The following is a 71,776-nucleotide window of genomic DNA, read 5'->3' as shown; positions in this document are numbered from 1 at the left end:
CAAACTTTCAGCCAAAGGGCTGTTTAGCAAAAGAGCAGGACTGTTGATGTTTTACATAATCCTTTTTTTCCAATTACAAAATATTTATAATAAAAAATGTATTGCAGATCTAGACATCAAATCTGGTCTTGACTTAGAGCATCATCATGAACCTCCCCCTAAATACTTATGGTAACTGCATTGTTTATGGGTGAGAAAATTGCAGGTAAAGTGATTGTCTCTTATTACTTGAATGTGGGGAGCAGGAGGTGGGGTGCAGTGTGCAAGTATCTGTGAGAGAGAGAAAGACTAAAAAATCTTGATGATAAATAGGTTTCTAGACATGTGGAAAATGTTTTGGCATGGAATTTTGTAGAATTCAGAGCTGCTCTTGAAGTCCCTTAGCACATATAGGTCCATCAGAAGAATCACAGATTTGCTCCCTTTCCAATGAGGAATTCCCAGCCCCAGCAATTTACTATATTGTAGAAATAAGAATCTTATCTATATGGAAATAAAATAAAGAACACTGATATTTTGAACAATTCCCATCTGTGACAACAGAAAAAATTGCACTTCACAGAGCTTGCAGGCAGACAGGTAACACACAACACTGCTGGACTCACTTAATTTTGTACATTTACTTATGGTTATACTGGAAGTGCTTAGACATGAAGCTTTCAAATTCACTGCGGATCACCTGTGGATTTTCTGAGACTACATTTGCATTAGCAAATAGGATTAACTAAGAGGAGCAGAGCCAAGGACTAGGAAGATTTTTGCTGAGGACTTGACATCCACAGTAAATGCATTTCTTGGTTTATTGCTTGAGGCTTTGCTGTTTGGTTTTTTACCTTTTTTTTAATTCTTGCCACCCACAGGCTGATTCCCAGTGGTGCCTGGAATGGATTAGGGAACCACATATTCCACACAAGTTTCTTTCAAAGGGACAGTAATTCAAGCATCCTTAAGATGGCACCACAATGCAAACCAAACTAATTTTACAGGGAGCTCCTGATCTCAACTGAAATCCTAATGCAGACACACACTCAGGGCTTCACAGCAATCTAAATCAATGGATCAGTAATCTCAATTGATATTTGGGAAGGAAAACACAGTTAGTAGTCCTCAAGCATTTCTATTCTCTGGGATCACACCAGATGAGGCATTGTAGCTACTAAGGTTATTAATTCATGTGTTTTATCAACTCTCCAGTGACATAAAGCCAATGTTAAAAACTTCTCATCTTGAAGGGAGTGGGGGAAAAAAAGGGAGGGACAAGAGGACTGAGAAAATAAATAAATAAATAAACAAGAAATTAAGAGATAAGATCAACACTACTATTCATTTCTCCTAAGTGAGTGAGATAAATTAAAGAATAGAGATCTCTATCTGGGCAAAATATGCATCCAGTACCCTTCTTCCCCTCCACTGAAGTAGGAAATAAGTAGTTTATGACCAGCTGGGACAATCTCTACTGAATGGCTTTGAGGCAATAAATCACAGAAGCTGGTTTGTCCACATTTCTTTCTTTTCTTCAGACTGTTTGGCGAAATCTCCCACGGAGAAAGTTACGCCATGCGGGGGATTCAGCAAAATGCATGAAAAATGTACTCATGTCACCTACAAATTCCTCAGTTCTGGCTGAAGTCCATTTGTGGCTTTAATACAAGACAATGCCTTACTGCTCTCCTTACCTGAATCCTACAAGGGCAGCTGTTTAAACATTTATCATGAAATGTTTCAAAGAAGAGAGCTCAGTGTAGCACAATGATGCCATTTGAGCCTTCACGTTTGTTTCCGGGACCCATGGAACACGTGCAGGTTTGGGTGGGGTCATCCCACAGCCCCACTGTTGGATTATTTGGCTCACATTCATGCTAAATGCCTCACTAATGATTTTTTTCCTGTATGTTCTGATTCTTCATAAATTTGGTTTAGCAAATCCAAAGCCGTGGCAAAGACCCAGCATGTTGGGAAAAGGCTTCCTTACAGCTGCATCAAGGAGGAATGGAGCCAGAAGAAAGCTGGCTTGTTTTCTTACACTGCTTCCAACTGTTCTTCATGTCTATTCTCTGCAATTCAATTCTCAGATTGATTTGTTCCTGTCTAGGGATGGTGTGGATGCAATAGGTCTGTGGGAGAAGGAAGAGGACAGAAAAACTCCCTGAAATAGAAATGTATAGAGCTGCTCAAGGCAGAGAAACTCCTTCTGGCTCTGACCCTTCCTAAACAGCAAATAGTTGCATTTGGGAGATTCATATGTCCTTGCCAAGCTCTTACATGCTTTTACATGGATCCACTAGTGGATACAGCACACTTGAAGAGCTGGATCTTTGGACTGAGGTGGAATGGCCACCCCTGTGCTCACAGGAGACCACTGACATGGGATATACCTCACAGGGGCATTCTCCTGTGGACAGCTTCCTAAAGGGACAGAAGTCAGCCCATTCCAAAGCAGGATACTAAAAGTGACTGTTTGAACAACCTTCCAACCTCAACTAGTTGTGAATCAATGATCTAAAAGCATAAAACTCTGATTGCCACTTTCAGAGGTCCTGTGGGACCGTGGATCTCCTCTGTGTTCTGAAAACATGTTTTCAGGAAAAGTTTCGTTTCTCCTGAGAAAGGAGTTTATTAAATGCCAGTGTGGACTTCATGGCCCCTGTTTGAAGGGTCCCAGGTTGCCTGTATTCCTGTGGTGCAGCAGGAGACAGCAGCACAGCCAGCCAGCCTGCACCCAGCATCAACCTGAGCCTCTGTTTGCCTTGCAACAGCCCCATTTCTTCAGCCTAGGTGGCTGAAATGAGGCAGCTAATGCTATACTTAATGACCTATTTAATGGCCCATTTTCCAGAAGTGATGAGAACTTACAATTATCCCTGTGCTCAGTGTGAGCTGTGGCTGCTTTGCAAACAAAAAGTCCAGACTAGGCATTCAGCTACCCCACTTTAAAGGGGCAAAAGTAAAAAAAAACCCTCAAGTCTTAGATCCTTGTCCTTCCTGCAGCAACATCAAACATCAATACATCAGAATAAAAGACCTCCTCCCACTGACTTTCATGGGACTCTCAGTGTGACCTGGGAGACCTGGTCTTTCCCAAAAGCACAGCAGCACCAGGCAGTGGCTCAGCAGTTCCTGCATGCTCTGTCCCCTCTCTGCACCACATGTGCTGCTCACCACTGGTTCACAATCTCTGCTGAGAGCACCATTGGAGCTGGCTGCCCATGGGAGCAAACCTGGGATCCTGTTGACTGGAAAATCCTTTGGATTGTCATAGACCTCCCTGACCATCCCACCCTCTCTGCTCATTTCAGGGTAATAGAAGATCTCAGCTAAATGGCCCAGTGTAGGACACATCCACAACTCAACAAGCAATTATCATTTCCCAGAAGACAGGCCTGAGCACAGGCTTTGCTGATTTTGGCTCAGAATTGGGAACACTGACTCACCTGAGGTGCTGTTCATGAGCTTGCCATCACATCTATGGACTGAAAAGCCTTTCCTGCACAGCAGAAAACAGGCTGGCACTCTGGAAAGTGCCACTCATATGGAATCCCTTGTCAGCTCAGGGCTGGCTTTTCCACGTGAGGCTCAATCCACCTCTGCATCACCAGGTCCCATCAGCCAAACTGTCCCTGCCACATAGGCTGGCCCACAGCAACCACCACTCTCCACATGAGAGGGATTTAGCAGTTGGCAGAGCATAGTGTGAAGGAGGCTGTGACTGCAGACACGGATTTCAATTTCAGTACTCAAAAACTTCCAGGTAAATTGGTTGAAAAATGGGGATTCAGGTCACTGAGAAGAGTGGAAGGTGTTTTTTAAGTGTTTCACTCAAATTTAGAACACTTTGGATTGAAAAATATGTTCCAGGCAGCAAGTCTTGAAGCCCAACATTTATTTCTGAAATACCAAAACATATCTGATTTTAATTCAGAAGGTTTAATATTCACCAAGATACTGAGAACCATGAAGTTCAGCAGCACAAGTCTCATGTTTAAACAGTCAGGGCTTCTTGCTGCATAAACACTCTCCAAAGGCCTTTTAGAGCACACCAACATGAAAACAGCTTACTTTTGGGAAAATGTCAACAGATTTTACTCCTACACATGAGATACTTCAGGCTTCATTGGCATCTCTTGTTATCCTGGCTTAGGTGGGTTTTCACATGTCGAGGCTGCAGTCATGTTTTTTCAAAAGGAAACTGTTTTGTTGCCCTGGAGTTGTCATCTCTATATTTTGCTCTCCCAGTCAATTTTTCCCCAGTTAGCTTCACACTGACTTCAAGAGTGGTTTCTGATCTGGTATGCAAGATGAATGACTTAATCAATGTCCAAAACACTGCCTACATTAGGAACTTTCACCCCAGAAGAGAAAAATAATAGGTGAGAACATGGCACAGCTACTTTAATTCACAATGGGCTTGCTGAGGATGAAAAGGTGGCTGCAGCTTTCTGCTTCTGATATCAGCCTGGGAGGACATGGTGTGAAGCAATCAGGCATGTTCAAGACACACCAAAGGAGGTGTTTTTTTTCACACAAAACCAAGCAAAATTCATACTTCAGTGCAAGATCACTGTAAATACCTAAGGGCTACTGGGATGCAAAAAGTAATCAGAAGTTAAAGACTACAAAGGTCTGAGCTCTGCATCCTGAATTATCTGAGACACAGTTGGCTGGGAGGACATTCTAAGGAAAACAGCTCAGTGAAGTTTACCCTTGGCATCTCCTAGTAGCAAAATGCAAGACTGGATGGAAGCTGCACAGCGAGGACCTTGAAAGATGCTTTTATACGAGCAAAACATTATCACAGGTGCCAACACTGTGTCCAAAACCAGAAACACATGAGAACTGCAGGCTCTGGGTATATCCAAACCAGGTAAGTCAGCAGTCAGGCTGGGACTGTCCAGCTCTGTCCCTGCAGACAGAACCACACCAGAGCCTCATGAGACAAAGGCAAGAGCCAGGGAACCTCCCTTGAGGGCTGCAGCTTTGCTTTATGGAGACCTGCTTTGCCCTCTAGTGACTGTTCAGGATAACCAGGAAATCAAGTACCATCTATTCCCATCAATAAAATTCATGTCCAGCTACATCAGCTGGCTGGGAGACAAGCAGTGGGGCTGTTCTGGATTTGTTTGGCCCAATTGAGAATATTTCTATCCCGAGGCAGCCTGTCCATGCAGGATAGAGCAAGGGAAGGAGATGCTATTCAGAAAAGTTGAGAACAGACACCCTAAATTGGGAAATGAATGTTCAAGGGATTGGTAAAGGAAAATCCCCCGGGGCTGATGCTATTTCTAGTCTGCACATGCCTTGGAACAGAAAAGAGACTATTTGGGGGGAAAAGAAATGGAAGAATAATGGAAGCAAAAATAGTCGCTCCAAATTCCTTTCCAAAGCCATGTTGCCTACGAGCTCTTTGCAAACAACTGACAATTCATCAGAACATGAGCTCATATTTTGTGATCTATGGGGCCATAGACTTTGTGAGATATGGTCTGTGTGACTATTAAAAGAGCTCTTTTTTGGAAAAATAACAACACTGATCTTTGTTTAAAGAGTAGCAAGGGAAAAGAGGGATTAGAATAGACATCTAGATTTTTGCAATTGCTGTGCTATATGAAAAGCAAACTCCTGGAAAACACTGTGGAGAAAACTTTTACTTTACATTTAAGAATAAATTCTTATCTTTTCAATTTTTAAGATGCTTGTCTGTCTTTGCTAAATTAGAGAGACTTGCGACAGCAGAAGATAATCCAGTAATGCAAATGGAGTTAAATTCCTTAGTATCACAGAAATTAAAAGAAATCAAACTTCCATTTGGAGATTCTCATTCAGCCAGTTTTTGTGACCGCAAATAAGATTATTATTATCATGTGATTGAAATGCACTTTTCCTGTGTATTTATATATAAAGTATTTTACAGAAACTCAAATTCAGACTAGATGCTTTGATATTAGTTTTTTCACAAATACAAGAAAGACATTTTGTGTTCTAATGCTCATTCAATAAAATAAGCCTGGGGAACCTAAATGAATTTTAACAGAAAACTTAAGCCCAGAAATAACCTTGAACTTTTAAGCAAAGGTTGATTCACAGGAATATTTCAAGCAGGCTGGAACCATTCTCTGACACCACTGACTAGAGAGAGGAAATAAACCAAACACTCAAAGCAAAACAAGAACAAAACAAAAGACAAAGTCCATCCCAGCTAATTTGTGAATGAAAGAGGAGAGGTTGCATTCGAGGACTTGCTCAGTCACTGATTTCTAGACAAATTTCATTAGACTATTACAATACCTACAGTTGTGCCTAAGAACTCAATCCTAAATAGGATTTTTTGCAAAGCTGTGTCATCAGCTGGGATACTGTTGGCAGAGGAAAAATGTTAGGCTTGGGCTGTTAAATCACTTGGAGATATTGCAGGACTTAGAAGGAACTGGGAAAGACTCACACAAAGTCTGTAATCATATTTGAAACCACTGTCAATCTGTCAGCTCCACATCCATACTGGATACCCAGAGCTTCCCATTAGCATCTGTAGTTTTTTAACAATGCTCCTTTACTTGTTTTTCTACACCCAAATCACTTTCACAAATGGTTTTCTGATAGGTTTTCTAGGCTACAGCTGCCCAAACTCTGCTGATCCATGTCTATGCTGGGGTCTGACATGGATTTGGTGGCTTGGTTCACGCCAGTAGATGATTAAGAGTGGTCTTACCTGACTTTAACTTTATTCCTCCAAGAATAACCATTACTTGCAATGCCCACATCCCAAAGCTGGGCTGTTGTGTGAATCCAGTGATGCTGTCTGAGAGCTCTTTCCCCAGCAGCCACCAGATGGCCTGCAGAGAGGTGCTGTACCCTGGAGCAGCTCTTACAGGTCAGTTAGAAACCAGTTTTAAAACCAGGACACCCAAAAGGTGTCTGTGACACAAGGGCTGCTCTCATGTGAGCAGATTATTTACCTGCATTCACCAGCATCTACAGCAGGGTCTGTCCAGGCTTGGCTTTACCATCCCAGAGGACTAAACACTAATGCAGACAGTCCTTCCCAAGGAGGGGCTCTTTCAGATCAGCTGGAAAATGCTGAGTCTGAAATAGTGATTTTGAGGCTTTTAAAAACTATTTCCTGGGTTTTGACCTTTTAGAGACAGAGGTGTGACTACTCCATAACCAAGTGTTCAAGATCTTGCTTCTGATAATAACCAAGTGCTTCAGAGGAAGGAAAACCACAGCAGCAGATGTTTGATAGTCACTGGCACAAATTTGTTATTGCATGTGAGTTTGCTACTGATCTTAGTAGCTCATAACTGATTTAGACCTGAAAAACTAGAATGGAATAATTTGATTTTCATGGATCAGAGTTCTTAACTCTTCTTGACATCTCCAAGAGGCAGAAAAAAGCATCAGGAAAGGAATGTGTAGGTCTTTTCAGAACAGTGACAGCTGTCCTGCAGACCAGCTCAGGAGTGTCAGGAAGCAATAGAATGGGTTAATCAGAAGTATTTCTTCTCTGAGTTCCCATATTTGTACCTAAGTGACCCAGTTTCATGCCCATTTCATGTGGAGATGTGTCCTTTTTGGCCAAGCCATGGGCACTGCCAGGCAGCTCCAGCTCTGCAGAGCCATAGGAAAGGCTTGGACACAGCTGAGGCAGCACTGAGGTTCCTTGGGGGAACTCCAAGGATGGCATTCCCCTCAGCCTGGGGAACCAGGTAACAACACAGACAAGTTTAGTCACACTGCTGAAATCTACTCAGGGCAGATCTAACTACACTAAAATTAGCAAATGCATAAGAGGGCACAAACTCTCCTCAGAGTTGTCCACCTGTATCAAGTGCTGCTGATAAAGTCTTGCAGTCCCTTAAGGTTTTCCCAAAAGTAGACAGGTGTTATCAGCATATACATTATCCCACCTGATTTTCTGACTCTGAAGGTTTCTTCATGTCCCTCTCCTTTTTTTTTTTTTTTAATTGAGAGTCCTGAGAAGGCAGCACTTTGGCCTGGTGATCCAAAAGGAGGGAGTTGGAGGTGCAAGGGAAAGAGGAATAGGCTGTGACAAAATATGCTACTGACTTACTGCTTTTTTTGGGGGAAAAGTGCAAATATCTGAAAAAAAGCATATTAAAACTGAAGGACTCAAAATTAATCCTGTTCTATTTTTCACAAACAAGTAAATTCCACCAGGGCAAATTGTATAACCAGACTAGGTTACTGTGAAGGAGCATAGTGAAAGAAGGATTTCAAGAAATATCCAGACTTTAAAAAACTCCATGTATTCAAACTGGCAAGGGCTGCTTAAATTCCCCCTGGAGTGCTTATAGAAAGAATTAGCTTAATTAAACCTCTGAACCATTAGTGATTGCATTTGAGGAAGCAAAGACAGCATCAGAGGTCTCAAAGGAATGGAAAAGGGCAAGCAAAATACTTATCTGAAGAAGAGAGCAAAGAGAGGCTCTGGGATTAGCCTTTCCAAGATACAGGACATGAGAGTGGTTACAGAGCATCCCATTTAGTACTGAAAGGATAATGAAACCATAAAGACCTGGCAGCAGGGGTTTGATGAAAACAAGCATGTCAAATCAACCTGAATTCCGTGAGAAGGTTAGTGACCTGATGGAGAAGAGGGAACCAATGTGTGTGATCCTAATTGGAGATCCTGGCTTTCAATTATTTTTCCCTTCATATGTTAACTGAGGAATTGGGCTGTAATCACTTCTAACTCACAGCACTGAGCAGCTGGGCAGGGAAGTGCTGATATTCCTGTCATTCCTCTGGTACATTTGTGTCCCACCAGTTTCATTATACTGAGACTATCTCCTGCTTTATAACCTGCACAAGATCACGTCTCACGTCCCCACTATAACTGATGGCACTGGGAGTTTTAGTACAGACCTTTAAAGATCAGCACCCATGAGGCTACTGCAGATCATAAATGTAGTCCAAAAAAATTATATGAAGGTGGAGATAGTACAGAACAAAAGGCTGGATCTCCCTTGCACTGAATTTTGTGTAGTTTTGTGGGGTTTTATAATTAAGGGATTTAAAAATCCCCTATACCTTTATTAGGGTTTTAACCAAAGCCACCTTGGCTAAATTCTTGTTCTAGCAGTAGAGTGCATTTGTGAACTAGATTCTGTGCCCAGTGTCAGCCATGGGGTAAGGCTCCTTTCCCTTCTATAGGCTATTGAGATGTTTTCTACAGCAAGCAGAGAGAGAAAATAATTCTAATCTTGAACTAAATTCCATCTAAAGAGACCTGCTTTGCCTACCTCCATCTTTTTGAGAAAAAGCTGCCAGTCCTTGAAATGTACAGCATTTTCGTATCCACTCTACCAGAGTCCCCTTCAAACTGGGAAGCGTGAGAAAGCAGCTTGGCAGAGCCTACTTGACAAGACTTGACATCTAAATTGAACATCCAGGCCTCAAGTTCCTGATTTGATTGAAAAGCCACTGGAATTGCTTCTTGGAGACTCAAGGACTGCAGAACTGGCTGTGTGCTCCTCCAGATAAGGGCTCCTTTGTGCCGCGTTGTGTAACGGCTGCCACAGGGTTGATGTGGGCCAGGCCATAAATAACTTCTGCATAAATATTTTTAGCAAATACTTTCTGCTCTCTTGAAATACACTGGACAGCTTGAAGTGTGTGTATCTGTGTGTGAAGGAGAAGGGGGGAGGTAGCAGAGCTCCCATCGGGAGCACAGAGCAAATATCACAGCACTCCCGATGCACAGGATAACGCGGCCGGAGCTGACGCCTCCACCCAGCAGTGTCCAGAGCAGGCAAGATGTCCCCAGAGCCGCCTTATCAGAGTGGCAAGGCCTGCTGGGCTGTGGCAGAAATATCAATGAGAGCCCAGTGTACACAGGAGGTGGATGGCAGCACAAGTGCTCTGAGCAGGACTATCCCCAGGCAAGCCTTGAGCTGCCAGCCTGTCTGAAGGGACCCCTCCAAGGCATCTCCTGACCTTTCTGATGTGCTTCTAATGCAGAGGGAACTGCTGGTTGCATTCCCTGTGGGCATAACCTGCCTTGTGTTCTGCACCTGAAGGGCCCTGTCTGACTCCAACTGTAAACAACACCACTAATCTCTATAGATGAGTGCACACATATCAAGGGTTAACAGGGAAGCACAGCTGCTAGAAGACTCCAGCTACAAGAGAAAAACAAAATGAACCCTTCATACATCAGTCCTTCTACTGGGAGCCCAAAGATCCCTGAAAATGCAGAACAGGACAAGGTCACCTTCTCACATTTTCTCCCCACCCCAGAGGCTCTTCAGGAAAGTGTAAAACAGCCCCTACTGGCTATGGCTGATGGCACAGTGGGGAAGGTGCTCATTGGTACAGATCCCATGTATTTAGAATTACTGATTTTCTGACTTCTTCTGTGCAGAGCAAGCCATGAACACAGTGCCAGGCAAGATTCTGTGTATGTCTCTTCAACATCAAACAGGTCAGGAGAGAAGGAGTAGTACAAAAGCCGGGAGGAGGGGATCAAAAATACTCTGGATTGATGCAGACTGGGATTGCCCACCATAGCCTGTGCATTGCAACTGCTAGTGAAGGGGAGCTTCATAAATAGGGTTAACTTCACAAAAACGTGGAGAGGGAGCAAGAACACTCAAGGCTGTGAAGCTCTCTAGCTAAAATATACACTTGGCATGCAATAGGACAGGAGGATATGTGAGTGAGCAATCTTGTCTAGTGCGCTCTGCTCCTGGGAGTCTGCATCGCCCAAACTCAAAGGAGCTTCTCCTGAAATTGGCAGGGAAGCACCAGCACATTTTCCTTCAGTTTTTCCACAGAGACAACACAGAAGTCACATTTCAACTGAACAAACTGAGCTTAATGGCTGCAAAAATTTCTTTCTCTGTTAGGAAGTCTGCACATAACCAGGGGCAATTACCTAGACTAAGGTATCTGGAAGCACTCAGATATCCACCTTTCAGAACCTTTTATCGAGGGAGGTAATAAGCCATACTTTACCATAGGAGAAGTGATCTCTGGTGACTTTCTGGTAATATATCTCAATCCATTTCTCAGACTTTCTGTGAGGGTTAGATTGCCTAGCTGTATTCATCAGATACAGCTGATGTGATTAATAAATGTTGACTGATTATTTAATGAGGTGACCTGAAGAGAGTTGCCTGAGACAGTAAAGGAGTTACAGGTGGGACTTGTTGCAAAGATTTTCCTTTCTACCTGCTAGCAATGTTACTTAATTATTTGGTGCCTTCTACCTTTCAAAAATGAAGGAAAATATTAATGTAACTTATCTAATATTAATCCAGTCTGCTCTGCTTGTGCAGACAGGAATGAGAGATAGCAAGAGCTTCAAACTTTCCCTAGTTACAACAAGAGGGAGGTTGCAGCACAAGGTATTTTGAAAGAAAGGCCAAATGTCAACCTGAGAGGAAAGCAACAAAAATCAAATAATGAAGTAGGTCCAATTCAGTGATAAAGGTGACAATGGGAAATGCTGCTAAGGTGTCAGCCAGGCAGCTGGGAATTCTCAACAATAGCCCTATAGCTTGCTTTTGAGCAATTCTCTCCTTATTCCAATGTTTCTGTAAAAGCATTGACTAAACAGAGAATAATAAAGGTTGCCTTTAGTCTATGAAATGACTGGTGACAGTTTCACTTTGTAGTAGTATAATGGAGAGCAGCTATTTGCCTGCCAAGTACTGTATTTCCAAAAAAAAAAAAAAGAAAGAAAAAAAAAAGAAGAAAAGTAAAGAAGAAAATAAACCTATCATAAATAAAATTATAAAAGTACAGCTGGAAATGCCAGTATGAATACAATTTTTTAATTGGAATGATGTGATCTACTTAGGGAATGTGAATCTACTAATGGAATGATGTGATCTAGTTTCTCTGCCACATCTTTCCTTGTCCCATATCCTTTCATAAGATCACCTACTAGAGGCTAAATATAAGCCACTCACCCAGCTGAAGCAGGCGGTGACAGGAGGTGACACCCTGCAGGCTGCTCCGATCCGGCTGCTCCCGCATTTTGTGTAACTGGCAGACAGACAGACGTCTGCACACAGACGTGGGCCAGGCTTGCTGATGAAGTCAGTGCTCCAAAGCATCTGTTGTGCTGACCCCTGCACTGCAAGCAGGGCCAAACTGAACAAATTTAGTATACCTTGAGGAAGTTTGCTGTCAGACAGCTGGGGTTGCACAAAATAAAAGTAAAGTCCCTTAGAGGAGTCACCTGACATCCACACAGCACCTGGCACACTGTTCCTTAGCCATGGAGGATGGAGAGGAAGAATATGCTGGAGACTGAAATATCTGGCTACTGATGGAGCAGAGATGTGTAAGAACAGGAGATAAACTGCTGTACTTCAGAAAAGAATAAGAGAGAAAGCAAGCAAGCAGGTTGGGATGGAGTAGAGCCAGATGGTGAGTCCCAGCCACCTGCTGAGTCTGTCCCTCTCCAATAGTCAGGGCAGTGTGCAGAGCAGCTGGAAATATTTGGATGCTGCTTGTGTGCATGGCAATGGTTATCAGGAAGCTTCAGATTAAGACAGGCAAGACAGGGGAGTAGCTAAATTAGAAAAGAAGATGGGAAGCTAAATCATCTTGATCTAGTTTTACAAAGTGGTGACCTTGGGTCCCCCTTGGCATAAAATTCATGTAAGAGGAATTGCAAGCAGTTGAGCTGGACTGAGCAAAGCATTAAGTTTGGAGTGAGCTCTGGGCATCTTCCCAATTATGTCTGTGTGTAGGAGCTTGGCAGGAGTGAGAGGCAGCATGTGGGAGAGGTCTGGCTCACCGATAACAACAAAAAGAAACAGAAGTGCAGGGTGTCCCCAGGGAAAAGGGTAACTTAGCCCAGCCACTTAAGTCTTCTTATCTAACCCCCATAAAAGCAATAATGAATGCTTAAAATTAGTGATATGAATGGATCCTGATGACACTGTGGGCATTTATTAAACTGTAGCCTTGAAGTCCTCAAGGGAACTATGAGTATCAAGCCAAGCCAGCAGAAAACCGGGAACTCAGCACTAACAGAGAAGCCTAGCAGGGGATCTGATGGTTATTTGAGGAGCTGGGTAGTAGCTACATGTTAACATAGCCCAGATACCCTCACTTTTCTTCATTCAAGTCTAGATTGGTGACAAATGAGCCCAAACTATTGTTTGTGTCAGATAGGACTCTGACAGTATCGTGCTGCTGGAGTGGATGAAACCTGGCAAAATGTGCGGGTATCAGGGGGAAACATCAGATATTTGTTGGCTGGTTTGGGGTGTTTTTTCTTCATGTATGCAGATCTGAAATGGATAGGGAGTGAGTCTGAAATGCTGTTTGATGTTAAATGCAGGTAAATGAACATGTGCCAGGGAGGCTGACACTGAATGGGAGCCAGCAGCTGCTCCCTCCTGCATCCCCAAATGGAGCAGATGCTTTCGAGGCAGAGATGTGAAACAAAATAATAGATGTTACTCTTGCTTGCCTCCAGAAAGGAGCAGGCAATTAAAATGTAAGCATGAATGGAGGAATTTTCTTTCAGTGGCAACAGTGTGCACAGAAAGAGTGAGAGCAAAGCAGAAGGCAAGGATTGCTGTCTGCAGATACATCCCCATTTGTGTTGGCAGTGTACAGAGGAAAGAGCTAGTAAGGTATTATCCACAGCCAAGTTCTTGGACCTGATACACAAACATAAGTGTGACTTGAGGAGCTGATATAATCTGATATGCAAACATGTTGATTTTTTCCAGCAAGCTGTAAGAATATAGTTTGAGGCTTTTCAATTGCTAGAGGGCTAGTTAGGGAGCTCATGGCAGCACTGACCTAAATCTTTAATAAATTTTAGCAGAGTGGGAAACTGCAGACCCTGAAAACTGAGAGTGCTGAGCCAATATGCAGAAAAGGGCACTTATAACTAATGCGGATCTGATGTGTTTATAATGAAATCTGCTTTCCAAAGGAAAATGCTGTTTTCATTTAAGTTGAAATGTTTTAAAAGGCACTAGTCTTAACAAAGCAAGCTGTAAGCAAACAGAAGTGAAATACCAGACTGATTTTGACACTCTCAGTATAGCATATTTTGAGCTTTGTTTAAAAACTTTCCAAAACTTGTTTATGTTAAATAAAATATAATTTTAAATGGCAATCACACATTTTCCATTTTCATGGAAAATTTTGATGTCTTGTGTTGATTTTGTTCTGCTTGAAGACAGAAGAGGAGGGAAAAAAATAAAATCAAAGAAAAGGGATTTGCTGTGAATGGAAAACTCAAGTTCTTTGTGATTCTGTCTAGTTCACTGCAGGCTCATTCCCAGACTTGTCAATATGTAACTGCCCACATGTGGAATTTCAAGGTGTCACTGTAATCAGCAGTAGCCAGTGAAAATAGCTCAATGGGATCAGATATTCCCAAATTACCTTTTTCCATCAATAGTACTTCCAGCTTGGCTGTAACTGTGGGTACATAGATGTGGTAATGTTTTGTAAGCATCACCCTGCACACATTAATAGTAGGCTTTTGGTTCTTCATCCATTAACCTATAGATCTCAGAAGGTAAAAACTCGTTATTGAACAAGTTTCTGATGGGAGTCAGTGTCTCAGTGTCTTCATGGCTGATCTGGAGATAAATAAAACATCATTTGCTAATAACCACGGCAGATGGAACAAGGATTGCCTGTCATCGCCATTTCCCGCTTCACCAAGCATGCAACGTGATCTGCCTTGCCTGATGAACTGGCCCCAAGCAGGCACAGAGCACTGTAACAAAAATTCATCTAAGACCATGCCAGTGGAATGCCCAGAGACACCTCAGCCCTAGCACTTCCTTGGGAAAGGTGTTGGACACAACAGGCGATCAATTCCTGTTTCCCACTGAGATGCAGTGGGATGAAGAAGAGAGTCAGTGGGAAGCAGAGAATTCCTGCAGGTCAGGGACTTCAGTTCCTTGTTCAGCCCAGGCAACAGGAGAGACACTCTGCCACCTATGGTCTGAAAATTATTAATAGCAAAGAAAAGGAAGAAAATCTTTTGGAAAACAAAATCCTTTCATGGGCAATGGATTGTCAGATGATTTGGCAATAGAGTGCAAGTACTCCCACAGACAGAAAAATACCTGAAAAGTCTCTTTGCTGCAGCAGAGGCGTAGAACCATCACCCCATCTGGAAGCAAAACCCAGGTTACACAACAATCAGACACAATATTAAGGCTGAGGCTGAATATTCACTTGAACAAATACTGATGAGTTGGGAAACTCATTGGCGTTTTCAAGCCAAATGAGTTGGTGGCAGATACATTTTAGTGAAGTACAAATCATTAGCCTGATTACAGGCACATCAGTGGAAATGCTGTGTCCCCTGATGTCTGGCCATTACTGTGTCTGGTGCTACAAAGAATTCAAGTCATATTCTTCTGTAAACCATTCTGTAGCATCTCTATGTGTCATTAACACCTTTGCAAAAGGAGCCTGCATGGTGCGTTTTTTCAGAACAGCACCACATTTCTTTGGATGTCCAGTGAGGCCAAATGCCTGGGTGGTGAGCAGGGAGCACATATATCCCCCTATAGACCCTGATATGGTCTGCCCTCCCCTGCTTGACATGGCTCTGGGTTATACTCCTAGGCTGGGTGTGTCACACAGGGAAAACACCATCCCAGAGGTGGTGCTGCCCTTCATAGATATTGGTGGTGAATCAACCACAGAAGATAAAATATAAATGTGGAGCAAGGATTAAAGGTTGGAAGCATTTTCCCCCTGTTTCTGGCATCTGTTGGTTCCTTCACAATCTTGTCATTGTTTGGAAAAATGTCTGCTATAAATACACTCAAATCAGATGCTCTGAGATCAGCATCTAGTGTAACAGATGAGAATAAAAATCTGTTTGATGTTAGAAAGAGAGTTTCTTGTAGTTCTTGCAGGTTAGTGATTCATATGGCATTTCAGATGTGAGGAGCAGCCCATTTTTGGCATGTCCAGTGGCACTTGCTAGGGAGAGACCTCCTAGGCAGCAGGACAGTCACTGCAGTCACTAAAGTGAAGACAAGTTGATGCTGAGATGGACCATGTGGCTTCTCTCTGTCCCCTAACTGTTTAGTTACCCATGTTCAGAGTCTTCCTGACAGCACCAGCCTTCTACAGTTTAAAAACCTCTAGGAAGCAGTGGAAATATTGTGCAAATGGCTCTGCACATCATTACCTGGTAGCCTTCTACCATTGCATGCTTAGATAGGTATTCAACTTTGTATAAGTGTTTTTATATTAAGATATAGTAGAAATTGTACATATATACTAACTCTGCTCCTGCTGAACTGTTCTTTTGAAAGAACCATGGGGGGTGAAGGAGGTTGTAATACAGTGCTGCCAGTTAACTTTGGAAATGATGACATTTTTGTATTTAATTGGCAAATGCACGGGTACCAGAGAAGAGAGCAGTGAGTACAGTCCCTCTGCACCAGTCGGTGTCAGATGGGACATGAACAGATTTTACAGATTTTCAGAGAGCAGAATTCAACACTGCAATGAGTTTGTTCTGGTCCTAAAGTAGGACATTGAGATGAGATATAGGGTATCTCTAACACCTTCCTCAGCATGAGAGACAAACACAATGGAAATTGGTTCTAGGGTTTCTTACCATATCCTTGCTCAGACATCCCTCCAACATGATGTGCCTTTGGCCTCTGGGACCTTGGCCTTGGGAGGCAGGGTCTCTGCACACACTGGAAATCCACCATGTCTCAGTATTTGTTATGAGAGCAAACAAGACCCTGGATCCATTTGATGGGTCAGAAAAGAAGTGGTAAAATTGCACTAGCTCTGTTGAAGCATCAGGAAAAGCAATGGTCATTACTAGTTTGCATTTGGTCTTTCGTGAAGAGATGACAGTTTGCCCCAAAAGGCTGCATTTGGCCATTTTTAGCATCTGTGAGGAGCTCCAGCTGCTGTTTCCTCTATCTATTGTTGTAGTCAACCGAGACAATACCACACTCAAATAAGGGCAAAGTCCATAAATAAAAGCTGATTAAATGCCAACAAATAACAAATATGTTGACTCTGGAGGCTGATTGATTACAAATTATTTATATTTTGTAGCTGCACTTTTCATCACTACCAGACTCACTGACAGTACCATCCCACATTTAATTGTAAGCAACTGGAGTAATTTCATGGCATTTTGATTACGTCTCACAACACATCCTGCACTGTGTCAGCTTGCTCTCCAAATATCTCATTCCTGCTTCTCCTCTGATCAGTGAGAATAGCCACATATGGACAAAGCTTTTCTGAGCAATTTACAATGTTTCTGATGGAAATTAGAGAGAAATCCACACCTGGAAACTTCTCCAGTATCTGAATTTTTAACTCCTATGAGTTGGTAGGGGTTTGTTGCCTTTTTTTTTTTATTAGATTGACTCAGCATCAGATTTTTTGGTTCCTATGTCTCAGTCTGTTGCGGGAGGCTCTTAGGATTCAGCTCACAGAGGCTTCTAACAGGAGAGCTGTCAGCTGTGCTTGATCTCAGAAGGAAAGGAACGAAAAAGTCAGGGCAATACTGAGGAAGAGGGTCTGCTGAGGGAAGGAAAGTGATATATGAATTATAACTGGATTTCAGCACTATTAAAATGGGTGAGACATGGCCCTGTTCTTCCTCACAGCTCCAGCAAGTTCACCTGATGCCATCAGATAAAGGTCCTGAGGCCACCAGACCCTGTAGCCCAAGGGCTCAGATCATATTTTCAAGGCAGAAGAAAAATAATTACTTGTCAATCTGATACACAATTACTGGACTGACTAGAGTGGTGGAGGAGACCTTTTTTGGTCTCAGGGAAAGGAAACAAATGCAGTGTATTAGCAGATCTGTCATGCCAAAGCATCAGCTGAAGGTGAGCAACTGGCTGCCAGGATTAGCACCCTTCCTTGGTGGGGAGAGAAGTCCTTACACAATGTGGAATGAGGCAAATTAAGTTTTCAGTGCAGGAGAAGAATGGGAAACACTGCTGACAGCCAGCTCAACAGACTGATGAAACAGCAGCCCCAGGGAGACTGTTCAAAGGCTCTTTTGGTTATTTAATGAAGTGTGGTTGAGTTTTGACCCCTCAGATTCAGCACCAGAGGTTTTCTGTGAGCATTTGAGGTCTTGCTCCTATCCCTGGGCTCATTGGCTACTCACAGAATTTTTTTAATCATATTCCCTGTAATGGTTTTCTTTCCTGCTGTGTGGAAGGCCTCTCAACTGACAGAACAAATTCCTCATATGGTGAAGCAGAGATAGGGAGCAAGCCCAGGAGCGCACTGCAAGCTCAGGGAACAGGAGGTGACCTCAGCCAGCTTGGGCAAACCACATCTCCAGGCACTGCCTGGTGAACATACAGCATTTACCAGTTCCTATGGAACTTTTCACAACAGCAGGTTAAAGAAATCAATTTTATTTCGAGAGAAAGGGCTTGTCTTGAAACTGTTGAGCAAGTTCTTTTAGACCATAGTGCATAACTGCAGTGGCAGGGGCTCCCATTACCCTCATTAGCAAAGTTTTTGACTTTGCAAAATGCAGGCTGCCTTTTCCCCAGGGGTTACTGCCAGCAGGATGGCTCTCCCTGCTCCCTCCCTCCCAGGCCCCAGCTCGGGCCCTGCCCTCCTGTACCCGACCCCTGCACCAGCCCTGCTGCAAACACAGCCACGGTGTGGAAAAGCAACGCCAGAGAAACGCCTTTTCAGCTCCACTTTGTAATTTAAATTCAGGAGAAGCAGCCGGGCAGGAAGGCCCCAGCCGCTGCTCTGTGCACAGCTGCGGGTCCCTGGCCCAGGTCACCAGCAGTGGCATTGCTGCGGTCCTCTATGCAGGCAGAGCAGTGACACTCAGTGGCACCGTGCCAGCCTGTGACACGGTAAAAATATCCTGAGGCCGCAGTGAGTTCCTTTCAGCGGGCCAGCACCAGCAGTGCTTCGGCCTGTGGGTCAGAGCACGTAGAAGTCGTTGTTGTTTGACAGGTCACTGTAATGGCAGAGGGCCAGAGCGGGGCCCTGCGCCGGCGGGGGCTCGGCTCGGCCCCTGCCCTGAGTGCCCTGTGCCGGGGGCCGGCCCGAACCCGGGTTGCAGAGGTGACTGTCCCACCTGGGCTCGGCCACGGCCTGCTGCTTGTGTCTGCTGCTGCCATTGCAGGAGGTCCCGCAGCACCGGCACGTCAGGAAGTGCTTGGCTCGCTGCTTGGCCTTGGACTCGGAGGCCGAGGCCGTCCCTGCGCGGGTCAGAGTCACAGGAGTGGCGCCCCGGGGCTCGGGCTGCCCTTTCAAGCGGCTCCGTCTCCTCTGCACGGGGTCCAGGCTGATGTCGGACTGCGAGGAGCAGCTCTCGTTCCAGCCGGCGCTGGCGCTCAGGCTGCGCAGGGGCAGCGCCAGCCGCAGCGCCTTCCAGAACTGCGAGCCCGAGCGCTTGGACTTCTCCCCCTTCCAGGTGACGAAGGAGACGGATTCCTTCAGCTGGAGGATGCTGGGGTGGGTGCACTGCAGCGGCCTGTACTCCACCACGATCAGCTTGGTGGCGATGGCGTTCTGGCACATGATGCCCAGCTTGAACTCCAGAAGGCTGATGCTCTTCTCTGTCAGGTAGTCGGGGCTCAGGACCACGATCATCCTGCGGCTCCTCTGGATGAAGTCGAACACGGCTTCAGTGGTATCTAAGAGTACAAGGGCAGAGGAATTGGGGTGCACAAGGAGGAGGGAGTGGGGAGAGAAAAGCTGAGGAAGCTGTTTGGTGGCATACCTGCACAGATCCCTCCTCCCACAGAGGGAAACCTGGCACAAGCTCTGTGACTTTCAACTTGCCCACTCTCCTGCTGGCAGCATTTGTGCTGTGCAGAGGGTTTTTGAGAAGGCTGAGGAGGTAAATGAGAAGCCAGGATATGCCACGATTGTACTCTGACTTCTGCACAGCACCGGTCACGCCCAGGCATTTGATAAAGGGTGGGTCTTGTTTGGGAACCACCTGCCCACAGCTTGAGCAATTCTTTGCATTAGGGGATCAAAGCAATCACGTCATCCTGCCCCAGCTCAAACTGCAGGGGCTGACCCACCTCGCCCCTGTCATGCTCTCTCACCTTTAAGAAGAAACCTCCAAATTTAGAAAGCAAAAATGTCAGCCTTAAAGCCCTCCACCAGTTCCCCTAAGCATGATGGGGGGTGAAAATACTGTCCTTCAAAGCATTTCTTGGGATTAATTGCAAGTTGTAAAGCTCAGGAAGAAGCTTAGCTGAAATGGTGCCAGGCAAGAGCAACATCTCTTTTACCAGTTTTGAAAAGCAGCAAACCTGAAGGATGTCCTTGGACTTCTACCTGTGGCTTGGGACACAGAAAGTATATTGAAAGTGTAGTGGCTAAAGGGTGAGCAGTGGAAAGGATGGGAACTATATGGCTGTGGCACTCAGCTCTTTAACAAAAGCTGAGTAATAAAACAGGAAAAAACTTTAAAAACCCATACACTTACGAAGTGCTGGTGCCTGAGATGAGAGGGGACCCAAGGACAAATTGGTGTTCAAGCAAGACAAGGATCATTAGAGAAAGAGCTCTTGCACATTCAGAGAGAAAAATCTGCCTCTAGGAATGTCTTTCAAAGAGCTGTTCTGGGAAGAAGAGCTACCTCCTGCTTCCCTTCCATTTCACACTGCTAAAGCCTTCATTCCTCAGGCTGGAGACTCTCCTCTCTCCCTGACAGTGGAACACTGCTCCTTTATATGAATAAAAATACTGTTCCTTCCCTGCAATGGCAATGCCTCTTGATTCTCCCAGCGCTTGGCTGTCTCTTATCTCACAGCAAAAGGTGCACTGTGTTGCATCTGAATGCACCTTATTTTAATATGGTACAGAGCAGTACTTTTCAAAGAAGTATGACTAGCTGTAAAACTCATTGTCACTAGATTATTTGGAGACCCAGATAGAAAAAATGATCATACAGTAAAATGCTAATGGAGAAAGTAGGGCACTGTTGGGATAATAAAATACTGGAATTAAAATCAAATTATTTTGAGGGGTTTTTCTTCTTGTATAAAAAGGTTAGTGGGATTTTTACCCCCAACACACACAGGACAACTGGGATTCATTGAAACCAAAAGTAGATGATAGTCAGTTCTGTCAGAGTTGTCACTTACCATCATGACACGTTTTTACCACCTTATTTCAAAGGCATAAAGAATTGGCAGCAATTCCTAAGTCCAGACCTCATTCAAACTTTTCTACAAGTGATTGAAATCTATTTTGAAAACAGCCAGGCTTCAACAGTTTGTGAAAGAAAAAGTTCTTTTGCTGTTTGAAAGGTCTTTCTTTTTGAAACTGGAATCACAGAACCACAGCAAAATGTAAGCAGGAGCAGCCCCTAGGAGGTCTACCTGCCTGTTCAAAAAGCCCAGGTTCAATTAACATAAATGACTCTGATGCTGCTGAAATGAAATGTTTTGATTGAGGTGACAGTGCTGGTTTTCTTTTATCAATTTTGAATTTGCAACGCTTTTTGAGACTTTTAATTTTGACACTCATGTTTTTCGACAGTCTTTTTTTTTTGTGACTTGTTGTTTGGTTTTTTTTTTGCAAGGAAGGTGTTCAAACTTCCAAAGATATATTTGATTTTGAGAAAGGGATGCATTTAGACTTGGCTGACCAGGATACCTTGGGATGTTCAGTTTGCAGTGTTTACCCAGCTCAGGAAAAATCCTGAGCAGACACTTCACAGTGTGCAGGTAGGATCTTCCCCCTCAGTGAAACAGCACTGGATGGGACAGACAGCAATAACACTGCAGGGGCCTGGGGATTCAATACTCTTGGTTATCTGCTTTGTACTACAAAACCTTGCATCTTTACTAAATGTTTACAAAAGGCACTGCCTATTTTTACTGGTTTACTTGTGTCTCCCCAGTTCACCCCAAAGATGTAACAGATTATAAGGATTATGGTCACAGATCCCATATCCATAAACCTCACATCCAAAGATGGTCACAGGTACTCATTTTGCTAATGGTCTGCAAGTGCTGGGCTGTCTCTCAACTTACCTGCAGGCGGGCAAACATGGGAAATGGGCAAGAAAGTGACTTGGATGAGAAAATACGAATCTCACTGAACCTAGAAACTGATGGGCAAAGTAGCCTGAGAGTGAGTTTGATTTCTGTGGGTTTGGCAGATTTCTAAAATTCTGATTGGATATTTAAAGCAGAGATTATGTTGCCTTTCCATCTTTCTGTCTGGTGATTGCCAAGTGAGCACTCTTCAGATCAGAGACTTTCTGTGTGTACGTGTCCACTGCTGTGAGACATCTGAGTGCTGTGTGTCACTGTGTTTCTGCTTGGGTGGTCCTGGGAGCTCAGGTGCCTCTGCAGGCACAGCAAGAAAAAGCCAGGAAAATGTCCCATTCCAAGGAGAAGCCCCAAATGATCTTGATGCTTGGACTACCCACAATCATCTTTCTTTAACAGCATTTTGCAGACGTAATGGGAAGATGGTACTTATGAGAAATGCACAAGGACTGAAATGCAAAAATGAAAATGTTTTATTGAAAAGCAAAATAAAATAATACTGACACTTCACAAACCAAATCACACAAAGGCAAAAACATACAGAAAAGGGAAAACTCTGCAACAGCTGTACAACATCAAACAGCACGGGAAGGGAAGATATTTTTTCCAATTTGTGCCACGCTGTTTCCCAATGAAAAAACAATGAAGAACTTTGCATGAGCTGCATGTTGATAAATGTTAGGTTAGAGCACAGAAACTCAAATCAACTGATTCGGATGGATGCTGTGACAGAATCCCACAATGGAAACTGCATGTGGAATAGAATGAAATGACAGGCATATCTGAGGCACTTGCACATCTGCTTTACAGTTGGGACTGAGCTTTACCTGTGGCCTGAAATACCCAGCAAAGCCAGTGGTAAAGCTCCTGGTGAGTGGGACCTGCTTCTGGACTGTTCCTTCCACACTGCTACTTCCCTCTGACCTCTCAGGCCCCTTCCAAACCATCACACCTTTTGCCTTGTGGCTGCTCTGCTGATGTCTCTCAGTAACCCTGCTCTGGGGTTGCAATGACACCAAAGGCCACTGCAGTGCATGCCTGAGAAAATTCAGGCCTATTAATTATTTGGACAACTCTTCCAATAAAATCAGCAAAATACCTGAGGCGGATTTAACTTCCTAAAATAATCAGACTTACTAAAACATCAGCATAAAACCTCTTGGTAACTCGGGTAAAAGTGAGATATGATGTGGTGAGGTCTGAGATGTCAATTCAATTTATGAGTATTTGGGAACTGATCTTTTAAAAATTAAATGGAACCTAATACAGCTCTGTTTGGCTTCAGGGCCTTCCCTTTGCCTGCAGATCTGGCAGCTGATTACAGAGATGCTTAAAACACAAACAAAAAGGTGAAGCTGGGCACAATGAGAGGGTTGCAATGGGTTCACAAAGCCGAGCATGGGTTTGGGTGCTATCTCTTATAAATGAAGTTTTCTGGAGTGTGGGAAGCAGCTCTGTCCCTCCACAGGCAACCACAGCAGAAAAGCTCATAATAAAACTTTTAAGCACCTCTGAGCAGATGAGGAGCTCCACTGCCTCCAGTGAAGCTGACTGCAATTCTACCTGCTTAAATCAAAGCTTACTTGGGGTGGAAAAGATGAAGAGGACGGTAAGAAAGAAGCCCTATTTGTTAGACATCTGTACAGTGTCCTGGTTCCAGCCAGGACAGGGTTAGTTTTTGCAGTAGTCAGGAGGGGGCACGTCCAGGACACTGAAGTTATTCTACACCACCTTGCATTTGCAAGGGGTAGAGGGAAGGGGGTCTCTTTTGGAGAAAAAGGGTCCCAGCACAGCGCAGCTGGGCCAGTGAAGGCAGCAGAAGGAATGGTAAATTATCAGGGCGTTTGTCCATGGGAATTATTCATTTCTTGTACCCTCTATCACCAATATTGTTGTTGTTAATGTTCATTTTCTTATCACATTATTGTTTCCAGTAAATTTTTCTTATCTCATGGCAGGATCTTTACCTTTTGTGCCTCAAATTCTCCTCTACTTCCCTCTGCAGAAGAAGGGAGAGGGGGAAAATAAGGGGCACATGGTTTCAGGGGGAGCCCTGAATTGTGGGGTACCATTCCTAAACACAACATACAGTACCTGACTAAGGGCATGGGGGGCTGTAGCTCCCTGCAGCCCTGGAATAACATTATTAATCCTAAAATGCTTTTTGCAAAGGGCAAAAGGCTTTCCTGACACCATTCAGTCCCACACCTTTAAGGCTGGGCTTTTTACTGGGACGCCCTCAAAGCTTCCAGCTCAGCTGGGTGAATAGTGCATAGACTCCTAATTGTAGTGCTTTTATAGTACCATTATAAATGCTAATGCCTCACCCACTGGACACCAAGAGAATAAATGCATGAGTCAAAGGTGACTCAGGAGCAACCATCACTAATAAAAATAAGTATGCACTTGGTGTGTGTAATACTGAACTCCACAATTAAGTGGGCAGGTCCTTGCACTAAGAGCTGCAGGAGTGTGGAGACACCTCCAGAGCCTGAAGTTTTATTTGACAACATTGTGAACCATAGCACCAGTCAATGCCAGGGCCCCACTGTGCTTTGGTTTGTCCTACAGGACAGATTAAACTCCCCTCCTCAGCATGAACTGTGTGATGGAGGTAAACTCACCATGCCTTCTCCTGCTGAAGCAAGGACACCTACACAGTGGGGTTTTGTGCTTCTGTTTTGTGCAAATGTTGCAGAAGCTGAGATACACTCTCTGTTCTGAAGCTTTGGGCTAGAATCAAGATGGGGAGAGACTTGTTTTGTAAAGCCAAAGCTAGTTTAAACCTAAACCCTGGATTAGAAGTGGCCACGTTGTTCAAAACCAGGCATTGAAGAGAGTCATTATAAAATCATAGAATAATTTGGGTTGGGAAGAACCTTCAAAGGCCACCCTCCCTGCAATAAGCAGAGATATATTCAGCTGGGTCAGATTGCTCACAACCTTGTCCAACCTGGCCTTGAATGGTTCCAGGGATGGGGCATCTACCTCCCTTGGCAACTTGTACCAGTGTTCTACCACCCTCATTGTAAAAGATGGCCTCCTTCAATGTAGTCTGAATCTATTCTCTTTTAGTTTAAAACCATTACTCCTTGTTCATAAAGGGGTAATTGCAAAAGGCACTACTAAAAAGTCTGTCCCCCACTTTTCTTGCAAGCTCCCTTTAAGCACTGAAAGCCACAAAAAGCCTTCTCCAGGGAGAACATCCCCAGCTTTCTCAGCCTGTCCTCACAGTCTTACCTACATGGACAGAACTAGTAGCTTTTAGGAAATTCAAGTAAGTTTCTGGGGTGTCCTTCTGAGTTGTACTTATATCCATGTTATTCCAAAGACCTTGGAAGCACCTTGTATGATGCTTTCCCCCAGCTAGTGGCACAGAGAGTAGGCAGGTTCAGTAGTACATTGGGGTTCCTTGTAGTGCTTGTGAAGTCCCCGAGTTTACTCTACAAATAAACATCTCTCACATGCTCCACAGCCTGCACTCATGAGAGATTTCCCTGGATTACAAGCAGCTCTGAACGATCTGGGGCACTTGTGAGACTGCAGAGTCCCAGAGATTGGGACACTTGTTCCTACATGTGCTACAATACAAATAGCACCCAGTACAGTTGTGGGGTTTTTTTAATACTTCTGTAACAGTCATTTCCCATTGCCAAACTACCTGGATGCATCTGCTTCAAAGGAAATTTGGGGAACAGAGATGAGGAGCTTCAAAATTCCACACTCCCCACAGTGCAGCAGGAGTCTGTGATCCCACAAGTGATTTGGACTACAGACCTGGGACATGCAGGAAAGGCTCCAGACTGGAGCCACCTTGCAAATTGTTCCTCAGCCTCTGCAACAGGGACTGAGGACCAGAAAGGAGTGAAGTTACTTAGGACTGGAAAGAAGCTCTGTCCTGGATGCTAATGAAGGTCCCATAGGAACTGGATCTAGGAGTACTGGCCATGCTATCACAAGGTGCTGGATGCATCCCACCTAGATAGCAAATTTAAACCTTAAGCCCAGGGCTTGTGTGGTTGATAACAAGGACATACATTTGCAGAAAGCAGGTGTTTGCATCTTCATTTCTAATGACAGAGCAATGTCAAAGCTGCAGGGAAAACATGACTATCCTCTGAAATGCTTGGGACATGGTCCTTCATGGAAAAAACCCTGAGTTCCTCCCCACTCCCTGGCCTAACTTGTGGATTTTTGAGGTGTGTTTTGGTTTGTTTTCTGACTGGGTCAAACATTTTTCAGGGATATGCATCAACCCATCAAGGCTTAAACTCCTGCTAATTTTTTTCACTGGCATTTCCACCTGCAGCTGCTTCCAGAACCTGCCCTTTGGGAACTTGGATTTCTCTCCTTTCCATTTAATGACATTCAAGGCTGCCTTGGCCTGCTTCAGTTCCTTCACTTTGCTCTTCTTGATGGCTTTGTACTGCACTAGAATGACTTTGATGTTGCCCTTGGAGGCCATATTCTCTAGGCCAGCCTTGAGCTCCAGCAGGGCCTGTGTCCCCTGCAAGACGTAGTTGGGGCTCAGGACAACAAGCAGACGCCGACTTTTCTGGATGAAGCTCAGGGTTTCATCTGTGACAACTGGGAGAAAGAAACATTGAGGTGGTTAGTGATGCTCAGAACATGCTGCTGAGCTGCTGCTGTGACAGCAGGTGACTCTTGAAGGGGAAAATAAATCCCTTGGAGGCTCTCTCTAGACTACACTGGTGCTTCCCAACCCTGTTAGTGACTCCAGGTGGGACTTCCTACACCAGGGCTGGTTCCCACTACCCCATCCAGTGGCATATTCTCCATCACTCCAGACTACCTATAGATGCCTGTCCTCCTCCCATGCTACACAGAGATAACCAAGAGAGCTACACCTAAAAGTCACTGTACTACACATCAGTGACACCACCCAGTACTGTGATATGCCTTGTGGCCAAGAGGGCTGATGATCTCAGGCTGAGATTTAGCTTCCTTCTAATGAGAGGGGGGAAAAGAGGCTCTCTGGAGCAAAGCAGGGAAACTGCCAGCTGCATAACACATGAACTCAAGGGAAAGACTCACCCTGAAGAGGCTTTAGGAAGTCTGAATGTCTGTGCTAACATCCTCATCTGGCAGATGTCCAGAATGACTCTGGATACTCCCTTCACTCCTCTTGCCTCAGTTTCCCCACACAAAGTAAGTATTCACACCGTCCCCAAGTGTCCTCATGGGATAATTTGCTTTGGTAATGCTACCATCCTAACTCCCGTTACTCATCCATCTGCTCCTGCTGCTGTCATCTATGAAAGCAGATTAGAGCATTTTTAGAACTGACTCTGAGGACTTTCAGTGAAGTGTCCCAAAAATGACATCCTTTGAGCTACAGAAATGTCATGGTAACTGTGGATCCTCTTTAATTTTCTAACATCTGCAGGTAGACTGTCCTTGGCCATCATCTATAATTAATGTGAAAATCCCTTGTAAGTGTGAATCCGGGTGCTTGTACTCTCTGCTGCAGGATCTCCCACACTTCCTTGATAAGGGAACACTCTTGACTGGTCAGAAATTACAATGGAGAGTAAAATAATGCTGACAGACAGCTTCATTTAGCTGTCAAGCACATTTGATTAGTTCCTGTCAGCTAACTCACGGGATAATCCATCTCCCACTGTTTCTTCATCAAGGACAACATAACTCTCTACCCATGACACAGATGCACGCTCTGGAGGCATGACACCAGCTGCCAAAAGCTATTTCCTGGCCCCTGTGCTTTCCTGAGAAGGAGATTAGTCAAATCCTGGCTAAGAAGCTCCGGGGAAGCCCCAGCAGCATCACGGATGGCAGTGCAGTGACAAACCACTCCGGCAGCACTCTGCCAGGGCTGGCAGGGACTGAGGGGGGCACAGATGGAAACCTTTGGGGTAAGGTGAGGGACACAGAGCCCAGGAGAGCAGTGCTGGGAGGAAAATGACACCCTCTAAAGTGAACAGGGCAAGAAGCAGCAGAGGGAACAGGAGGGAGATGGACATCTGGTGAAAATGGCTCAGAGCAAACCTGTTCTGAGCCTGACATTGGCATCAAGGAAATTGAGCCTGGAGGGTGCCCTGCCACATCATTCAGGCTGTCTTCAAGGAGGAACAGCACCAGGATTGCCACTGCCTCACTGAGACACATATTTATTTACTCTCAAACTTTAAGGTGCTCCTAGATCCTGGCAACAATCTAGAAAGGAAAGATAACAGAACCCAGACTGATTCTGCTCCCTTTGTCAGGTAGGTGGGCTGAGAATCCAGCAGTCCCCCTGCTCCTACTCAAAAGGGACACTCCAATGGACTTTCCCAGCACAGGTTTTGTCACCTGCCCATGAATGGCTAAAGCCCATGAATTCAAAGCAGGGTGGCTGCACTGGCAGAAATTCAGACTTTGAACTTTTAATAGGCATCAGGATGATACAACCAACTCAGCCTCCAAAAAACTAAAAATCAAGAGTGTTGTCTAGATTTGTGCCCTTGCTGTGGAACTTGAGTGAAAGTAGGTGTATCTGGATAGCTCCACAAACTTCCATTCTTGGTGATTCCCTGCCTCCCTGAAGCAGACATTATGTCCAGAACCTTGTATGGTTTATCTCAAAACAGTAAAAAAGGACTACATCTTACTGCAGAGATGAGTCTCACTACCTGCAACGAAATTGTAGCAGCTAAATTGTATGCCATATTAGACACAAACTCCCTAATTAACGAGGATGAACGGGATGCACATTATCTTCTCACTGGAAGCTTTGACACCTTCCAGTCCTTCCTGAAGTAGACATTCCTGGTTTTTACAAGGATTCTCCGTTACCCTCTGTGAGCTGATCCAGTATAACACTTTCCCTGCCTCTTCTAGCCTTGACTTTATCCAGTTTTTTAAGGCAGCTCAGAGGACTTGCAAGAAGATCAGTTTTCTGGTTTCCCATGCTGACATTCCTGCACATCACTCCTGGAAAGAGCAACTGAAACAGCCAACACCATCCCCACCGCAGCCATTTTGGTGGCCAGGAGCATCTGCAATACTGTCATGTGAAGCAAAAACATTAGAAGACACTAAAAAGAGTTCATTAACAGGGACAGGGAAAAAACCAAAACATGATCTGGATAGGCTCGTTGCAATCAATGATCAGTACCTCAGAGAACAATACAGAGGACGTGCATGGAGCACAGTCCCCTGTGAGATACTCACTTCCCCCAGGGAGGCTGTCTCTGTCGAAGATACACAGCTTGTACCCGAACTCGTTCTCCAGGACCCCGCGCAGCGTCAGCAGCACGAACTCCTCCTCCTCTGCGTTGCGCGCGTAGGACACGTACACATCGTACTCCTTCCCATCTGAGCATGAGAGCACAGGGGACACAAAGGGCACAAGGACACCTGTGAGACTGCCCATGTTGGGCCTTGGACTTGCAACAGAAGCAGGCAGGAAGGCTCACTTGGAGCCCAGGCACTGCAGGTTAAGGCATGTCGTGTCACAGACATATTTTAGAAAAATCCTCGTTAGGATCTTTTCTCCTGAGAAGCTGAGAAGCTTCAGCTTCTCCATGTTTTGCTGCTTTGGAATGTGATTTGGAGAAGTGTTTACCCAGCATGTGAAATTGTTTTTACTTGATGACCAATGACAGCCACCTGTGTCGAGGCTGTGAGCAGTCACAAGATTTTATTATCATCGCATTGCTTTCTATTCCTTTCAAGCCTTCTGATGAAATCCTTTCTTCTATTATTTTAGTATCGTTTGAATATATAATTTTCTTTTAATATAATATATATAATAAAATAATAAATCAGCCTTCTGAAACATGGAGTCAAGATTCTCATCTCTTCCCTCATCCCGGGACCCCTGCGAACACCACCACAACACAGATTCCCACAGACCAAGCCATTCTGTCCAGGCTTCTTTTGCCTTTTGACACCTCAGACTCTGCTCCCTCTCGCTGCTGTCTATCCACACGAGCAGCCCCACCAGACAGAGACTTGCACCCTGCCTACACCCTCCGAGAGCTGCCGCGCCCCGTGGCAGCTTCACACCACAAGCTGCAAGGGCTCAAACACCCTCCTCCTCCTCCAGAGGAGAAATCTCACCTCAGAGTCCCTAGCAATGAACTCCCAGTAACACAGGGAAGAACTGAGGACAGAACGGTGGTTTCCATATCCATCCTTTTGGATGCCTTCCCACATTTGAAAGCAGATCACTCTGGATCAGATCATGAATCCTTTACAGAGAGTCACCAGGGAATGAAGGGACTTACTGAAACCTGATGATGTATCTTGACAATCTCTAGATTGGATGATACAGCTAGATCAGCAGGGCAGGGCCCTGGGGAGCCTGGCATGTCCATGCTCCACCTCTGCAGAGAATACAGAGGACCTCATTCTCTTTTTCCCTGAGCCAAAAACCTGACTCCTCTTGCTCTAATGAGCAATGACCCACACAACTGCATGTAGATAGAGAAATGGAAGGTCAAAATGTTATTATGCTGTGAAGAGGCTTAAAAATAGCTTATAGGAAAACTCCTCTATGAAAATAAAGGGCCTGCAGCAGGATAAATAAAAGAAAGAAAGCATTTTAACTCCTTACCTAGAATGGTTTCATCCGTTCCAAAATGAGCCCGATAGAAGAGGACCATTTCAAGCCAATACACGTGATAGATGACTATGAGCACCACAACGAGCAGGATGGTGGCCCCCAGACCACAGGCCAGCTCCACTGTGTACTTGGGTGCTACAACTGAGAACAAAAATAGACAGGGGGTCAGGGTTAAAGAACAGGTGGGACCTTCAGGTGAGCAGAACAAGCTTGTGTCATGTGCAGCCAAACACCACAGAGGAACAGCCAGGAGCCAAGCTGCCCCTTCAGAGTAAGGTTATCAAGTCAAGGCTTTTCTGACAGAACACGTGATGGCTGGCCACCCTGAAGCCCCAGTCTGGGTTATCAGCTCTGGTTATGCTGGCAGAGCAAATCCATGGCACAGGCTGGACTTCTGCCTCTGAGTGAGGCCCTGGTGATAGAATGACCTGTTGGTGGAAGAAACCTGTGCAGGCCAAAGCCAGAACAGGAACATGACCTTTGCAGCAGTATCAGCAAACTCTTGGGGGAACACAACTGCTCTGAGTTCTAAGAGATCCAGATAAAGCATCTGCAGCAAAATAAAGGCAATGTTTACCATTCTCCCTCCCCATCAAACAGACACAGGTCTCGTGGCTTGTCCCAGACTGACACCCAGGATATAACTAGCCATGGCCTGACTCTTTTATACCATGAAAGAAGAATCAGAGTTCCTTACAGAAAAGCTGAAATGCTTGCAAACAAACTGGGCAACCTGTGGGCATCAAGCCAGAACATTACAGGCCCCCTCCAACTCATGCACTGTCTGTCACACCACTGCTGCCTCTTTGTACTAAGGACAGAAAATTTCTAACTGTATCCCTGGGCAACTCTGTTGGTGGCAGTTGATGTGCAAATTGGCAAACTGCACAATAACAGAACAACAGGGAGTGGAAACACCACCACATTCCAATATTTAATAAGCTGCTAATAAAACTGAATTACAAAATCAAAAATGGAAGGAATTTATCGACATTCATTAGGTGATGAGCAGCAGAAGTACATGAGAAGGAGAGGGAAATCATCCAGAAGAAGCAAGAAATGTATATGACCTGATGTAATGGAAGAGTTGGAGCCAACACACAGAGCCACTTGCTAAAAGCCAGGTGCTGAGGGGTTGGGTTCTGGCATGCCAGATGCTCCTATGGATGTGCAGTGGGATGGGCTGCACTGAGCTTAGATAAGGCTGCTCTGCCAGCAGCAGCTAGGGATGGCTCTTGGACTTTGCTGTGGAATAGAGCAGGAAGGAGGAGTGGTGGGTAAGCATGTCTGCTCAGAGCAAACCCAGTCAACTAACCAAGAACAGAGCTGGGGAGGAAAAGGGAGGATAGTACAGGTCAGTCCACTAGAAAACAGTATTCAGGCACTGATATTTAGTGAAAGAATTTGAGTATTTCAGATTCACTTCTGCTACATGTACAAATATTATCACCCCAGAAAATTATATATGGAGTAGGAACTCACTGACAGATGGTTTCAGCCTTTCTCAGTTTTGTGTGTGGTCTATTGTTCCTCCCTAACAATCCAGAAAAGGTTTGTCTCAAAGGAATGAGACTAAAACAGAAGGACAAGTACCAGGAAGAAAAAGATCTTCCAGTAAAGACCTCCAAGAGCTTTCTCATGCTTATAATGCAGAGTAGAGGGAAGAAGGTGTCTGGTGTGAGTTACACACGCCATGGCAGCATTCCCTGTGGGAGAGGGGAGGTCTGGCTTACAGTAAAAGCAGGTGTTGAAGCTCTAGATGAGGCTGATAAGGAGACAGAAAAATCCACCTTAATCAGGAAGACTCACATAGCTTTTATTACTGAGAGATGGGTCTGGGAAACAAGAACCAAATCTTTGATGAAAAAAAGATGTTGGAAAAACCCACACAGAAGAGAGCTGAATCAGTCTATACCATCCATGCTGAGGTGGCTGTATCTAGACTGCAGCATCATGACAGCAAGGAGTAAAACCAGAGAGCACCGTGGTGTGACTGTCGCGCTCCCTGAGCAAGGCCAGCGAGTGCAGACTGTTTCTGGAGGATGCCAACTGCTAGGTTGTGTCATGCAAAACCCTCACACAACCAAATAACCTGAAATCATTTCAAGCAGCCTGTGCCCTCAGCTTCAGTTGTGATATAGTGTCACTGTCATATCTTCTGAAAAATACCTTTGCCAGGATTTCTTCTCCTGGGAAGATGAGAAGCCTCAGAGTAAAAAAACAATATTATCTCATTTGCTTCTCCCTGTTTTGCTGCTTTGGAATGTGGCTGGAGGTCATTTACTAACAGGTGCATGTTGGATTGGTTTCATGTGAATTTTTTTTTACTTAATGATCAATCACCATCAGCTGTGTCGGACTCTGAGGAGTCAGTCACGAGTTTTTATTATTCATTCTTGTTAAACCTTCTGTCTGTATCCTTTCTTTAGTATAGTTTTAGTATAGCATTCTTTAATATAATATCTTATCATATAATAAAATAACAAATCAGCCTCTGAGAACACAGAGTCAGATTCCCATCTCTCACCTTGTCCTGGACACCTCACAAACTCAACAGTACAGGGATGGGATAAGGACACCAGATCTGTCCTTTCTCTACCCACGAACTTGCCCATGGGGGGGCCCTTTGTTCCCTGCCTCTGAGAAATGCAGCAGTATGCCAGCAGTGCCTACAGAACAGACTGTGTTAGGCAGAAAGGCCTGATGGAACTCTTTGCTCCCTGTCCTGGTTTAGGGCAAATTTGGGAGAGAATCTCCAAAGGAGGGCCCCTCCAGAAAGCAAACCCATGTGGTCCGTCCCCCCAACTGGTTCGGGAAGAATTCCTCGGAGAGAAGTGGAAAGAACCTCTTTATTTGACAGGCACAGCACCCCCCAGCACACAAAATGAACAATACCAGATGACACCACTCTTTCACCGCTCTGAAAAAAGATGACAAATTCAGAAAGTCTCTCTTGGGGGTGGTCGCTCTGTTCTCAGTCCCTCCGGCACCGGGGCAGCTGCTGCAGCCACAAGGTGCAAACTCTCGGTGTTCCCAGGTCCCAGTCCAGAGCCGGTGCAAGCAGGTCCAAAAAAAAGGAAAGGAGAAACAGTCCAGGAAGAAATTTGGACTGTTTAGCTAAACTAGCTAATGAGCAGAAGCAAGAGCAAGCAGAAGCAAAGCAGAAGCAAGAGTGAGAGCAAAGCAAAAAGCAAAAGCAAAAAAGCAAAAGCAGCACCATGTACTGCCCTGTGCGTCCTGCCAGCAATGGGGGAGCGGCTGATAAGAAACCAAAGCAAAACTTTCACTCTTCAGAGCCAGCCTTGAAGGCACAGAGCATGATATCCAGCATAAACAGCACACATGAATGGGGATACAAACATCATAATGTCACCCTAGGACACTCCCTTGCTGTTTTTCAGGGCAAGTCTGAAGGCAGCAGCAGAGCCCCCAGCACCCCCAGCCCTGCAGGCTCCGCACCTTTCACGCGCACCACGGCCTGGCTGCGCTCCTCGCCCTTGGCGTTCCTGGCATGGCAAGTGTAATTCCGCTTCAGCTCCTCCGCCGTGGCTTTTGCCACTGTCAGAGTCCTCACCAGAGTCTTGTCTTCAAAATCTCTGGTAATTTCACTGTAAGAGAACAACTAGAGCATTACACATGTGAAAGTGCAGCAAGTTTTTAGTGACAGGTATTCCTTTCCCTGATATAACCTCTTCCTTTAAAAAGGCCAAAACACATTATTTGATATTTGTAAATCAATATACACTTCAGATTGCAATACAGCTGCAGCTATTCCTTTATCTGATTTTCCTTAATATTTATTTTACCGCTCATAATTTTCTCATTGCAGCTGTGCCACATTGCCTTTTAGAGGAAATGGAAGTTCTTGCCTATAAACAAGAAGATCTCATGAACTCAAGATTCACAGCTCACGTCACATTCCCTATGCAGTCCTGGATGAGTCACTTTGTCTCTCTCTGCCTGAACTGACCATCTGCAAAATGAGGACACAGTATTTCCTTTTGCCTTTCCTTTTTCTACATTGGTTTTTGCAAATCAGCTGGGGCAGTGACTGCCTTCCACTTGTAACTCAGCATCCAGCAAATGGGACTTTGATCCTCATTTGGGTTCTTTATGTGATTCAATATCAATTCTTCCTAATCAATACTATGTATAATATTACATTTTTGTTTTCAGCCTCTATTTTTCTGAAACACTTTTATACCCTATGCTATTTGGGAACACTCCTCTAAATAGAATTGTCAGCCCCTGTTTTATAAGTCCCATAACAACAGCAGCTGTTGGCATCACTACCAGGACCTGAACAAATGATGATGTGAACTGGTTAACAAATCTCCCTCAAATCCATCTGTAAGATGTGACACTGTGCAGGTGTGGAGGCCTCCTCCTTGGAGGTCCTGGTGCTCATCACAGCATGGTGCAGACACAGGGGCTTCTGATTAACAGGGAGACTACACACTCCATTAGGACTGTCACATGCCTGTACCCACACAGGACCCAGGGAATCAGAAATGAAGGTTCACATTAGACATTACCTTTGTGTGACTTTTATCCTGGGGTCGGTGATGTCATCTGTGTTTCTCCCATCTATGGTCCACCACACCTCGGTCCGGGAGTCCTTTAGGAACGTGAAGAAAACCTCACAGGGCAGGATAAGGTCATCACCTGCAAAGAAAGGAACATCATCTCCTAGGAGAAAAGATATTGCAATGCAGGAACAGCACCCCCCTCACTTTGGTGCTTTCCAAAATCCTACCAGACTAAGCTCTGTGTCCCTTCAGGAAAGAATGAGGCCAACATCCACTTTCTGACATAAACTGTAATAACAGCTTAACATCCCTGGACATGAGGATTTGTGACAGACAGATAAATAGAAAAAGATGTCCTGCCTCCTCAAATGTGTTACAAATTCCTTGACTTCATGAAGTGACCTACCCAAAGGGACATGCTCCATGCCAACCAATTCCTTGGAAACCCAGGCAGTGCTAATCAATCCCACTGCACAGTGGACAGATGCCACAAAGTGATGGCTCAAGCTTCACAAAAGCATTTTGGTTTGGAAATACTTCTTCAGGAATTTGACTTCTGCCCAGGATCAGACTTGGGAGTGTGCATATCTTGGTGATCAATAAGTGATTTTATCTTACAGAGGACTACGGATGAAATCTGACCTTCTGAGCCAAAACAGCTGTTCTTTAAAGTGAAGACTCTGGTGCCAATCATCATCATTGACACCACATTTATTACAGCAATGTAATGGGACACAATCCATTTGATATAGGGAATTGCTCCAAAAAGCTATTAGGCAAAACTGATGGTGTGGGGGAAGGGGTGAGGGAAAGGGTGTGGTACCCCATTACCCAGGGATGCGAGGTCAGCATTAATTAGGAAGTCATCAGCCAATAAAAGGGGAGGTGAGCAAGAATTGGCTAGAATACTAAAGCCACTCTAGGCGTGAATGAGGGAGGATGGGAGCAAACCACAGCCAGGGCTGAAGCAAGGTCCTACAGGGATTCTCCTAAGCAGCTGAGTGTCCCCTTTTCATCTGCTTCTGCAGCTACAGTTCTGTATCATCACGCCTGAATATCTTGCAAAAAATCAGCTTTCAAAGCTGTGCTCTCTATCAAAAACTGGCATCCCATACTGTCCACCAGGCAACCCATGGCAGCTCCAGTCCTCTGTGAGGGAAAGCACCAGAGATGCAGTGGAAGGGGAGAGCTTTGTGCCTGGCTGTCCCACTGGGATACTGCGAGTGTTGGACTTTACCTGCTTCCAGTTCGTACACAACTTTCTCATTTGGAGAGGTGAACTGTGGTGGCAAGGCCTTGTTTGGAGATCCTGCAGGAGACAACAGAGAGCCCCATGGGGCCCCAGACTTCATGAAAACCTGGAATCCTTGCAGCCTCACTCCCGATGCCCTCGCGCCGCACTGCACGTTCCCCAGTCTGACTCGTGAGGCGTTCCTGCTGCAGAGTTCCATGCACACACACATCTAATCCTAATCCACAAACTCAGGGCCAGGTCCTGATTTTAAGGCTCCCCCGAAGTTTAGGTAAGGTAGTTTGGGCCTCTCACATGAGAAAAGCTCCATAACCTTCTCATCTCCCACAAGGCATAACCTGCACCAGTTTCTTTTTACTGCTGCTTCTAAAAAACAAAATACAAACCTCATTTTGTGTCACCAATATCTATTTCAACCCTTAAAAAAGCTGTTTCCGTGGAACTCGGAATGTATCCTACAGCTCACGAGGTTTTTAACTCTACAATTCCCTGGCAGGTAGGCTGAGCCTCTGTGCCTGGGATGGATGTGTCCAAGCAGTGGGCACCTGCAGCTCTGCCTGGCTGATTAGCAGTCTCAACCCCAGCACAAATGGCTTTGAGATGCCAAGAAGACCAAGACAAGCTGGCTATGGAGTGACAATCCCACAAACAGTGATGAGCAAAGGGCACAGGAGACCACAAGCAGGAGAGCCAAGGTTATGCATTCACATGCCAGCAGAGGGTACCCCTGGCCATCTCATGGGCTGAACCTCACCAGCCTGAGGCTGGCCACTCTCTGTGTTTGGGGCATTTGACAAGGTGGTAGGAGAGACATCTACTGCAGTATGTTCTGGACAGCCACACAAGTCTGACCCCAGCAAGAAAAAAACCATCAGGTCAGCTGGGTAACACAGATTGACTACAACCACAAATGGATCCTGCAACAAACTCTTCCAGCTGTTTTTGCCACTTCTGCAGTTACCCACATGCATTTTACACATTTTAAAGTCATTCTTACCCACCACCTTCATCTTTACGGTTCTGGTGAGATTATAGGTTCTTCCATGGTCCTTGAATGTCACAATGCAAGTGTAATTCCCTTTGTAGGCACTGCGGACAATGCCAATGACAAGCCTGGGCCCCTGGGGATATCGCTCATAGAAGCCATCCACCGAGTTGCAGTTCTGGAGTCAGGCAGAAAAATACTTGAGTTTGTACTCAAAAGTGCAGATATTGGTTTAAATGCTTCTATGAAGATCTGATTTAAACTGTTAATGTGACACTTGGGATCATGATGTAGGTCAGATCTAAATATCATGAACTTCGAGCATGTTGGGAGTAAAGACTGCTATGTTCACCTTGAAAATTAAGTGATGAAGCAGATCACCCTAATAACTTTATCCCACTTTAAACACAGACAATTTTATAAAGGAGAGATCTCTGATCCAGAAGTACCTTGGCAATCAAAGTGAGCACCTCAGCGGAGTGAAGAACAAAGTAAAAAGTGATAAGAAGAAAATGATGACGTAATCACAAATGGATACCAGGACTAAAGGACATGTACCCCATTGATCTCCATCTTTTGGGACTAATCAAGCTCTCCTGGCTGCCTTCAGTTGAGGATGAGGCCCCAGAATTTGCAAATAGCAAACGAGAATCTATAGTACATAAACTTTAATAACTCCTCTCTTTCTGTCAGGCAGGGAAGGAAAACTGCCAAAATACCAAGCTGGAGATCCCTTCTCAGAAAGAGGTTATGCAGATAACATCTTGATTGTTATAAAACCCAAAGATGTGCACATTTTCTAAGAGATTATTTTTTAATGGTACATTTCCAAATCTGATACATCCTAATGGGGTAGTTTAGGACAGGGGTCATATACCATTTTTAATGGTTTTTATTAGGCATGGGATGACTTGCTGTCTGAAAAATTACTTCCAAGGGGCTTTTTGTTTCATTCTGCTAATTGATTGCCGAGATGTGAATTTCAATGAATGATACAAGTAAAGCATTTAAACTACTGGAGTGAAATGGCTCCTCTTGAGGAAGTTTTTCCTGTAGGGTTTTAGAGGTGGGGTTTTTCCTTTTGGGTCTTTTTAATTTCTTTTTTAAATCAGCAGATACATTTGTTTACAATTTCCCTTATTATTAAATTCATTTATACAAAATCTTCTGTCTAGAAATACAAAAGTACTTTATAAAATGTTATTGAAGAACTTATTCCCATAACTCTCAGACTTTACATCCCCTGAGACTTCTTATTCTCCACTGACTAAAGGCATCCATCTAGAGAGAAAGAGTGAAATCTAATTTAAGAAAATTGAGCAGTAATTCTGTAGGCAAGAGCCTGAGGATGGCTGGAGACAGTCTAATAATCAGAAAAGTATGGAGGGTGGGGTAGAGATGTATCAGTCTTCAGAAAAGAGGTTTGCTATATTGTGTCAAACAGGACACCCATTGTCTTGCACAGCCTGATGTGCTACTTCACTTCCTGACCTCAGAGGATTTTGGAAAGGATGCAATTTTCATTAACAGGTGGGGTTTTTTGAAAAAGAGGGAATACGAATGACAGTTTCCTTTACAGGAAAGTGAGAGGCTCTCACACAGCAGGTCAGTCACACTGCCCATAATTGAACTCAGCCACCTAAATCCCTCCTAGGAGTATTTTTCACTTGTGCACACTGGTCAAAAAAGCTTCAGTATTAGCTCTCAATTTCTTTCCAAGAGCAGTTTTACCCTTGAACCAAATGGAAGCAGAGCTCTTAAAATTAGTAAAGCTTCATTAACAGTATCATCACTGGGGAGACTCTGAAACGCAGTTCCACAACTGCCATGCCAACCAGTGATTTTTCACACACACCACTGCATCTCCCTGCTGCCCAAGCAAGTTCTTCTTACCAGGTACCACTTGACAGTTGGTGTCACACTGGCAGGGTAAAACCCATCAATATCTGGGCATGTGATCTTCTGATTGGCATGCTCCAAGTAGAACATCTCCTCAGTGGGTTTTATGGAATGGCTCACACAAGAGTGCTGGTCTTTTGGAACAACTTCCAAGGGAAAAGCAACTTTGCTGCAGTAGGTTGTGTTCCTAAGGGTGGGCAAGAACAGGGCTGATTAGTTGAAACTTGTTTACTCCTACAGCAGTGGAATGGAATGAAATAAAAATTACATCTGCAATAACAAGCATCATAGGGCTGATCAGGTACGTACAGCCTTAGCTGACTCATTTGTAAATGGGAAAGAAAACCCTACCAGAGGTGGCCACACAAGCTCACAAAAGCCTATAAAGATGACTAACAAGCAACATCCACTCTCCTGCTGCTAAAGCAGATCATAAGGTCAAAGACACAGACAAAAGACAACGTGAGGAAGACCAAAAAGAGCTCTTACGCATAGCAGATGCCACGTTCATTCTGCACCACAGTTAGAGACACTTTTAATTTCCTAGAAGTCTGAATCTCATGAATCTTTGCCAAATTAGCGTGCAGTCAAAACATTACCCCTGTATGTGAAGCTATTTTTACTCTAGACATGCAGATCACTTCTTAATGGTGAGTGCCTGTGGATTTTGCCATGGGCTCAGCAATAATATTTTCACGGACACTTGCAGCAAGGAGAGGCACGCTCATTAGTGTCTGCAAGGCTCCAAGCATTATTGCCATGTAAATTGGCTCAGCACTGAGCAGTCCTATAATTGCAACATTCTTTTCCCATTAATGCTTTTGTAAATGGTAGTCTCCCCACAGGAAGTTCTGGTGCTAACAACATCATTTCCCCACCTCCACAAAAGTCCTTTGATTGTACTGAAGATGTACAGAAACTGCACCACACGACCTACCTGAGCATGCAGGTGTAATTCCCAGTGTCATTGAGAAGTGCAGGCCAGAACCAAAGGGTGTCTTTGTCCTTACTGATGTGATTGTCAGGGAGACGATAATTAATGGGCTCCTCCAGATCCCGGTCCTGCGCGATCCGGTACCAGATCAGGGTTAGGCCAGCAGAATGGGCTGTGCTGTAGTTGTACTTCAAGAAGGTCTCAAAAAGTGGGCATTTGATCTTGGCAGGTTCCCCATCATAAATCTGGATCTGCTTCATGGTGTCCACACCCCAGTCATCACAGCGCTCTGCAGCCAGGAGGAACAAGGCGCCTTAGGCTTGCAAGCGTGCAGGGGGAAAACAGCTCTGCCCGTGCCCCCCACAGCCCTTGGTTCTGTCCCCATTAAAATCAGAGACAAAACTGTAGTGTTCTCAGTGAAAGCAAACTGAGCTTTTATAAAACAGAGCAAGAACATTGAGCTCATTTCTAGAGAACCTGGAAACTTCTGTTTTCATTTGTACACCTCCTACGTTTATGCCAAGCTATTTATCTCTCATCAGGACAATAGAATAGGATATTCCTGCATAAAACTAGGCTTCCTACAGAGCTCCAAGAAAATTTACCACAAAAGTCTTATGTAGGAAGACAAAATTTGGATGACAACAATGCCAGAGGTGTGTGTGCATCCACACACAATGATAGGGAAGATGGAAATAGATGTGCTGAAATAGGAGGAGAAAAAAAAAAGAAATCAAACATCAACCCTCCCTTAGAGCTGTGGGTCACGTTCCCTGCCAGAAGAAGCTGGACTGTGGGTTCCAGAAGTGAGGACTGTCTTTCCTGTGATGGATTCATGTGACAGCTGTGCACATCAGGGTAATACAATGAGTACAAGCAGTACTAAGTGACAGAGAAAGACTGTTGATAGTGAAGTTTAGAACTGGAGCCTAGAGGGCAAAAGAACAGTAAGGAACAGGTATCAGCAGGTTATCTTGTATTTCCAGGCAGTGCTCAGGTGCAAACCCCAAGCACAGCTCAACAACAGGCAGTGGCTCAGTGTGGCTCACAGCAGACTTGGACTCACACAGAAAATAACCAGCATGAGAACAAAGCTGTATAGAGCTTTTTCTTTAATTACTTTCTTTTAAAAAATATTCTTGTCATTAGCAAACAATTTCACCACAAAAAGCACAGTCCAAACCCATTTCTCTTCCAAGGACTCCACTCCATTCCTCCTACCCATCAGGATGCACAGGCAGGCAGGGACTCAGTGCAAGCAAAGCACAGTGCCAGGGTGTCAGCAAACCTGGGAGCAACCTGCGCTGTCAGAGCCAACTGAGACACACGGGGAGGCTGCTGTCACTGCACCTCCTGCTCCCCACGCTGACAAGGCACAGCACAGCGTGGCACACTTCCCAGTGCCTCTCTTGGAGCTGCTGGGAGGCATTTGCTAGGGCAGCCTGACGTCTGAGAGCCCAAAATGAGTCAAACAGGAGAGGGGTGTGCTGCCTGCAGCAGTCCTTGGGAGCAGTGTCTCAGCACATCACACACAGGCTCACCAGAGACAACGCTGCAAATCCTCTCCCATTTGTAGATATTAGGAGAACTCAGACTGAGAGGAGAAACAGAACACAATATGCTCTTTGAGCCAAATTCTTCTGAATTCTTCTGAACTGACTTCACAGGCCCAAAGCAGGATTTCTGGCATTTATTCTTCCCTAAATAGACAGTGGGATGTAGCCTGCCCCCAAATTGATACTTAATTAAAAAAAGCAGAGATAAACCTTTGAGAAGACAGGCCTGCAGCACTTAAAGGCAATGATACTAACTCCTGTGGCTCAGCAATGGTTAGTCATGGGCAGGAGGAATCTGGGCCAGTAAGAATAGAAATGTTTTCTGGCGGGTTTACACATAAATGTAAATGCAAGCTGCACTGCTCCTCCTGCAGTATGCCAAACACCCATATGACAGAGTGCTGCCTCTGGAGGAAGAGAATGATTTGGGCTAGGAAAAGGTGGTGAAGCTACCCAGAACACAAGCATTTGTTCTGAGCAACCCCAACCCCAAATATCTGGAGAGTGTTCATCATCTGAAATCATACAGATCCTTCAGAAGTATCACACACTATGGCTGCTACCACAGAGTGTGTTGAGGCTCCTTTTCAAGGACTAAACCACTGTTGGAAGCCTCACACCCTGAGAAGGAAGGAGCATAATGACCCATCACATCCTGATCAGGGCAAACTGGAACCAGCAGGCTGCTTTATGCTGGTGGGGCCATGAACCAGGCATGGTCAAGTGTCCTTAGAGTGGCAATGAGACAAATAAGCCTGCAGAGACTGCAGGATATAGCAGGGACTGTTACTCATGGAGACAGGACATTTTTTTCTGTAAAGAAAGGCTTCCCCTCTGAAAGGAGCAGACCTGGCTCTGTAAATCAGGATGCCCAGGTTCTCTTCCCAGCATTGACTTGCGTCTCCTCTTGGGCTGCATAAAGGCAAATCACCCTTATTACTTCAAATGGCAGGACTGGGAAGAGAAGAAACTATATAAAACATTACTGTACTGAAATTCTTGGAGTCAAGATCAATGAAATTTGCAATCATGAGCAGCTCTTGCATTTTGCAACAGCCCATAAATCAGCACTGTAAAACTACTTACCCGTTCAACCTGAATGAGTTATTGAAAATAAATACAACTATTTTCTTTTTTTTTTTCTTCCTGCATTTCTCTAAAACAATGCCCAGGCCTTGCCTTCTTGGCTTGGGAAGAAGGGACTGTTATTGTTTTGCTGTAAGAGCTGTACCTGGAGGTTTTGTCTCAGAGCTGGCCTGGCTTCAGGGACAGGGTCACAGCAAACAGGTGGTGCTAAGGCTCCCCACATGCCCTGCCCTGGGGTGCTGCAAGCTCTGAGCTGAACCCCAGACACAGCTGGCAATGAGCAGCTGCACCCAGAGCACAGGAGCAGCTGTGCAGGGGGAGATCCCAGGCTGTGCCTCCCTCCCAAGGCAAGGACTCCTCCTGGCTGCAGGGCAAAGCCACCCAGCAAACCCCGAGGGTCAGGAAGTGCTGCCATGACCCATCACTGAGAGCAGGGATGGCAGGAGCACCACAGGCTGCAGCAAAATGTCCTTAACACATAAAACACCGAGGACAGAAATTGGGGTGCTTTGCACAGCTTCCCTCCCCGCTGTGCCATGCTGACAGTTACTCTGCTATTTCTACATTTTGGGGTGTTTTACTTCCAATACAGCTGGGCTCTGCCTGATATAATGTGTGAGAACTGCAGGGCGCCCCTCACACACACCTTTGTGAGCCTCCTCCTCCTCAGCTGTGACAGTGCTCTCCTCCCGGTGACAACAGCAACCTTTGCTGTGGTGGCACTCCTGCAGCAGAGCCCAGCAGATGGGGCAGCATGTCCACACATCCATCAAGTAGAGGGGATACTCACATTGTTATTGCTATAATTTTATTTGCATCCAACAGCTCCCCAGGACATTTTGTGCTCTTTCCACTATTTTAAGGTCTACTGGATATTCAAAGCCCACTTGCTGCTAACATCAGCATGCAACTGCTTGTGTGTCAGTCTAAATTGGAGATAGCCTGAATAAATGGCATGACTGACCCTTCATTGGCATAAAGCAGTCCCACTAGGAAAAGAAATATATGCACATATTGATATATCCTGATTCCAGCAACAATGTGATTTGAGGGAGCACTGCAGAAAAAGGATGCAAGGATCCAGTTCCAATTGTGAGAAACAGCACTAACTTCTATGGTGGTGTGCCCATTTGTAGCAACTCACACTTGTTTTCACTGGCTAAGCCTCAGAAGTGAGTTTCTTCTCTCTTGAAATGTTTCCTGCACAAAACAGCTGCTGGAGTTAAGAGCAGCTCCTGATTAAATCATCTGGGATCAGCATTCATGCTGTGACTCCAGAGGTCCCCTAACAAATGGAAACTAGTGAGAAGATGGAGCTATATCCAACTCCACCTCTCTTCTAGGCTGCAGCGAATGGAGCACTACACATACACCTGAGGGACACAGTAAAATTCTCTAAAAATACACCATCCCACAAATGCCCCTTCCTAGAAATGCCTCTGCAAAATGATTTTGAAAGAAGCCACCCTGTCCTCAGTATCAATCAAGAGCACTGCAGCTCCCTTGACCCCTCTCACTGCTGAATGCTGTGGAATTGCACGGTGAGCCTATGACCCACAACACCTATCTGGGACAGATAAAATGAGAAAAGGCAAGAAATGGTCCTGTTTGCACAGCTCTGCTTAGGAAAAGGGGTGAGGATCATACAGGCTGCATGGTGGAAGGAAACACCTACAGTAAAAGCAGGGCAATCCCCAATGAAGGGGAGAAATGATGCATCTGACTCCATGGATATCAGAAAGCTAATTAATTACTTTATTTATACTATATTATTCTATTATATATATTACATTATATATACAGTATATTATTCTATTATCTACATTACACTACATCTAAACTGAATCTGCACAAGCATTCAACTGCACTCGACTGCCCAGAATCTTGTGGCTGTCAGCTGACAGTCCCAACACACGCACCTGGATTCAGTTGGTCAGTGAATCAAAACACTTACACCAGAATCCAATTACTAATTCCCTTCAGGTAAATAATCTACAATGCATTCCCCACTTGTGAACAAGAGGAGCAGCAATTGAGATAAGAATTGTTTTTTCTTTCTCTGAGGTTCCTTGCTGCGATTTCCAGAAATATCCCTGGGAAGCTGTGCCTTGCTTTTCTCTGTGAAGAGAAATGCAGCCACAAACACCCATCTCCAGAATTGGAAGACAAAGTGCAGGCAGGGCAGCAGGGTGAGGATAAGGATGCCCACCTTGATTTCATGTGCCTTGAGGGGGCCTGCCGTGCATGCAGACATGGACCCTGCAGTGGCAGCAGGACACAAAGCCATCAGTGAGTGCTGTCAGATTAATGATCCCTGTTCCTCACACCACTTCAGCTGCAGCATCAGATGGGGCTGCATTATCAAAGGATGATTTGGTTGGAAGGAACCTTAAAAATCACCCAGTTCCAACACCCTTGCTGTGGGTGCACAGGCCATCACCCTCTAGACCACATTTCTTAATGACCCATTTAACCTGGCCTTGAACACTTCCAGGGATAGCTCATCCACAGCTTTTCTGGGCATCCTCTTCCAGTGTCTCACCACCCTCACAGCAAAGAATTCCTTCCTAATATCAAATTTAAACCTACCCTCCCTAAGTTTAAGGTCATCCTCCCTTGTCCATCACTAGACACCCTTGTGAGAAGTCCTTCTGCAGCTTTCTGTCCTGGAAGAGTTCTAAGGTCTCCTCAGAGCCATTTCTTTTCCAGGCTGAGCAGCCCCAACTCTCGCAGCCATAGGAGAGGAGCTCCAGCTCTCAGATCAACTTCATGCGCTCCTCTGGACTCACTCCAACTAACTGATGCTGGGGATCCCAGAGCTGAACACAGCACTGCAGGTGGGGTCTCACCAGAACAGAACAGAGGGGCAGAATCACCTCCCTTGACCTCCTGGCCACACTTCTTTTGTCCTGACCCATGACACAGTTGGCTTTTTGGGGCTGCCAAGTCACATCTCAACAGCTTCCTACTTTCTTCATCTGTCCCTGCTGCATTACGTTAAAGCAAAGCTGGTATGAGTCAGCCTGTACCCAGGGGCACAGCAAGGCCAGCCTGTTACCATGATGCACGGATCAGCATCAATAAGGCAGAAAAAGCTGATCACACAAAGCAGTTAAGCAAGAATTAATCGTTACTACCTTTAAAAAAATTTTCCTCACCACCATCTTTCAAGCTCAGTCGGTGAGAAGGAAGGGGAGGAAGCCAGGCTGAATGGAGAAGCCGTGCTGTGAGCACAGGAGGTGCCAGCTGTGGCCAGCACCATGTGTGGGTGCATCTCCCATTTATGCCAGTGCCAGGAGCACCCACTCTCCCCACTGTGTCTGCATTCTTCCTTTTACACCCTGCACGAGACCACCCCTGGCTGTGTTCTCTGCTCAGCAGTACCCCATCTGACCATACAACAGGGTAGAAGAATAGAAGCATAGCAAAAAACAAATGAGAAGCTCTGCCCTTAACTGGAAGAAGAGGCACAAACCAAAACACACTGAGATGGGTGGGAATGACACAGGAGCTGGGTGAGGCCCAGCCAAGATCAGCTGGCTCTCACTGTTTGCTCTCACTACTTCTGCAGCAGTGACGGTGGCCACAGAACACCTAAAACTGCTTGTAGCTGAATGCTGCCTTGGAGGCTCAGCCTAGAGGCTGTGCCAACTCTGCAGAAATTTGTAATCTCACTTCCAGTGGAAACACATCCAAAGAGGCCTCTCATAACCCCACTGCCTTCCTCCCACAGCCTCTCCAGTAGAGCAAGGAGGTGGAAGTGGTCCTGGCACAAACCTCCTACACAGCCCAACCCCATCCATGTAGCTCTGCTGTGATGGCATTGGTGACATGGTTTTACACTTCTCCCAAGTTCCATCATATTCATCCTGTGTTGCCACTGAGCTGTGATGCCCTCACAAAGCCTCTCATCTAGATGCTGCACACTAGGATGGAGTCCCTCTCTCCCCCTAAGTGCTTTTATAATTTGAATAGGTAGGACAGCTCAGAAAAGAAGAAGGAAAAGGACCTTCTGTTGCAGAATGGCTCCGTTTTGAAAAGCACCTGTACATGGCAGTTGATTAACTTTAGACCCTGAATTTCTAATTTGAACAGGTGTGAAAACCTGCCTCTGCCAAAGCCATAGAAAACAAGCTGACTGCATAAACTGTTGACTTCAGGGGAAGCAGCCAAAGCAAGACATCCAAAAAGCCTGTGATTCTGTAATGGAGCCCAGAGCTTCCGACTCTGAATCGCCTTATCTCATCAAGCACAGCCTCTAACACTGGGTAGTCCTTATTTGTGTCTCTTAGAACTCCTCCACAGTGAGCTCTGTGACTTCACTCTCTATCTGTGCACAAAGCTGTTTACTGCATGTGGCAGAGTATTTTGGTTACTCCCAGCAACTAGGCCAAAGAGAAAAAACAAAAAAAAAATTATATTCAGATTTCTCTAGCAAGCTTGACATATTTTTCTGGAGGCTTTCTTTAAATTTGAGATCAAAACGATAAAGGTAGGGGCATGAACTGCTTCCCTGAAGGATAAGAAGAGCAAACAGCTACTTTCCATCTCACTTCATTGAGAAAATTTATGCATGAAGCAAAGCAGAACAGCAAAGGAAGAGGAGAGGTACAGGAAATGGAACACCCCATTGCAAAGTAGGAGAGGCTGCATGAAAAGGGGGTTTATCTGATCAGCATCACTGCTGAGCTGTGCTTAAGCTGGCAGGGGCTCCTGTGTGCCTGGGACACCACACTGGGACGTGACAAGGTCCAGGCTGAACTCGTGGCTCTGCCAATAGGCTTGCTTAGCTAAACCCAAGCAGCCCAGTCCCTGCACTCAGCCAGGTGCTCTGCTGCCTGCTTTAAAATACAGTCAGCAATTGTCCCCTGCCCATCCCACAGGGATGTCTGCACTACAGAGATGCTGCAGCAGCTGTCCCCAGACAAGGATGGGAACCAAACAAACACAGTAGGCAGCAAAATGAACTAAAAGGGACCAAGAGTCCAGCAGAGTCACCTGGGTGCCACAAAAGCTCTGACAGTGAGAGCACAGCGCTGTGGCTGTGACAGGGGGACATGACAGCTCCCTGATGCCCTATTTGATACACACACAGGGGCAAAGGTGACTGTTCAGTGCTGTATCAGCAACACGCCCAGAAAGGGCTGCTTTCCTCCACACACTCCTGCACTTCAGTGCAGATAGGTCACACCATGATGTCTGCACAGAGCTCACCCCTCACAACCCATTTCCTCAGCTGACAAGAAGCAGACCTGAGGTTTTATCTGCTCAGTGGGCACAGCTCTGGCTGGTGTGGAGGGAGGCTGGCAGCTGTGGGGACACGTCTGCACCCAGGTCAGCTCTGCTCCACGGGTTTTATCTCCATCCACTCCAGGGCTGTGCAGCTTTCAACACTCTCAGTGTCAATGACTTCATGCCCCCAAGTGCCATAAACTTCTACAACCACAGTAGCTCACAGATGGGTATGGATGGTTATAAAATCACGTCCTAAATTAGGACAGCAAGAAGCTGAGATTGGAAGAGTAGGAGGAAGTCAGGAAATCCCAGGAGATGATGGTGGGGGAGGGATTTAGTCTCTTTAGAAAACAATAATGCAGTTTAATCTGTTTTTCTTTTGACTTTACACACTAAAAGAAGCTTCTCAGCTTCTGGGGCTGTCACAAATCATAAGGAAAATAAGGCGACTGGAGCCCCATCAGTAGAGTAAGAGCCATATAGCAATAATCCTGAGGAGCTGCACAGGGCTTTCCATCTTCAAAGTGTTTTACAGACAGTAATTTATTAATCTGCAAATTTCCCCTGGCCAAAAGCAACTGTTCTGCCTCTCTGCTAAGCATGAGATCCACAGTGCAGTTCAGCACTCGTGAGAGACAGTGCAGCCAGTGGCTCTGACCTCTGGAGCTAGATCTGTCTTTCTTTCTCACTGCAGCCACAACTCCACTGCTCCAACTACCACCTGAACCCAAAAGCATTGATGACATCAATAATCATCAAAAACCAAAGTAGCTGAAAGCCTTTGATATGGGGGAGTGTAAACAGACATGTTCACGATCCAGCAAATAACAGCAAAGCCTGAAATAAAGCTCCCAGGAGAGAAACTGCTGGCTGCCTTCCAGCCACTGCCTGCCATGCTGGGGTATCATTCTGGCCCAGTCCTGGGCTCATCCTACCACACAGCCTGTCTGATAGCCCCCAAGGGAGCCACAGAGGCATTTCCTATGCACACATGATGATCCCCCCACCAAAGGGCTGTTTATGCACAGCAGGTACCTGCTCACACCACATGGGTCCATTAAATAACCAGCATGAGGCGGCTCCTCCTCTCCTGGCAGCAATAGTCTTCTGCTTTTGCGATCCCCTAAGACAGTACTCCCAGCCATGGTCATTTCCCCAGACCTCATGCTACAAAAGCTCTTGGAGGGCGAGAGAGCAGCCTGGTTAGCAGAGAGGGAAAAATTGAACAAGAAGCACAATTACAGCCACATTTTGTTATAAGTTGGTATCTAACATTGGCAGCTTCATTCAGAAACAAGAAGATAACTTTATTCTGTATTCATAGTGGCTGTTATGTTCTTTGTCTGACTGGTTTTTCATCTCTTGTGAGCCAGTGTATATTTATATGACTTCAGTAGTGCCAAAGAAAGTATTGTACAACCAGACCTGGGTCCATGGGTTTTTGTTATCCTTCCCTGGCTATCAGAACATCTGGGTTCATGAAGCACCCTACAACATGAATTCCATCTTGAGGATGGCTTAGCTAGGCAGGGAGACCTTGACTACCACTGTAAACACTGGCCCAAAGGTGATGAGTGATGTACTCGTGCACTCCATGCACTGCTGGTCAGGATATTGTCAAGAGCAGAAGATTTGCCCACATGTTCAGCATGAGCAAACAGAAGACTCAGGCACCAGTTCGGTCTCAGGCTCTGCATTTCTTACTCTACACTACTCAGATCACATTTCTTCCCTCAAACAGCTTGCACCTCCCTTTCAGCGACTGATTTTGTTTCAGCACCAGCCTCCATACGCAGCAGAAACAGCAGAGCCCAGAGAACAGATCTTTAGAGCCACAGTGCTGCAAGCAAAATCTGGAGGGGAAATAAAGTTTGTGGGTTTGTTTCTCCAGTAGGAAGCAGGGGGAAGAGTAATGCTAAAGCTTTCTGACACACTGCCAGAGAGACTGAGAGCCATAGTGGCTTAACTGGATGGAAAGGCCACTTGCAGCCAGAGCAATGCTGGTATTTTGGAGCTGAAATTTAGCAAGTGATGGTTCCTCACCCCCTCTGTAAGCTCACAGAACCTGGGACTCAGCAGAGCTGGTAGCCCTGGCTTGGGTAGACCCAGGTCATTATTGCTGACCAGACTGCTCCACTGGGAAGGATGGCAGAGCAGGAAGAGTGGCAGCAAACCATGAGACAACTCCTGTCCCTGCCTCCAGCCTTCCTCAGTCCAGCCCGGGCTGGAGAGAGAGCTGGTCCCAACCATACAGCATTACATGACTTAATGCTCAAAGCACAGAAAAGGACTCAGCTGAAATGACAAATCCCAACCAAGTCACACATGTTAAATGTCCCAGGAACCAGGTTCCCCAGTGAGAGCTGCCCATTTCCATGGCCCTGCTTGATGTTAGGTGACCACCAGGGCAGCTGCAGACTGTGCACAGCCCTTCTGCATTCACTCCAGATAAGCTCAGCTCTGCTCCCCCCACCCACATACCCTGCTCCAAGAAGGAAAAGCAAGCCCAAATGCTGTAACATTTCCAGAACAAGGCCACTCTGCCGTACTGCTATGTATTTATGACTTTGCAAGGGTGAAACGAGCTCCAGTCTCCTTTTGGTGCCAGTCCCAGGAAACCCTGCAGTGAAACAGAGGGCTGCACAGACGGCTGCCCCTCCATCCAAGTACAAACAGCCATCCAAGCCCATCGTGAATAACAAAGGACATTCTGACAGCCCAAACCGGTTTATGAAGTCCATGGCACAAAAAGGAAGCTTTGAACTGAAGAGTGCATCTGACACCCACAGACCTGCAGGAAATTAAATGCACACACTGCGGTGGAATTGCAGGAGAAGTGTATTTTAACTGACTACGTGTCTCATGTATTGAGACTTGACTCACATTCTTGCAGCATTCTACAAGGGTTCTGGCCACCCTGTACAACAAATCTCTGCTAAAGGAGGTATGTTTAAAAAGTACTAAATGCCCTGCAGAAATGCATGGAGGGTTCTGGTTCTTCCAAATCAACTGGCACGAGCCTGTGTGACCCAAATGCCAGGGTGCTCATTTCTGAAATCAGCTTCTTCCTAGCCAACTGTGTTAGCTTCCAGAGCTGCTCTAACATTTCCTGGGCAATCCTGATTCAATTGCACCTACCTCTCATTTCTGCAAAATCCCAAGATGACTGCACGTGGGGTGTTGTAATGCTGCCTCAGCAGGAGGAGGATGTTGCGTTGGTGGAGAGCAGAACAGCTCGTCCAGAAGCACAAGCAAAGCAGGGATTTTCCCAGCCAGCAGCTGAGATCCATGTCCCTGGGCCCCTCCTTCCCCACACACTCCTACTGCCTAGGGCTCACTGGAGGAGACCTAGGCCATATATTTTCTCCATTGCTGTTTCCCCTGTCAGCGAGGATGGGACATGCCCCACTAAAATACAGCCCTACTGTGAGTGCCTGCAGCCCTTGGGCAGCCCAAGGAGAAAAACCTCCCAGGCTTCAGCCTGTGCCACGAACACTGCACTGAGATGAACCTTGCTGAAGTGCACGTTGTGAATCTGGCCCACAATAATTCAGTGTGGTCCAAGAGAGAATGACAGAAGAGCTGTTCATCTGCTCGGGGTACATTGCAACTGCTTGTTTGCCAGCATTGCAGAGGGACAAGAGTTCATGGGGGGACTCGTCAAACCCCTGTACAGCCCTTATTTCTGAGCATTTCCCCCCATAAAACCAGCTCCTGTTCTTTCCTCCCTCCCCCTTTCCACTTGCCTCCTGCAAATCATGCTGTCTCCTTCCACCCCCAAATAGGAAGTCCGGAGCCGAGACATGCACAATCTGCCTCTTCACAAGAGCTGGGCTGAACGAGTGCCAGAGGAGCTGCGAGCATGACAACATACTTCCTGTCAGGAAAGTGACTCAGTGAGACTGGTATCAGAGCTCCTCTTACTCTAGAAGTTCCCCTCTCCCCTTGCATTGCTAAGGCATGAGTCAGAATTGGAGAGCTGAATCTCAGTCCTCTCCGGATCCAGCCAGGGATAGCAGAGTTCAGGTTCAAGCCTGGGTCCTTCCTGCAGCTCAGGGACAAGGCAGCTCCATGGGCCAAGCTCTGGATTCACCCCTCACAGAAGGGCAATAATGATACTGACACAGGGCACAGATGGAGTTTGAAAGCACTTTTAGGTGGAGGTGCTGTTGCTATTTGCTCATGCACCTCTTCATACCACACTGGTCATCTCTACACAGACCATTGTACAACAGCCCCCCAGAACCAACATTGTGTTCATGCATTTTACTAAAGTATTTTATACACAACCATTTCATCCAGAAACACTGCAAATGCTCAAAACTCATTGCAGACAGTTTTCTTCTCTGCACAGAAGTGGGCAGGTCCATCACATGCCATGTCCTTACCTGAGCCTCTGCCGAGGGTGACCATGGACAGCCAGAGCAAAACCAGCAGGACACTGACCATCTTCATCCTGGGAGACAAAGCACACAGACCTGGTTATCTGACACTGTTTTACCACTGCAGGCCATTTTTAAACTCTGTGTGTTTATTCCCCCATTCACCCTGTGACCCTTTAACTCTAGCACACCCCTCTTTTATTTCATTAAGATTCCTCAAGAACAGCACCTTCATGGCAGCCTCACTCTGCCTGTGGCAGCTCGCCAAGCTTGGGAGATGATGGCTCTGAAGAGGACAGCCCAGCTCATTGACAAGTCACCAGAATAGTCTGTATCAGGAGCACAAGGAGTCAAATGGATGTTTGCAGGCTACAAACCCCAAGCTCTGACTCCCAAAAGAAGGTGCTTTGCCAAGACCTCCTTCTGGTCACCTCTAAGAACAAGTGCAGAGAGCGCTCGCAGTGGCTGCAGCACATCTGCACTGAATGTGTGTCTGACACTGACAGGACACCACACCAGAGCAGTCCCAGCTGGCAAGGTGTGCTGCCAGGGACCTGCAAAGGGGCCAGCTGCCACAGCCTGCTTCAGCCTCTCCTGCAGGCAGTGGAGACAAGACAGGGCCTCACCAGCCCTTCCCAGTCAAACCCTCCTTGGAACTCAGGAGTAAACGAACGCCAGGTTTGTACACTTTTCAGAAAGGATCTAAACAAAGGCTTACCCTTTCTAAGCAGCAGTGATAAGCAAAAAAACAATCCCAAACTTTTCCATTCCCACTACAGAACACAATTTTCTGTAATTTGAGATAAATGTACACTGCCAGAGTTTCACTGGCTGCCCACTCCAGTATCTGGCATTCGGCTCTCAGAGCTGCTCACTCACTGGAATTAAATATCCCTCTGTTTCTAGGTTTTTCAGGATGCAATTTATAAGCTGGTAGTCATGAAAACTGACATCTACTAGATGCTCTCATTAAAGGGGTTAAGGTCACATTTGATATTCCTGTGTGCTGTCAGATCACAAAGGGAGAAGAGATGGTTAAAAGGCTGAACTTCATCAAAGCATCTCAGCTCTGCCAGGCAGATGCAGTAATGAGCATGGTGATACTGTCAGGAATGTGCTCATGAGATGACAGAGAAACCTGCTCCATCAGGGTGTGCTAAAAGTGCGGGGGGAGAAGCCACAGAGCTCCCTTAAACATCTCCCTCAAAAACTTGTCCAGAATATATGCAGTACACAGAAGGGCTTTGAGCATAGGCAGAGAACACCTAAGATTGCACAGATTGCAGAGATTAACAAGAACGGGACACGTGAACTGCACTACTCAAAGCCCAGCAGCGGATATTGAATCCTTCCTTTTCAGGGCTTACATCTGAAAAGCCTTTGTGCGATGCCTTCCCTCTGCTGGGCTCATCTCAAAGAGACAAAAGAAATCTGAAGCATGCCTGTTCTTCCCTGCACAGTCCATGGAAAGGGCTGCACACTGCCTCTGAAGCCATCAGGCTTTCAAAAATGGCCAAGAAGCAAGAAAGGAAGTGAGGGGGTTTTTTTCCCTGGGGTCCAGCTGAGAGGGCTGAGCATCCCCTACCACTTCTTCCAAATTGAAATGCCAGCTGCTTATCAAACCTCTCTCTATTGCCACCTACAACCAGCTCCCAATGTTACTTAAGACTCCATAGGGAAGAAACAATGTTAAGTACTCCCACCCCTTGGAAATGCTGAAGAAAGATAAAACATTTTTATGCCATCAGATTGGACAGCGAGATCCAACATGCTGCACTCCTGGTAGGAATTAAGGAACTTTTGGTAATTGAGATGCTTGAAGAAAGGGGGTGTAAGAAGTCATTCCCATAATCCAGATCCCTCATGGTTCCCTCTCCATTTGTCATCGGCTAAATGCACAGCATGTCCTAACTCACCCTTATTTTCCAGCAACTCCCTCCTGCGTTTTGCACAAATCAGACTGAATTCAGCCCCGAAGCAAGCAGGAACTACCACGGACTTTGGATGAGTTTCCCTTGTATTGAGCAAGGCCATTTGCGTGGCCTGAGGCCAAAATAAACTACTACATTTCACTGGGTGATACATGAACTCTGCAGTGAGCTAATATTTACATCCATTAGCTGTGCTCACAGGAACATGCTCCTTTCAACTGTCTCACAGAGCCACCAGGTTCCCATGAGCAAGGTATCCAAGATTTCCATGCTCTGCATACTAGCAGGAAAATCCTTTTTTTCTTGCTCTACCCAGCTATAAAATCAGGAGCCTTACAGACAGAGTGATTTCCTTCTGGTTCATTCCAGGCTTTCCAGAGATCTTATCAGTGGAGACAGACAGACACAGAGCCTGTCAGATTACAGCAATTTCTCCATTACAGAGAAGGGACACAGCTGACCACAGCCCTGGCTGCTCCCACTCTACACAAATGCAAAGGACCATGGAAGGGACAGGCACAGAGTCAAGGGCTGGTCAAGGGGAGCCATCACACCCTCCTGGATGCCCTGACCATGCCAGAATTTCCCAGCCCAGCTCCATTCCTGTGGCACATATTACTCAAAAATACTCCAAAACCCAAACAGCCCCAAACCTGTGATATCCCCCCAAATAAAAAGGTCTTTCCACAGCAGTCCTGTGGTGACACAGGAGAAGAGCATCCTGCTGCAGAGAGGGGTGGGTTTTGCAATGCCCCGAAGAACCACAGGACCACAACCCACCCTGGTCTTGCCAGGAACAGAAGAGTTTTGTCAACCTTTCCCAGCAACCTGCCGGTGTTTCGTGACAGGACAGAGCATGTTGCCATTTTTCCTGCCTGTGATGCAATTCCAGCGGTGTCTGATGAACTCCTTGTGCAATCCTGTAGAACTGCACCAAACACCAAAGGAGCCAGAGGCCAGGGAGTGCAAACCCAGGCTGCAGCAGAAGGCTCCTCCCAGCTGCATCCACCCAGTGCAAATAAAAGTAAAAGGAGAATAAAATCAGTGAGCAGGAGAGCTTACCAGCTCAGAAATCACACTGCAGCTAGCAAGCAGGCAATCAGAGCAGCCAGGAGGCAGCTGGAGAGCTCTGATACATCCTCAGCACTCCAGGAACTTCTCACGAGACCAATATACTCTGAGGTGCTCTTAATGTCTCCATAAATTAACATTTTAATAATAATTCATAGAGCGGTTAGAGAAATGATCCATCACAGCCCTTGCTAGAGTTTTTTTTCAGGAACTTCACTTGAAATGTTCACTTTGTTTCAAATCAGAAATTGTTCCCTTTTCCTTCCGGAGCACCTTTTTCTTTAAACTTTCACCTTCTGTCTGCTGAGGAGCAAAGAAAAGTGGTGTGGGGGGAAGCACAATCATGGAAGTGTCTCATGCTCTTAACATCAAAGGGGGTGAAAAGTCTGATTTTTTTCATTTTATACTGGTCACAAGTGGGCTTTCTGTCAGAAAAAAAAAAAAATGTATATTTTTATTTAAAACACCTTTTAACAAAACACCCTTGCCAAAGAGACCTCAGCAAGGCATCAATCCCTCCTGCCTTTAGCAGCATGGTCTCTGCAAAGCCCACACACTCTACCAGCAATTATAAAAGCAAAGACAGATGTCAAGTAATTAACAACGAGAACTGCACTCAGAGTAACTACTGCACACTTATTCTCAAAGACACTGTACCAATTCTACAGAACAATGCTGCATTTTCCAGGAAAAATGCCTTTGTCCCTCCTAACCAGAAGCCTCTATGAGAGCTGATAGGTTTTTTGCTTTTCATGGAGAAGTCACACGAGGGCCTGCAGAACAAAAGCGCCCTTCAGAACCTTGCCACTAAGTGCTCTGACTGAAAGGGAGTATAAAATAAAGCAGTTTCTGAAAGAGGAAATAAAAAAATTTCAGCCAAAGCACATTTTGCATAGTATTTTCTCTCTGTAATTCTGTCCCAACTCAAAAGCATTTGAAAGCCCCCAAAATTGGGACAAAGACACAGGAAGGCTGGCAAAATCCAGAGTGGGCTAGCTTGGGAAATGCTTTGGTTCTGTGCCACAAGGACTTGGAGATGGAGATTGATTGATGGGCTCAGAGCAGAGCTGGTGCTCAGGAAAGGGGCTCAGCTCTCTGTTCCCACTCACAGGGTGCCCACAAGCCCTGGGTCCCTGCACCATCCCACTGCAGCATTGCAGCAGGCTGCTCCACGAGTCTGCTGGGTTTTCTTATGGGGAAAAATAGATGCACAGTTCAAATAAATTCAAAGAATCCAAAAGGCAGACAAAGGGTTGCCTGAAAAAGCAGCTGCAGAAAAGTAACAGCAAAAACACTAATGGAAAATGGGAAAAGGCCCTTCAGCCCCCTAGGAAACACTTTTGCTTTTCAGTATGTGCAGGAATAAGTCAGACAAAAGGAGGAATTACTGTAGCATGAACCATCTTGGTGCCACTTAGCCTGCACAGTGTCTCTCTGAGCCTGCATCTCCTCCAGAGGCCACGTGGGCACTGCCTGGCACTGCCCTTTGCTGTGGTGCCCACGGTGCCACTGTGTCCTGCCCAGAACTGGTCAGTGCCAGGGACAGCCGTCCAGAGGAACAGACTGTGACACCCAGGCAGGAAGACAGGGCACAGCTTTTGGAAGTCCAGCCTTTACTGCCCAGGAGGAACGACCACATTAATGGCAATTTTCATCCCCAGCCAGCTCCCAGGAAGGGATCCAGAGCAGTTTGATGAGGAGCACCCAGAGCAGCTGGCAGCACTCTCGCTGCTCTCGTGCATGCCACGCCACACTCATCACTTCAAACACAGCACAGTGACCAGAGGGCCCAGTGCTGTCCTTGGATAAAATATTCACATCTCTCCTGAGGGCAGGGAGCCCAATTTGTCTCAGCAGCAGCTTCCAAACAGCCAGGCACATTTCAGCAGGGATCAAGCAGAGCTGAAGCCTGCCCTGCAGTCACAGGAGCCAGAGGTGTGACCCAGTCACTACATATAATGGTGACACACCTGAGGCAGGGACCTGGAGTCCCACCTGTGCCAGGGTGGCTGCACTCACCAGGCATCGCCTGCCTGACATCACAGCAGGCTGAGAGGAATTTTTTTCTGAAATTTTTCTATTACAAAAGTCATTTATGTCATCAGAACCACAGGAAATGCTGAAATTTGGGCAGCCTGAAAGCTTTTAACCAGCTAGAATCACGGCAGATATTATACACCTGCTTTGCAGAGGGGAACAAGAATTAAACTAGTGGGGGTCAGATGGAAAGCTGCCCTGGTGAGAGGTGTCTCCTGTCACCAGCACAAAGGATTTTCTGCCCTGCTTGGTCAGACCTGGCCACTGGCACACAGCTTTACAGCCAGAGCTACTGAGTACCCTGAAGGACAAAAATAGCAAACCAAAATGAAACACACAACAAGAAAACCTGGGAACAGGTTTTAAGTCTTCTTAACCAGTGGCTCAGCCAGCTCAGGACATGACACCAAGCATCCAAGCTGGCTCCCTTTGCCTGTCACCCACCATGGCCCTTCCCTGGCTCCCTGCCTGCACATCCAGGCCAAGGGCTGCAGCCTGATGGCTTTTTAATAAAGACATTTTACAGAATCCCCAACATGGGGATGAACAAGCTCAGCATTGATGCTCCAGAGTCACCGTGGGAGGTGATCCCAAGCTATTTCTCCTTCAGCAGAGCAGCACAAATTGCAGAAGCAAGGCTGCCCTTCCAGGAGCACCAAGGGCTCCCCAGGGCAGGGCTGGCAGCAGCCTCCCCTCAAGCTCAGAGGCTTGGGAAAAGTGTGGAGACTTTCATTCACAGTGAGTCATTCCTGGGAGCTTCCTTGGTAGCGCAAGATTTGCCAGTGCCAATGTTTGGGACATAGAGGTGAGATTTCCAGGCAGGGAATTTGTGATTTGCTATTGGCACTTAAACATCATCTCCTGGCATCCTTTTGGCTCAGCAGATTTAATGCTAACAATGAGAACTCAGAGGTTTTTTTCACCCTGACAAAAGAAAGAAGTGCAATCTAGGCATGTGGAGAGAAGTGGAGGGGGGGGCTTGAAAATGTACCTGAAGAAATTTGTAATCCCATGCTTCCCTTTGCAGTTCTCCTGGGGTCCTCTCAGGACCTGGAAAAGCAGAAATGCTACAGATTTTGCACACTGCTCTGCTGGAGTCCAGGGTGCCACTGAGTATGCTCTGCCACCAATTTAGCAGGCAGAGCACACTACATTTCATACATCCAAAATAAACGAGCTCTCTGTCACCTCTACAAAATATGCACACCTGGACAAGTCAAATAGGCAGCTGGGACTATTGCCTAGAGATCTGTGGAGTGGGCTGGAAAGGGGCAAGCAGAGCCACAGCTATAAAATCAAACAGCATGGATTACAAATGGATCCACACTGGCCACTGAGCAGTTCAAACACTGAGCTACAAGAGCACTTCTGTGCTCAAGCAAAAGGTATCCAGCTAAGAGAGTCTATTTTTCATGTGTGAATAGCCAAGGAATGAAAAGTTTCCAACAGTGCTTCAAAGAGAGCTGAGATCTTCCATGAAGACAGACACAATGCTTCTATTTTGGACAGCTATGTTATAGTGGAGGGAGAGTTCTGAGAAACACACACAATACTGTGCTGCCACAAAATAAACTGAGAAAAACCAATCTTTGCACAGAAAAAAGGAAATCTGCAATCAGTGTGGCCCAAAGACCTGAGAAGACCCAAGGAATCCAAAGTGAGATCCCCCCTCAGTGGAAAAATTCCAATTCTTCATGGAACACTTGGAGACATCTGAGAACAAGGATTTAATTTATACATTCTGCCTCCTGACATTTGTAATGCTTTTACAATGTAAGCAGCTCCACTGCCCTCCCTGGGAGGGTGTTCCACTGCCCCAGTGGGCGCAGCAGCACATCCACACTGTGCATCACATTGCACAGCAGCAGCCCCAGCCAGCTCAGCACGAGTCTCCAAATCCAGAGAACACAATGCAGACTTGAGCAGGTTTTCAGATGGGCTGAATGCCTTTTCAGGACAGGCCCAGGACTCTCAAACCCAGAGCAGCTTTCCCAGGAGGCGTCTCCTGGCCAGCCCAGCCTGGTCCAACCAGTGCCCTGCAGCCCCATTGTCCATCTGCCCTGTCACACCAGGGGCTGCACCCAGCCCTGCTCAGCACCACCTGCAACAGGCTCTCAGTGCCAAAATCACTCCAAGAGCTTTTTAAGCTCAAGCCCTTGCTGGCAGCTACATACCTGCTCCTTCATCTCCTTCCCACTAAGTGCTTGAGCACCAGATTCCCAGGGTGGCTGCTCCATATTCAGACAACATCCTTCCCCTTTTGTTCCTCCAGAGAGGGACACAACAGGCAAAATTCCTCCAAGCACCACCATGCTCCAGAGCACATCATTGTCTCTCCCCTCCCTTCCCTTCCCAGGAATCTGCTTTCCTGTGGTGCCACAAACTCCTCAATGTCTCCAGCACTACCAGGTTTGCCTGTGCTGCTGCCAGTGGGGAAGCCCAGCTCCCCCTGAGGAATGATTCCCTCAAGTGACTCTGGGTAACCTGGGATGAGCAAAACATTCAAGGGTAAAAGCCAGTCAGAAGAGATTTTCTTTCTCAAGTTTGGGCCACACAGCATTTCCACACCTGGTACTTATATTAATCATGTTAATTTAATCCCATTTAACCTTACAAGTAAAAGCAAACAAGAATAAGACATCAAGATGCTTCAATCCCTGTCCTGCAGCTCAGATAGGCTGCTCCAAGGGTGCTCTACACATCAATCAATTTAAAGCAATATAAAAATAGAAGGCCCAGGAGCTACCAGCCTCCCCCAAGTCAGCACCTCACTTAAAAGCATTTCTCTGGAGGTCCTTCCAGCTCTCCACATTCCCAACCCACCCACGTGGTCCTCCTGGTGACTATCAGAGCAGCTTTCTATTGCATACCTGTCCCCTTCTGGCCAGCATTGTATAGCTGCATTCTGCAAAGGGGACTGGAAAAAGCTGTGTACACACAGAAAAAAGGAGGAGAAGAGAAACAAGGGTGAGACAATCCTTCCCCCCCTGTGATGTGTTTTGCTCCCCATGTCTCTAACATTTCCCTCTGCAAATATTTGGCTGCACCATCACAGGGAACTTGCTCAGGCTCTGCCTGCACTGGCCACATCAGTGCATCTTGAAATTCAACCTTCAAAGAACAGCCCTGAAACTTGAAGTCCTGGAGCCTCCTGAGAGAAAAAGTCTGGCTCTGTGACCCACAGCACCCACACAGTGGGAAAGCTGAGATGGAGCTGCAGGCAGCAGTATGCTGTGACTGTCATCAATATTAATTATTTGGGGAGAATATGATTGATCTCACAAGGGCAATGAATTCATTTCTCCAGCTGAATGACAAACAAAAGGCAATACATGCACTGCTGACATTTCCAAAGGCTACGAGGTGCAGAGACACAAGGAAATGCTGCTCTGCACTGAAGTCCTGCTGCAAAGAGCCAAAAATCTGAAAAGCCTCTGAAATGTTCATTTCTGAGCACCCTCAATGCCAGGAAGTAGATGCCTTCATATTCTCAAACCTGTGCTGACCCCAGCCCTGGGCTGGCTCCCATCTTTGCACTGAGAGGAAGCAATCTCTGAGCATCTTTGGGAAGGTGGTGTCATGGTTTGACTCTGGCCCAGTGCCAGGCACCCTCCCCTCCTGTGCCACAGCTGGGCAGAGGGGAGGAGAAATTAATGAAGGGTTCGTGAGTTTAGATAAGGACCAGGAAAAAAAACACTCCAAGGGCAAAACAGGCTCAGCCTAGAGGTACAAAGTGGATTCATTACTAGCAGAGCCAGAAGAGGATAATGAGAAGTAAAAGAAAGCCCTTAAAACACTTTTTTCCCCCCAGCCCCTCCCCTCCTTCCCACCAACAGCACAGGGAGACAGGGCCATGCAAAAACCAACACAGCTGGGTTGAGTTTCCCTTCTGCTCTTTGACACTTCATGTCAGCAACTACAGAGTCACTGCACCTGACAGATAAGGGGGAAAAAAACATTTCTAAGGGAGAAACATGACCCTCCTGGACTATTCAAGAGGGCTGAAATGCAAGGTACAGCTCCCCTGTGCAATGGGAGAAAAGGAAGACACAGCCAGCCTGGAGAAAAGCGTTTCTGTCTCTCCATGGGGTCAGCAGTCTGTGTGTGTGAAACCTCCCAAGGATCCAGAGCTAACCAGGCTCCCAAAATTCCACACAGCAACATGAGAGAGGACAAGGAAAGAGGAGAAAGGTAAATGCACTGGGGCTATTTCTTCAAGAGAATGGATATGGGGGAAATCCCATCCCAGTCCATTGGGATGCTATTCTGGTGGAGTCTGAGCTCTGTCCTTCAGTCACCCCAACACATCAGCTCAAATCAAATGCAACCAGCACAATTTGCTGCAGTAACACATTTTGGGATCCAGCAGCACATCTGTGTTCATTCAGAGAGGCTGGGTGCCCTCAAGACCTCCACAGCTTGCCAGCTGGGCAGCAACATCCTCCTCCCACTACCCAGATCCCTTCTTGAAAACAAGGGCTGGAGGTATCTGTGCCTGAGGGGAGAGGGGCTATTTCTCAACAGAACAAATCCAATTATTTGTATTAGAGTGAATTTGCATGGCTCTCACTGACAAATTAAGTATTTTTTACACATCTCAGAGCTTTGACTCAACAGATTGCAAATAAATTCATGTAGGTGGGGCTCTGGATGTTACTATGGTGGGAGGGAGGTGAGGTTTTACCTTTTGCAACAGGACTAACCTGCGAAAAAATAACTAGGAATTTGGACTCCTTACACTGCCATTTACTAGGCTCCTGTAAGTCTCTAAGGTTGAAGATTTTAAAACAGTCTCTAGTTTAGAGTAGAAATATGAGTTTCTGGCTAATAAACATGAAATCTGTATATAGGCATCAATCACCAAATGCAGTATATGAAAAACTGTAGTGCCTCCCTGATAATCAGGCATTAGAGAACTTATTAATGGCTGGCCCCTGAACTGAGTGCATTAGCAGAGGCTTCTGAAATCTGTGCCTCTGTTTCCCTAGCCATATTTAGAACAGCCTCTCCCAATCTCACACCACAGCAGTGCATCTTAATATCTCTAAAGTGCTCAGAGATGCTGAGATGAAAGATAACATATGAGTGCAAAGTATAGATTAATTCCCTGAGCTCAACAGTCAGTGGAGCTGATGGAGCTAAAAGTAACACATACCCACCACAAAAAACCAGGGTTCTGAGCCTATCTTAAATAGTAGCTACTTAAGGAACAGGTCCCTTGGAACAAGTAATTTTGGGGCTGGTTAGTTGAGTCCCAGCAAGCAGGAAACAGAGAAATACAATGCATTATTATGAAAAATGGACGCTTTTCCAGATCTTCAACCTGTTCCTACAGAATTTGGCTCATTTCAGTTAGAGCTGCTCACATTTTAGCAGCCACCACATAAAGAACATGACCAAACATAATTTGAAAAGCTATTTCCCTTTCTGTTTGTTTTTATAAATTATTAAAAATCCAGTTTAAATATTGCAAAGAAAACTTTAAATTGAGCAAGATAAGTTTTGGCATCCTTCCAAGTAGAAGGCAAACCCCAAAATGTTACTGCAAATCCAACAGATGGGTGTTATTTTTCACGCTTTAAAATTTCATTCCTTTGCACTGAGATTAACTGTAATTAGCTCTTTATTTACATCTACAACAAAAAGTAAAATGATAAAGAAAGGCAGCTATAACCACAACTCACAGGCAGAAAAAGGCCAAAAAAAGAAAACCAACAAAAATTCCCTCTGAGAAGAAAACATGTCTTTCTTGCCAAGCAGCATAATTGTTACAAATATACAGTTAAACAACTCCACAACATCCTGTCAGCACTAAGGATAAACATTTAAGTCACAGTGTTGCCAGCCTTTACACAGAAATTGATCAAATACCTAAGAATCTTCCTCAGAACGCTGGAAAAATCTCTCCTCCCTCTAAACAAACAGCATCAGCCCTAAGAGAGGCAAGATACTCCACCACACTTTTATTTCAGTAATGCAAGGGATTAAAGAAAACTGTGAGGAAAACAAACAAACAAAAGCAAACCCAGCAGCTTTCCCAGATAAAGAGAGAGGTATTAAAACCTAATCTTTTTTTTTTTAAAGCCCTCTTCTAATTCTGATAACACCTTGGCTGAGTAAAGCTGAAGAGGCTCCTTAAGTATCTGGTGTAAGTGAACGATTCACGGTGTAGCTTTGTGTTTCAGCAAAGCAGCGCTGGGAGCTGCCTGGGGAGCCCAGTGCCATGCTCTGACCTGGCACTGCCAGGCTGCGCCACCTGCACCCAGAGAGCCCCTGAGCCACGGCCAGCGCTGCAAGGGTTAAACAGCCCAGCCTGCCCAGCCTGGCCTGAGCGAGCTGTTAGCAATGACAAAGAGCGAGTGGCCTTGCAGGCAGCCTAAATGCTTCAGAACCAGGTGGGAACCGTGCCACGACAGCTCAGCGCCCGTGACGGACACGGATGGGAGCGCTGGGCACGCAGGGTCCCGCCAGGCACAGCCCTGGGGCTCCTTCTCTGGGCACCCAGGGCTGGGAGCTCCTCATGGCCCTGCTCTGAGTGGGATTCCCAAGCTAATGGCTCTCTGGCACCTTCCCAGTGCTCCCAGGAGAAGGAGCCACCTACCACTTCCCCGAGTGAGCCCAGGATTCATGGAAACGTCTCATTCTCTGCTGCAAATAGAGCATTTAATTTAACAGCCCCATTTTGTTAACACATGTAAATGTAAAAAGATTCCATAAGAATCAATGTAACTTTTTCATCTAAATATCAAGTCAACACATAAGAAGGCAGAGTAGAGGGAGGAAGAGAAGAGGAGGGAGGGAGATCCAAACACCAGGGACCTTGAATCCACTCACTGCAAAAGTTAAGGACTGAAATAATTCTCATTTACTCATATGAGAAAGTGAAGCTCTCACTTTCTCACTCTCTCCTTCTCTTTCCCTAACGCTCTCAGATACTTCTATCTTTAGCCAATTATCCTTGCTGTAATTTTCTTTAAATTGTAATTGGATAATCATCCAGACTCAGGGGAAACCTTTGTCAGAGGAATTCCTGGGGATATATTCCCATTTGATGAAACTGAGGGTTGTTAGGTTAACAAAGGACTGACTAAAGACACGATTCTTCACTTGTAGTGAAAATACTGTTTCACAAGCAACTATTTTTAGAGAACCCTGTAACAAAACACACCCACTTGTACACTCGTTTTCCTGTATTTTATTTTCTGTAAAATCAGACTCCAAAATTATGAATATCATATTCTGTGCATGTGTCTTATTGGAACTTCTGAGGCTGAACACAGTAAACGCAGTGACCAAGACTGAAATTCCCCAAAGGGCAGGTACCACTGAAGCAATTTCCCCAAATCAGTTCCCTCCTTGCCCTCTTTCTGAGATCATCTGGCTCAGTCGCGTGCAAAAGCCTCACACAGACCAGCACTGAGGCTGAGAAACGTCAGATTAGCCCTGTGCCTGGCAAAAGCACTGCTGTGGGGGGGACAAATCCTAAAATACTCCCAAAAGAAGCGGCTGCTTTGTTCCAGTTTAGCAGGGAACCTCAGGCGCACGTTTTGCTGGTGGTGGAGCAGAACAAAGCAGCCACAAACCTTGGATGGCAGAGCCCCCCAGCCTCCTGCAGGGTGTGGAGAAGGGCATGGCACACCTGAGCCAGCCGGGAGAAGGGCATGGCACACCTGAGGCAGCTCTGCCTCTGCATCTGCCCCACTGTGCCCAGCCAGAGATGCTCCAGGCACAGGGCTGCCACCAGCACAGAGCACACAGGCTCTGCTCATGGGGGCACTGAAATCCATGAGCTGTGTCAAGAGAAAGAGAGGGGAAGGAGGAGGAGAGCAGAGCTGCACTGTAGAACGTGTTTTAGTTCCCAGATAACGTGGCGCTGTTCACAGATTTCAGCTTATATAGGCTTTTCCCTATTTCTATTTTTATTCCCAAAGCACTCCCCATTACTGTAGGATAAGGGAAAAAAAAGACATGAATGCATTCACATGCTGATATAATCTTCCTAAGTGTCCACCTGGCCAACCTGCACTCTGGGGCTCTCCCACACCAGCAGTCACAAGGGCTTTATGGCAAGTTTTTCCAAGTCAGTCTTGCTGAAATGGGAGGACACTTGACCAGAGACGGGACCCAGGACACACGGGGAAAGAAATATGAATCATGTGCCTGCCAAAATAACCAACAGAGAAATCCAAGCAGAAGTGAGAAGGAGGAATAAAAACTCAAATTTTGGACTCTCATTCTGAATAAATAATATAATTCTTCCTCCCTAGAGCTGGCATCTGGTTCATGCAGGTCTTGAAGGAATAAGGCTAGGATAAAATCTTTCTGCCTCATTCTTCCTGAATGCTTATTTTAGAGCTAAAAATTACAGCTCTGAGGCCAGCAGGGAGGCATTTCCCACACCTCCAAGTATCCAGGCTGCTACACCACTCCTCTTAAGTCTCTCTTATCTGTGTGTGCTTTGTGGTACCAGGTGTTTTGGGGTAGTGCTACCTGACCCCGGGGATGAGGCTGCTGGAGCCCAGAGCAGTGCTCATGCTCAGATGCAGAATACCTGCACAGACCAACAGAGTCTGGAAAGGGAGAGCCCAGAAGTGTTCACACACAAGTTTTCCTTCCACACCCTGGAGGGATCAGAGGACCTTCTGGACTCTGGGGAGCCATGGACAGACATCAGCAAGCATCATATCCAATGCAGACACTTTGAACTCAAGCTAGAAGCAGGGACATGGAAAGCAATCCCAGGGCTGTCTAGATGCAGCTCTGCCTTGCACAGAGGCATGGAGTCAGAAACACAGCCTCTCACCCCACAGCCCCTTCCTGCAGCTCCATGCAGCAGCTCCCACCTTCCCAGCTCAACAAACATTTCCAGTCACTGCAGTGCCCTGCAGGCTTCCACCACCCCAAGTCCTCTCAGGCTTGCTCTCCACATCCCCCATTATCCTACATGCTTAGGATGCTGCTCCTCCAGACAGGGTGATCCCAGCAACAACACCGTGCCTACTTCCAGGGAAGAATATCTGTATTTTAGAGTTTAATCCTCTCTGCCTGCCCTCTCCTGCTCACCACAGGCAGGCAGTGGAGACAGAAAGCAGGAGCCTTTCCAGCACCAACCTGCCCACCCGAGAGCCTGTGGGCTGGAGTGATGCTCTCCATGAAAACAAGGGATGCCTTTCCTGCAAGGAATACAAGACAGCAAGTAAATCTTCCAGAGCTGCCAAAAGCAACCTGTTATAAATGACCCTCTAAGTTATGAGATATGGACTCTCCACAGTGCAGTTAATAAATAACACCTCACAATCCTGGAAGCGTGTGTTGGGTGACACTTCTGCTTGCCCGAGAGGGGCACAGTTAAAAATGGAGTGTCAGGAAAATAATACTTTTTAATTATGAAGGAGATAAGTGTTTTTAAGGAGCTTGCTGCAATCTCACAAATCCAGAAGTGAAAAGCCTAGGACAAAAAATGGAATGCATGGAACAAAATCCATCATTTTATAAGAAAAGAAAGATCTGTAAAGCCAACCAGAATTTTATCCAAGCGCTATAACCAGCTATTCACAAAGCAGAGGTCAGGATGAAAAGACAGAGTGTGCATGTGAGAGGGCATTTATAATCCAGTTTACTGTGACATCCCAAGGCCCCACGATCAGGATTCTGTTGTGCCAAGCACTGTGCAGGCACACTGCAAGAAACCAGCCCAGAGTGAGGAACAAGCACTGCCACTATAACAGGGGAGAGCGACATTGGCACAGAAAAGGGACACCTGAAATAGTGAAGCACTGATGGTTTCCTTTTTCCCCTTCTTTTTTAGGAAACCATCCAGTTTGCCTCCAGATACACTCCCACCCCCCCCCCCCAAAAAAAAAAAAAAAAAGAAAAGAAAACGTGCTTCACATAAGGGGGCAGCTGCCCCCAACAAACACAGCAAAGGCCATCTTGCTGCCAGCATCTAATCGCTTCCAGTCTGTTTTCTTGCACATGTCTCTTTCACTTTATTTCCCGGCTACGGCTTAAGCCTGACCCCTTCCTCTCCCCACTTCCATTTCAGAGACCCGTCTGACAGCAGAGAGCAGCTATCAGAGGCTCAAGAATTTGCGATCCGGATAAAAATTAAAGTTGCATTTCCCGGCGCGTGTAGCGCTCCAGCCAGCAATGCCCAGATCCCCTCGGCATCTCCACGGCATCTCCACGGCCCAGGGGAGCGAACTGAAGCGAATCCCTCCGCATGTCGGGGACCGGGGCATCGCAGGAGCGGCGGACACAAACCCGCGGTCCCGCGGCTCGGCTCGGTCCCCGCACACCGCGGCATCGCCGAGGGATCGCCCAGGGTCCCCCGAGGTCCGGGAGGTTCCCGGCCCCATCGCGCCCGCTCCGCTCCCGCATCCCTGGTCCCATCGCGCCCGCTCCGCGCCCCCATCCCCGCTCGCTGCCACCGTGCCCACCTGTCCTCCCTCGCCCGTGGCCGCCGGGCGCTGCTTCTTGGGCTCTACCGAGCGCTTCCTCTTCTTTCCTTCCTCTCCCCTGCCCGTGCCAGCCGAGAAGCGGGGGCCGCTGCCGGCTGCGCGCCGCCGCCGCCCGGCTCCCCCCGCGCCGGGGCTGGAATCCGCCTCCTCCGACACAAACTTTCCCTTCGCGTGCGGGGAAGTTCACGGCCGGGGCGGGGCGGGACAGGCTCCCTTGTCTCTTGTCCCTTGTCCCTTGTCCCTGCCCACGCCTACAGGAACACGGGCGTCCCCCGCGCCCCCTCGGGGCAGCGCGGCTCACCTGAGGGCGCGGGGAGCGCACAGCTGTGCCCGGCACGCCGCGCTCTCCTCCTCTTCCTCCTCCTCTTCTTTTTCCTCCTCTTCTTCCTCCTCCTCTGCCTCCTCGCCGTCGTGGCCGATCCGCGCCCCCGGCTCCGCTCCGCCCCGCCCGCCGCTCTCCCCGCGGCCGCGCTCGGGGCGGTCCCGCCGCGGTCACTGCGGGGCAGCGGGGCCGGGGCAGGAGCAGGCACAGGCACAGCTCAGCTCCGTCCCTCCGCTGCTGCCGGCTCGGCTCGGGCCGGGGGAGGCGGGGTGCGAGGCGGGGTGCGCGGGGCCACGGCTCCCTCTCCTGGCCGGAGCCGTCCTGCCGGGGGCGGGAGCCGGCCCCGAGCCCGTGGAGCTCGCCCGGAGCCTCTGGAGCCTGCCCGGAGCTCTCGGAGCCGGCCCGGAGCCCGTGTAGCTCGCCGGGAACCTCTGGAGCCTGCCCGGAGTCCTCAGAGCCGGCCCGGAGCCCTTGGACACGTTCTGGACACTTTCTGGGTGGAGCGGGCTGGCGGACACAGCCTTGCCGCAGCCCCTGAGCACTCAGGGCCACCTGCCCCCTGGGAAAGTAAAGTTTCCCCATTCTCCTCTCTGGTGTGCTGGGGTTCCTTCCTGGTAATTTCCTCCCAGGGCTCCCTGGACATCCTGATGCCGCCTCGTCCCAGAGAAGTGGCGCTGGTTTTGCTCTGTCGCTGGCACAGATACAGCCTTGATGAGGCTGAAATTGTTGATGGATGAGGAGTGGGCTCCTGAAACGGATTGCAAGGGCAGTGTCAGGGAGTCTAGGGAGTCTGAGGAGTGGAATAAAATTCTGCAGAGATTTGGGCCAGCACCTGCTCTAGGAGAATGTGGCCAGTGATTTTAAGTGCAGCCCCTAGTGTAGGAGTGCCCTTGCCCAGGAAAGCTCATTGTCCTCTCAGGTTGGCCTGGAGTCTCTTCCGTCCTGGCAGTGAGCAACCTGCCCTTATTGGTACTTTTATCACATCTTGGCAGGCTGACAGCAGAGAGAAATGGCTGGACACAAAGCCTGTGGTGCTAAGGAAACTCCTGTCTGCTCAAAGTGCTGCAGCGCTTCTTAGCACTGTTGGCTACAACCCCTGGACTGAGTTCAACACCTCAGTTGTTATCCTCAGAAGGTGATTCCAGGATATCCAGGAGACCAAATTTCACCCCATCCCGTGAAGCTCCTCTGCAACAAACCTGTCCTGGGGTGCAGAGTCTGGCCAAGGCATCGGAGCCACTGATAGCCCCCATCCCTCTGCAGGGCTGCATGAGGCACTGCTGCACACGTGGCTGCTGTGAGAGGGGGTCCCTGCCCTCAGCAGCCCCACCACCCCTCCAAGGTGGGCACACCTGAAGCTCTCCCCACCCTGGGGAACAGGAGCTGCAGCCTGGCTGTGCCAGGGGCTGGGAAGGAGCTGTGGTGGCAGCCAGTGCTGTTCCTGCAGCTCCTGCAGGAAATCTCTTCCTCCTGTACCTCTCTCTCCTTCCCTTCCCGGGGTTCTGGCACAGCAAAATTAGGCAGAAAGTTTCTTATCTCAGCAGCTTCTGCGTCCTGGTGGTGAATGCCCTTGAAAATCTGCCTACTTGGCTTGTGCTTAGAATCAGCTCTACTCAAGCCATCTCTAACCCAATTCCATCCAAATATTAAAGCAACTTGTTAAGGCAGAGCTCTGTGAAGACTAATTTACCCCACTCTAAGGGTAGATTGGTGCATATTTTGCTCCATGCGACCTGCACAGCTCCAGGACCCCATCTTGACTGCAGCTACTTTAGGTATCTGTATAACTTGGCTGCAATACTGAATATAGGCAAACTGGAATAGCAAGGCACATTTTATGAGCTGTATTTTCCAACATACTTACTGAGAAATATGTGCTTAAAATCATCTGTTGAAATATGACAGTCCACTTTTCTCATAGAAGATGAAATAACAAAAGGGTTGCATATTTTAGTCATGATACCTAATGCAGCTGTGGGAGTAGCTCAGCTGTCTGGTGATTGCTATAAGAATTAATAATAATAATAATAATAATAATAATAATGATTCCTTGTTCTAGGTAATATCTGCCATCCATAGATACAGATCTGGGATAGGACATGTCATGATTCTTGTTTGGGAGGATCCAGCACTGTTGCAATACTGGTAATGCAGGTTAACAGTCACCAACACACACCCCCTGGGAAATTCATACTGTTCCAAACTCCAAGCCTGCCAGTGCAAATTAGGGTCTTTAGGCCAGGGTCATTAATTTTCTCTAATCTTGATGAAAAGCCAGAATTCAACTTTAGACTTCATTGAAAGGCTCATAAAAAAGATTCAAGACCAAATTTCCAGAGACTGGTTAAAAGCTACAGCTGATAGCAAAGCCCCAAACCACACCTGTTTATTGTGTTTTCATGGGAAAGGTTTCAAACCCTTTTGTTTATGGATTGAAAGAATCAAAAATTTTCTACTGTAAAATAAGGGTAATATTTCTCACTTGGGCTCAGTGTTGTCATAAGGATATTTTTGTATTGCTATTTTTTCTCCCATCCTCTCTCCACACTTGCACATGCTATTTCTGTGCAGGTTAAAATGCAACACAGTTACACTCTAGAGTGAATTATACTATGTTTTGAAGAGCAATTCAGTAAATAGAAAACATTTTTAAGCTCAAAAAGGCAGCATTGTTCCACAATTTTTGGACAGCGAGCAAAGAGTAGCATTACTAAGTGAAACCACGGGGGGGACTTAAATAGCAGAGGAATGTGTTGGTGTTGAGCCAGGACACTGGAGCTTCTGGCATTGCAACTGCTGTGAAAATATTCCACAGACCTCCAGTAACAAGTGGCCAAAGGCTTTGTTTTGCTCCTGTTCTATTCCTGTTAGGCAATTTGAAGTTACAAGCACAGGAGGATCCCGGATCATAGAGCCCAGTTCTCTGCTGTGCCAGGAATAATGTTGTTTATGGTCTTTTTCATGAAAGGACCATGCTCCCACTTTAAACAATTCTGTGGTTTTGCCTGTTGCCCCTCTGTGAGGTTCTCCTGGGCTGTCCATGTCCCTGCTGGTCAGGAACCCTTCCCCACATGTTCTGGCACCAGCACTGGCTCTCATTTCAGTAGCTGCTTTGCTCACTTCTCCTTACTCAGGTATTTTTATGGAGATGGTTCCTGTCTACCTTTCTCACTGAGCTGCAGAGGACTGGCTTTTCAATCTTCTTTCCTAAATGACTCTCAGTTCACCTCAGACCTCTTCCCTCCATCTGCTCTGTGTCAATTAATCTCAAAGTTCATATGGGTTACCAAAAGTAGTTAGAGTATTAAACGGGAGGAGGTCTCACTGATGCTTCATACACTGAAATTAAAGTCCCCATTTCTCACTGAAATATCTCATCTGGTAATCCCAAGATTGCATTTATCTTTCTGCAAATAAGCTGTAGTGGTGACCTCATATTTCTCCTCCATTTTTGCTTGCAGCACTAAGTTCCCAGCCTCGATCAGAGACTTGTTACT

General features: G+C 46.4%; 1 protein-coding gene across 2 annotated transcripts; it reads right to left on the bottom strand.

Annotated features, from left to right (window-relative positions):
* Nucleotides 1–18,912: 18,912 nt before the first annotated feature.
* IL1RAP (interleukin 1 receptor accessory protein) lies at nucleotides 18,913–68,442 on the bottom strand. 2 transcript variants are annotated; one of them, XM_059479508.1, is made up of 11 exons: nucleotides 68,259–68,356; nucleotides 52,465–52,532; nucleotides 40,203–40,488; nucleotides 39,260–39,452; nucleotides 37,379–37,544; nucleotides 36,367–36,438; nucleotides 35,136–35,265; nucleotides 34,060–34,208; nucleotides 30,592–30,741; nucleotides 29,205–29,348; nucleotides 18,913–19,631 (listed from the first exon to the last, which is right to left on the bottom strand). In XM_059479508.1, exons 2-11 carry the CDS (start codon nucleotides 52,529–52,531, stop codon nucleotides 18,913–18,915), a joined length of 2,076 nt encoding a protein of 691 aa, XP_059335491.1. In that variant the 5' UTR covers nucleotide 52,532; nucleotides 68,259–68,356. The 2 variants fall into 2 exon arrangements, with proteins under 2 accessions (XP_059335491.1, XP_059335492.1); XM_059479509.1 differs by lacking the exon at nucleotides 18,913–19,631 and adding an exon at nucleotides 22,464–26,600 and having other exon boundaries at nucleotides 67,937–68,442.
* Between the last annotated feature and the right edge of the window lie 3,334 nt (nucleotides 68,443–71,776).

The sequence above is a fragment of the Ammospiza nelsoni genome, chromosome 10 (genome assembly GCF_027579445.1).
Source record: "Ammospiza nelsoni isolate bAmmNel1 chromosome 10, bAmmNel1.pri, whole genome shotgun sequence".
NCBI lineage: Eukaryota > Metazoa > Chordata > Aves > Passeriformes > Passerellidae > Ammospiza > Ammospiza nelsoni.
This window is presented reverse-complemented; position numbering and strand designations above follow the sequence as displayed.

Excerpts from the sequence above, each read along its gene's own strand:
- IL1RAP (XM_059479508.1), bottom strand. The coding sequence starts at position 52,531 with ATGAAGATGGTCAGTGTCCTGCTGGTTTTGCTCTGGCTGTCCATGGTC. Across the intron at positions 30,742-34,059 it reads GGCCGTGGTGCGCGTGAAAG|TTGTAGCACCCAAGTACACA; the intron begins GTGCGGAGCCTG and ends TTTTGTTCTCAG. Across the intron at positions 29,349-30,591 it reads AACGGATGAAACCATTCTAG|ATGGGAAGGAGTACGATGTG; the intron begins GTAAGGAGTTAA and ends TCTCATGCTCAG.